Source organism: Petaurus breviceps, unplaced genomic scaffold (assembly GCF_028583685.1).
Source record: "Petaurus breviceps papuanus isolate PSGF00001 unplaced genomic scaffold, PetGlider_PUasm1.0 90617, whole genome shotgun sequence".
Taxonomy (NCBI): Eukaryota; Metazoa; Chordata; class Mammalia; order Diprotodontia; family Petauridae; genus Petaurus; species Petaurus breviceps.
In genome coordinates, this window is record NW_027187287.1 from 5,922,932 (window position 1) to 5,976,329 (window position 53,398).

General features: G+C 40.4%; 1 protein-coding gene and 1 pseudogene across 5 annotated transcripts; one reads left to right on the top strand and one right to left on the bottom strand.

The window, feature by feature from the left end:
- Window positions 1–10,417: 10,417 nt before the first annotated feature.
- On the bottom strand, window positions 10,418–34,099 carry MGAT1 (alpha-1,3-mannosyl-glycoprotein 2-beta-N-acetylglucosaminyltransferase). Of its 5 annotated transcripts, none has more exons than XM_069064120.1 (3): window positions 33,954–34,099; window positions 31,282–31,770; window positions 10,418–13,426 (listed from the first exon to the last, which is right to left on the bottom strand). In XM_069064120.1, exon 3 carries the CDS (start codon window positions 13,234–13,236, stop codon window positions 11,893–11,895), a length of 1,344 nt encoding a protein of 447 aa, XP_068920221.1. In that variant the 5' UTR covers window positions 13,237–13,426; window positions 31,282–31,770; window positions 33,954–34,099; the 3' UTR covers window positions 10,418–11,892. The 5 variants fall into 5 exon arrangements, with proteins under 5 accessions (XP_068920221.1, XP_068920220.1, XP_068920219.1 ...); XM_069064119.1 differs by having other exon boundaries at window positions 33,829–33,965; XM_069064118.1 differs by lacking the exon at window positions 33,954–34,099 and adding an exon at window positions 33,668–33,815.
- LOC138142969 (serine/arginine-rich splicing factor 7 pseudogene) lies at window positions 33,832–49,082 on the top strand (annotated as a pseudogene).
- The last annotated feature ends 4,316 nt before the right edge of the window (window positions 49,083–53,398 follow it).

A 53,398-nucleotide genomic window follows, 5' to 3' on the forward strand; every position in this document is an offset into this window, starting at 1 on the left:
TTTACATTTTTCTTTAAAGCTTTACAAGAAGCTGCTTTGTCTTCTGAGTTTGAACTTGTGATCTTCTCTATCACTAGAGAAGCTCTCTAAGGGCAGGTTCTTTTTGTTTTTTACTTATTTTTAATGGCCTCTTTCTTGACTGTTAACTTTATGTTAACATCAAGCTCTGCTCCCAATGTGTGGAGGATAATGTCTCAGACTTCAGATTTTTTGTGCTTTTATTTTCTGAGCTCTATCTGGGGGCATGGGGGTGGAGGAGAGGGTGTATGTGGCATGGGAGAGTCTTTGGCCTCTTTGTTCTTCCAATATTCTATAATCCAAGACCAGGTATGGTCATTGCTATGGTTCAAACCTTGATCTATAAGTGATTCCAAGTACTCTCTGTCCCTGAGCTGATACCAGGTCTCCTAGCACTACTGCCACTGCAAATGTTCTTGTTCCCTGTGGTCCTTAAGGTGGACAAAAGCATCAGTTCACCCCTCTTCCCTAGAACTGAAACAGGGATTACACTCTCCTGCAAGTGACCACAACCAGCTGGGCCCCCACCTCTCTGTGACCACCCCTACCAGTATGTACTCTCTCTTCCTCACTCATCCACAGCCTGGGGCCCTGTCTGGTCAGTATGCATGGGACACCACATCCAGCACCAGTGGGGGGTCCCCACAATCTCACCTGATCAGCAACCCAACCCCCATACTGTCTGCAGGCCAAAAGCTCTTGAAACCAACACAGCTGACCCCAGAGGTTTGAAAGGGTAGGTTGGTGCCATTTGTGAAGGATTTTAAAAGTAAAATGGAGGAGTTTATATTTGATTCTAGAAGAAATAGAGTCACTAGACATTACTAAACTGGGAGGTAATATGGTTAAACCTGCACTTTAGGGAAATCATTTTGTCATCTGTCTAGATGAACTGGAGAGGGAAAGGATTAATCATAGAAAAGTTCTTGCAAAAGTCCAATTGAGAGATGATAAGGGCCTGAACTAGGGTAGTAGCTGTGTGAATAGATGGAAGAGGATGGTTGTGAGAGATTTTATAACTATAAAAACAAGATTTAGCAATTTACATGAAGTTAAGGAGAGTAAGGAGTTAAAGATAATACCAAGGTTGCAAACCTAGACAAACATGGCGAGGAGGGTGATGCCTTTGACAGAAATAGAGAAGTTTGAAATTGTATATATTTGGGAGGAAAGATAATGAATTCAGTTTTTAATTTTGTTGAGTTTGAGATACCCAAGGGATATCTAATTAGAAATATGCATTAAATAATTTGAGATGCACAACAGGAATTTAGGACAGAGAGTGAGACTATTCATACAAATACACACATATATATGTATGTTTATGCATATACAGACATTTATATCTTATTTGAACAAAGAACATAATTAAACCCATAAAATGATGAGATTTTTTATGAGAGCACTGAATGAGAAAGTATAAAGAGAGAATAGAATGGGGCCTAGGACAAACATATGGGGGTCTTGATATGGAGAACTAGCAACAGATATTGTGGAGTGGTCATAGAGATAGAAGGAAAACTGAGACATCAGTGTCAACAAAAATTCAGAGGAGAAAGAGTATAGAAGAGAAGATCCCTAACATTAAACCAGGTCTGTAAACACAGAGCTGGTTATCAAAATGGTTATGATCAAAGTACTTCATTATCAGTTTTAATATTGGGGACATGGTCTGAAGAAGAGAATACTCCATCTCTGGATGTTTTCCAGTGGAGGTTAAATAACCACTTGTTGGAGAAGAAGTGAGGATAAGTGGGTAAGAATGTGACTGCAAGAATTTTGGAACAGAGTGAGTTTTCTCATATAATAATAATATATAATATAATGATAATCCTTAATAAAAGGATTTGTTCTGTGAAGTTTGGATTCAGTCAAAGGACTGCACTTGAAGAACTAGAGGGCCACATGTGACCTCAAGGCCACAGGTTCCCCATCCCTGTCTTAGATCCTTTATTCAGGGAGATAGATGTGGAGAATAGTAAAATACCAAGCAACAATGCAAAACAGTTAGTTTAGAGGGAGAGATGATCTATTAAGTGTGGTCTTCTCTAGAGCCAGATAGACTTAGTGGGCTAGGTAAGTGTGGCCTAAGCCATCAATCAAGTTGGCTTAGCCCTAGCATTGGAGTTCCAAAACTGAGTATATTAATTTCTTGAGAAACTTAGGGCATGGTATTGAGAGAAATGAACCAGCTGAAGAGAATCAGGCAGCAGAAGTAGAATGTATTATAAGATGGCCTGGGTGAACATCTGTATGGCATGTAAAATATGGTCTGGGTTGAGACTGACTAGCTACAGTGATCTAGGGAACTTCTCTAACTATTTCTTCCTCTGTTCCTCACCTTCCTATGTCCTAGCCACGTGCCTTTAACAACAATATTCCTGACTTCTATCATCATGGATTTAGTTGAAAACAATTCAGTAGGGAATTTGGTTCAAATCCTTCTGGATATAAGATGTTTGTTTGTATTTATGCTGTATATTTACAGGTTTCAAGCTTTCCCTAGCTGATCTTTGCAAGAGACCACAAAAAGTTTTGGCCCAGGGGAAAAATTTGCCTTTAGGGTATTTTGCGTACTCTTAATTAGGTTTGATTCTAGATTGTTGGCTTTGAGCTCAGGAAGACCTAGGTTTCAGTTTTGCTTTTGATGTACACTGGCTGCATGGCCCAATACAAGTTACCCTCTGAGTACTCCAGTCAAACCTCTAAGACTATAAATTGCAGATGAGCTGCCAACCTAGATTCATAGATGGAGTTTCTATACCCAGTTCTCTAGAGTAATTAAACCATAGGTCCAGTCCTTATCCTAACTACAGTGTAGTCTAGGAAACTTTTCACTCACTCAATCATTGAGTCATTTCTTCCATTATTCCTCACTTTCCCATGTTCTAGCCATGTGTCTTTTGTTAAAGGCATAATATTCTTGATTCCTATCCCTATCATTATCATTATACTGGTTATTTAATCTATTATTTTGATCCAGACCTCTTATTTTATTGGTATAAGGAACTCCTGAAGTGGAAATTACTGTCACTAATACAAGCTAGTGACTATTCTGCAACTTATAGTCTTAGGGAGTTACCTAGGGTACTCAGAAGTTAAGTAAATTGCTCATAATCACACAGGTAGTTTGTATGTTAGGGGTAGGATTAGACCCCAGGTCTTTGTGTCTCCAAACTGGACCTCTATACACTATGCTACACTGCTTCTCTAGCTGTTGCTGTTAAATTATCTCAGTCATGTCAATGCTTCATGAGTCCTTTTAGGGCTTTCCCAGCAAAAGTGGCTTGCCATTTCCTTCTCTAGTTCATTTTACAGATGAGGAAACTGAGGTAAAGAAAGTTAAGTGACTTTCTCTGGTTCACATAGCTAGTAAATGTCTGAGGCCAGATTCTGAACTCAGGAAGATGATTCCTCTTGACTCCAAGCCCAGCACTCTATCCACTGTGCTACCTAGCCTCCTTTGCCTCTCTAGAGAGATAGTTATATTTCGCTCATCCATCCATCCATCCATCCATCCATCCATCCATCCATCCATCCATCCATCCATCCATCCATTCATTTCCATATAGAACTAGTAATAATAGACATCTGGTACATGAATAGGGCACATCTGACAGTATTACCTTACACTTTTAGTTTCCCCATATAGAAGCTAGGGAGTCTGCTTCTAGGAGAGTAGTGATGGCATGTGTACCATGCATATATATTATGTAACTAGTTCTTATCCGCTTATCATCCACATGATAGATAGAAACCTCTTTGACTGAAGTTGTAGAACAGCCTCAATCATTTTCTTTCTGGCTGCTCTGCTATTGATCTGAATCCTTTTGCTAGTAGTCTTGTGAGAGAAAATACTGTAAGAGGAGAAATCTTGGGCCCTATAATGCCAAGGAAAGGCAACTTCCCAAGGTTCAAAATACCAGCATAGCTGCTCTCCATTTTATTCAGTGACAAATTAAGAACAGAGAAAATCAAAATATATCACAATTCAAAATACAGCATTCACCAAGTGTAATTCAATAATTTCCAAGTACTACTCCACCCCTGGCCAGTACATTCATTTAGTCAATCACAAAGCCCCTCTTCTCAAATGGAGATTAGTTTCCAATCATAAACAAAGTACATTCATTTGGTCAGTCACAGAGCACCAAAAAAAAAAAAGTCAAAAGTTCCCCACCCCTGGATCACAACTGAATAGGCCATCTACCCCAGAGTTACAACAAGCTTAAGATATTGTCACAGCATTTAATACCCAAAGATGTCTTTTCTTCATCTTGATCCAAGGCAAGTTCTCAGCAATCTCTGTTCCTGGGGAGACAAAGCTTAACAAGGCCACAAGATATGTTGCCAGTGTCCTCATTAATTCATTCTCTGTCTGCAGAACAGTCCTAGGACCCCTAAAAACATCAGCAAGACCCTCTTCCAGGATCTCTGTAAACATCCAAGAAAATCCTTCTTCAGGGCTTCTGAACCAACAGCAAGGTTGTCTGAAGAACATTCTCAGGAGCTCTGAACCAACAGCAAGGTTCTAGGACCTCTGCAACAACAGCACTATCCTTTACCAGTGGACACAATTCACTCTCTGTCTGCAGAACAGTATCAGGAGCTCTGAACCAACAGCAAGGTTCCAGAACTTCTGCAACAACATCATTGTCCTTCACCAATGGATGAATCTGGCAAAACAATATCAAAACAGACAGACAAAGTACTGGCATCACAGCCATATCTCCTCAGTCCTTGGCACCTATGGGTTGAGTCAGCTCTCAAAAGTCCTGGGCAGCTTGAACTGGCCCTCAGCAATCCTCTCGTCTCTCTGCCTCCACGATGCTGCTTCCAAAAAATTCTTCTGCCTCTCTCTCTGCTTGTGCTTCTCTAAATCCACATCACCAGCTCCTCCAAGTTCAGCCCTCTCTTTCCATGTCAACGAGTCCATCCTACAGGTGGGATTCACAAGCTCTGGGTTTTAACACTCAACCAAGCCAATACAGGGGATCTTTAAATTCCATTGCTATTACAGGCCCTCTCCACTGATGGGGGGACGGGATCCCAATAGGTTCAGCAGGAATTATGATCTTATCTAAGACCAGAAAACCTGCAATATCATCTGGAAAGAATTCAAGGTCTCAGGCTTAATTGGAGTGAGAGTTGTAGAAGTTTATTGTTAGGCTTCTATGAGAAGTGGGGAAAGAGTCCTTTAGGGGACCTGCAAGTGAGAGGGATACATGCTTTTACCTTTAAAGGGTAGGGCTGCCATTGTCAGGGCTGACCAGATGGGAGGGGCCTCAGTGCATAGACAAAGGTCAGAGCTGACCAAGAGGAGCATGCGAATAGATAGTTTAGATAAGATTTGGGCCAGGTTGAAGGAGACAAAAGGCAAGGACAAAGGAGGGTGTGGGCAAGGCCCAGAAGAAATGATGAGATTAAGTAAGAACAAAGGGGTCACAGGGTGTTGCCTAGGTGGAGTGTGGGATAGGGAGAAGGGGCAGAACTCAAGGATGGGAAAGGACAAATTGCAGTTACAACTGAACAGACTGGTTTTACAAGTTGGTTTCACAAATTGATCTAGACCCCAGGTACCCCATTATCCACCAAGGTCAAAAGTTCTTTGCCTTCCTTTTTTTAATAATTCTATTTTAAGTATGAGTTTGAAAAGGTCAAAAGAGTTGAATCATGGCACTCCAAAATCCAGATTCTTCAGTTGGCCTGGCATCAGTGGCCCCAAGGGACAAGGAGTTACCTTCCTAAATGACTTTTGGGACACAAAACATAGATAGATGCAACAAGAATTTATCTGGAAATTAGGTCACAGCTGAACAAGAACATAGAACCAAAGTTATGCAGGAACCAAGGCTATGTAGACACTAGATTAGCTAAGTCTGAGCCCACAGTCCCCAGGGACCAATGTGAGGTAGGATGTATATTGGAGGTAATGGGAGGAAATGTGCCTGTGTTTGTTCTTGCTATATTTTCAAAGTTGATATGTCTTTGTTAATGATACTAAACGAAACTGGGCCATCAGTCACAACTTGTAATCATGCTAAACTCCATCATACCCCCCAGGAAAACTCTTCATTTGGAAACATCATCATCAGCTTTGGTACTCATGCCCTATCAGCACCCTCAGTAACTTCTTCCTTCCTGTTTGGGGAGCTTGAGAGTGAAGCAAAGAACTCCTGTTGCTGAGGTATGGACTCTGGGAGCCCCCTCCAGCTCTCCTTTGAGTCCTTGAGGTACAGGCTCTGGGAACCCCTGTTGGACTCTGATTAAATCATCCCATTTTATGAGGCATTTGCATGAGGCCATAAGCCTTACATTGTGGCTAAGCCCAAACCCTCTGTTACTAGACTTCCCACCCTTGAGCCTATCAATATACCAATCTACCCTTGAACTATCCTAGCCCACCACTGTCTGCAGTCTCCAGGTAGCCTCCAGCAACTTCCCATCCTTATCACTCATTGACCTCATTAACTCCTCCTGAAAACCCTCCCCCAACTCCTACTCTAGATCACCCCTAAATTCCTCCCACAACCTTCTATATATAAGACCCCATCTTATCTTCATATTTGTGAGAGCACCATAGAATAGTGAGAGCGCCATAGAATGACCTAGTACAGACTTACTCTATGTCCAATACAAGTGAACTTTTAATAAACTTTACTTTTCTTTGGCTGAGAGAACACTGCAGGACCTGGCTTGTTCGTATTTTGGGGTCTCCAGAGCAACTCTAACCCTCTTTATGGGTAACCTCTTCACTGTTAAAGCCTCCATTTAAACAGGGCTCCTAGGTCAATCATCAGTTCATTTCCTACCAGTTTGCACTTCTTGTACACAAAGGGTCCCTCCTACCACCCCCCACCCTATTCATGCCAAGGACATTCTTTCCCAGCCCTTGCTCCAACTTTTCAGCTTCCGTTTTTGTGTTGTCTTTCTCCATTAGATTATAAGCCCCTCCAGGGCAAAAACTATCTTTTGTACCTCAACCCTTAGCACAGTGCCTTACATATAGTAGGCACTTAATAAATGTTTATTGCCTGACATTGATGGAGTACAAGCTCTGGGAAACCCCTTGAACTCTTATTGAATCTTCCCACTGGATGAGGCATTTGCCTGAGGTCATAAGCCTTTCATTATAGCTAGGTCCAAATCTTTCTTACTCTTAACCTAGCCTAATCCTCCATTGTCCAGCTACTTCCCACCTTGGATCCTATCAAAATATCTATGCCCAAATCTGTTACCCTTAAACTAGCCTACCGGTAGCCCTCCATCGTCTGTCCTCTCCAGGTAGTCTCCAGCTATTTCCCACCCTTAGTTTCATTATTGGAGTCTAACCTTAAGACCCTCCCCAAACTCCTCCTCTAGACCACCCCTAGAACCCTCCCACAATCTTTCTGTATATAAACTCCATCTTGCCTCCATGAGGTGACCCAAAATTATCTAGCATAGACTCAGTCTGTGTCAGAATGTTCTGGCCTACTTGACAATAAAAGTGTCACAAATGTTTAGGCTCCTTAAGTGTGTACCCATTATGGCAAATCTTTAATAAACTTTGTTTTACTTTGGCTGAGAGAAGGCTTAAGTCAAATTTATTCAGCAGGAATCAGAATGTCAGTATTTTGGGGTCTTGAGCACCTCTAAACCCCAAACTTCAACACTGAGTATCTAAAAAAAAAAAGTACAATTTAAAAGAAACAAAACAAGAGGAAACTTCAGGTTTCTCGTGGGAGTGTGGAATGATTTGTGAATATTATGAAATTTAAGAAACACAAAATCTTTTTTGGGTCCAGGAAAGGGTAATTTAGAGTGCAAGCTCAAGTGTAATTGGTGGGGGTTCTGCAGTATTGACCTGAAACTAAGGTCTCAAATCTTTCATATAGTTTATAGAAAGGGATTGGTTTTACAAACTCAGTTGACTAAGAACTAACTTAGTTCTTAGTCTGGTCTCCATTCCCTGGTCAATGAATTGCCTGGGGCTAAACAGATATTGTCACTTCCAGCCTCTGATTATTTTATAGGTCTCCCAGACTCTCCCCTCCAGAGATTGTCAAGCTTTCTTTATGGACTTTTGCTTGCTATGTAAAACAACATGCCTTGTGAAACTGTGATGCCTAACCTCTCCTACCTGCAACCTCATCATTCTCTCTGCTTTAGCACCTTATATAAATAAACTGATAAGGGTTCCTAAGGGTTAAATATAGTATTAAGGCCCCAATTACCCTCTAAAAAGCAAAAAAAAAAAATTAGTATCAAGGGTTGCTTTTCCAGTACTTTATGAAGCCCCTAGTTTACTCTCTACCTGAAGGTGCCCTAGTCTCTTCCCTTACCTTAAAATACCATAAAACTTCCCCCATATCCTAGACCATAAAATTCCTTGTCTCGCCCCATCCTAAGTCATAAAATTTCCTGTCTCCCTTATCTTGTGTCATCTATCTTCCTCATCTTGTCCCAAAATCTCCAACCTCCATTAGAAACATAAAAATTACATCATCATGTTACAGATTATATAGTTGTCTGCTCTTTTTCCTGTGTCATTGCCTTTGTTTAATTCCTTGCTAAATCTTCAGGCCTGTATGCTTTTGCATCAATAAAGCTCCCATTGGCTAGAGACAATCTAAGTGAATTCTTTCAAATCCAAACCGGTTCTCCCAACTCTGACCTCAACAAAATCCTGTTCCCAGCTCCTTCCTGGGGTACCCCAGCACTTTCTGTGTGGTCCTCCCGAGCTGCAACTCACTTGCCCCAATTAAAGACCTCCACTTTGTTGTTTTTATTAAAATTCATGTTGACAGCTTATGTCTACTCATTTAGTAGCTTGGTCCTCAAAAAAATTTTGAGCTTGTAATTGGTGAAATTCACTTTTTCATGGATACAGTGTTTTTATGTACATTCATCTCTTCTGTTTCATAAAGGAAGAAAGCTCAATCTAGGTTCCAAAGCATTCCTCATACATTAAAAATTCCAATAAGGCCAAGGGAAAAAAAGATAAATAGCTAGGCAGTATGATAGATAAGAACCCTAGACCTCAGCAAGACCTAAGTTCAAATTCAGCCTCAGACACTTACTAGTTGTGCGACCTTGGGCAAGTTACTTAACCCTTTTGCCTTGTAAAATGTTGATAATAGCACCTAACTCACAGGGTTGCTATGAGGATCAAATGATATTTGGAAAAAGGACTTAGCATAATGCCTCCTTGAACATAGTAGGCACAATATAAATGCTTATTTTTTGCCAACAGTACCCCTTCCCTTTCTCTTCCCCTTACTCAAAACATTGAAAGGCCCTGGGGAGGCAGGTTGGTTTGTAGATGAACCTCTACTGTTATTTTTCACAAGAAAAATGTTGAAGAAAATGTTAAGAGTTGGTTGTGGGTAGGTGATTTTGAGGTTGTCTCATTGGGGAAAGTTGGTAAACATTTATTTAAGCACTTATTATGTGCCAGGCTGCTGCTAATTACTCTGGTGCTAAGCACCAAATGAAAAATGATACACGATGAGAATTTGTGCCCAAGAACTATTTGTAAAGCATATTGACTTCTATTTAAATGTGTCTAAAATGCTCCACTAAGATCCTTTGCAAAAGATTTTAAGGCAGCATTACAAAGAACCACTTCTGCTGCTTAGTCTAGCTGTAACTATGAGGTGACTCCGAAGAGGCAAGTTTAAATGGTTGAGTGTTTTGATAATTGGAAAGTCAATATAAACTTGTATTTTTTTCACAATAAAATGAAGGTCTTTAGAATTTTTTTTAATGCTTTTTAATTCATTAATTTCCCTCTCCAAATACCCACAACCTCTTTCATTACCAGCATTCTAATGCTCCCTTTCCAAACTCTGATTCTGGAAATTTCTTCCGGCTTTTCTCAAGTGTCTTTCTATTCAAGTCCTCTCAGAATCCTTGAGGACACCTCCACCTGATCTGTGACAGGCTCTTCAGTGTTTTTAGAGTTTTTCTCTCCACCACCTCTGCTAACAAATTCCTTTGGAAGTCTGCCTGTCAGGTAAGTCACTCTTTACAGTGAAGTCACCACTCTCATTCTGATACCTTGAGTTTGGTAAGTTCAAGGCCTAAGGTTCCAATATCCTTTCCCAAACCTGTATGGGAAATCTGGATTCTGGGGAGCTTCAACCTTCCCAATCTCTCCCTTGGGGAGAATTAAGGATCTTATAGAACTGAAAGCCCTTTTCCCATTTCTGTGACCTTTTCCCCAGGTTTTTTTTCCTCATTTCTCCTCTCATTTTCCCAGCACTCCCTCTTTTCCCTTCATGTCATTTTCTCTCTTTCCTGCCCTTGTGTTCTATATTCCTCCATTCATTTTCTCCCTTCTCTCTTGCCACTTTTTCCCCATCACCCCTAAGTTATTCTTCAAACCCCCATCCTTCTCCAGAACAGAGACAAGAGCTTTTCAAATGACAATCTTTATTTTATTCTGGAAAATAATTAGGCAACTTCAATTTTCTTCCATGAAGTTGAGTCAGGCAAGAAAGAAAAATATAAATGACCAAATTCCTCATCCAACCACCATCACTATCCTCATCTTCCAAAAAATAAAGGAGTTGGAGGTAAGGGAGGGCACACCCTCCCTTATCTGTATTGGGAATACAATTACACAAGTGGAGAGAGAAGAGGGGCTAGCTGCTAATGGCAATAACCATACTTGCTCCTCAGTATTCCACCACTGGGGAAGAGAGAAAACAGAAAAGTCACACATTCAGAGAGAAAGCAACCCACAAAATCAACAAGGGAGCTGAACCTAGGTGAAAATGGAAGTAGCACAGAGGACAAGACTCTTCCACTCTTCCGTCATCCACTTGAAGCTACACCCTCCTACAGAATCGAGGAAAAATTGGGTTCAGAGAGGCTGCCACCTTGAATAGTTTCCTCAACATCAACTGAAGACTCTCTCAACCTGAAGTCCACCCCATAATCTCCCCATAGTCCTGAGAATGGAGAACTGAAGAGATTTTACTTTTCCTCATTCAACTTTTCTTTCTAATATTGGGGATTACTAAATTTCAGAGGGAATTGGAAAATGAGACAACAGATGTAAAAAAAGAATAAAGAAAAACAAATGTGTATATATATATATATATATACACATATGAAAAGTTATACAGATAAGCATGTATGACACACTGCACACAAAGGAGAAATAAAGAGAATGAGACAGGATAAAGGTCAAAGGGGATTAAGAAGTACAAACACCTAAAATTTAGTAATGTGTTCCCTGGCTCCCCTTTGGTATGTTCTTATTTTGGCCACAAGCACATAGATGTCCCCAATCCAAGACCTTAAAAAAAGAGATGGATTAAGTGGGAGCAACAGGGGTGAGGATCATAATGTCATAGACTTACAGCTAGGAGGGCTGTTAAAGGGCAACTAGTCCAACTTCTTCAATTAACAGATGAGGAAACTGAGACCCAGAAGAGGGGAAGTACACCCTAGCTAGAAGGGACAGTAGTAGAGGGGGAAAATCAAGCCAGCACATAATAAAGAAGTCCCAATGAGAGAAAAATCTCTGAAAATTATAACTTGCTTAAGATTTTCATGAGAAAACCAGAACTATATAATGGAAAGACTAGGTCTCCTAGCTTCTGTAGGGCAGGGGGCTAAATTTTTTTCTCTATCTTACAAAACTCCTCTCCTGCCCAGAGCCCCAGCATTCCCCAATAAAGCTTTCCTATTGCTGACAGGATCTCCCATTGTGACAGTATCTCACACTCTTGGCCCAGGTAGAGAATATGCACTCGAATGCCACTTGGAAAAAGAAAAAAAAAACTGATAAAAAAAAAGCCACACACAAAAAAAAAACCAATGCAGCTTATAGACAAGACTCTCCAATTCTTCCTGTAGAGGACCGGAGAGTGGGTGCCACTGCTAACTCCAGCTAGGGTCATAACCAGTCCAGTCTTGTGGAGGTGCCAAGTATACCCGGCGGCCCCGGAACAGAAAACTGACAATGCCCCGATAGCCAGCTCGGGGAACACCTGACTTGAGATCATCCATAACACCTAGAGCCTTAGCAAAAGCTCTAAAGCTGTCCCGTCCTCTGTACTGTACCCGAACCTCCCCTAATTCCTGTTTCTGGTTGCCTTTTAGCTCCTCCACTTGCACCTGGGGGGCAGCATAGACTCGGGCAGAAAAGTCCTGATCATAGGCTTCACGTTTCAGATAGGACAGGTCCAACTGAGTGAAGGGCACAAAACCTTGGTTCAACTTGATGAACTTGAGGTGCTGGTCAAAGAACTGTCCTTGGCTCACCCCCTTTCGACCAAAGGTCATCGTCCGAGAGATCTCTGGTCTTAAGCAAGCTCTATCCCGACGCTGTTCTGGCTGCCGCATCCAGTCATCCCAAAAGGCCTTTGGCCACTTAGGCTCTAGCTCATCCCATAGCTCAGCCAGCAGCAGCCACCCCAGGCCTGGGAAAAAGTCTGTTCGATAGAGAAGATCAGGCCTTGTGGCATCCACCATCTGCTCCTTGCCATTGTCATTCCAAGCTGAAACACACCATAGTGATGGATCAGTCCTCAGAAGTGGGTATGTTGCTTGAAAGTATTCAAAGAAGTCTGGAGCCACTTCCAGGTCATCCTCCACCACCACAGCTGCCTGATACTTGAAGGTATGGAAGATTTGGCTCAAGGCCCAACGGTAATGACGGGCAATTTTATAATAGCCCTGGAATTTTCGGTGCTCATTTGGGACAGATATACTGCTAAGGTCAGGTTGTTTAATGTGCATGATGGCATTGCCGTATGATGCAATGACCTGGGCTGTTGCCTTGTGTCCACAGTCCTGACTCACAATAATGGGAAAACGCCCAGCTGATGGCCTGTAGTGGAGAAGCTTATCTAGGCAACGACGGACTGTGCTGCGATCACAAGCAATGACTAAAATGGGGAGAACAGAAGTTGTAGGGGCTAGGGTTGGGTGGGAGATAGCAGGAGGGCCTGCAGTAGCTGCCTGTTGTCTCCGATTCCACAACACACTGTGCTTCTGAATCTGTTGTAGCAGCCCCTGCTGTCGCTCTAACTCTATCTCAGCCTCCTGGGCCAGACGGATCACTCGTCGGGTAAGGCCAGCAGGGTCATCAGCAAAGGGGTCCTCAGATGATGGGCCACTAGGCAAGGGTCGGGCCCAGAAGAAGAAGAGGAGCAGGGCGTTCCAGGCCACAAAAAGAATCGCACCCCAAAGCACCAGCCCTGCAGACTGCTTCTTCAGCATCCTGACCCCTCACAAGAGGGGTTAGAAGAAGTTGCTGCAGAAGGGACTGGAGGGCGGGGGGCAGATGATGTGGGAGAAGAGGGGTAAAGCAGGGTAGGAAGCACCTTTTATCCCTTTTGCTCAGCCCCCTGTTCTGGTGTCTTAAGAAGATGCTTTTGGTAGTTGGAAGGATCAGAAAGCAGCCATGGACCTGGAGAGAGAAAAAAGTATAGTAAACATCAAAAATAAATGTTAATTCAAGATCATACATACCTCAAGAGCGGTAGCTAGAGAGGCATACGAACAGACGCAAGGGAGTGAAGGATATTAAGATGTCTCCTTCTCTGAAGAATTCTCAGAAAAAGTCTCCCTCCTACTTCCCCCAAATTTAACCATCCTATATACAAGATAAAAGATTACAATGGGATACCCCTAGAAAGCAAGAGTTTTCAAAAAGCAGTCAACTGATAACAAGTAGTACAAGGGGAGAGAGGGACAGAATCAATCAATTAATCAACAAGCAAAAGAAGAAGAAAAAACAGTCTGTACCCTCAAGGAGCCTTTATTTTACTAGAGGAGACAGCATATACACACCTACACTTCAGGAAAAAAAATCATTTGGCAGCTGCCTGAAAGATGGATGGGTTTGGGAATAGACTTGAAGCATGAGGTCCCAAGCACAGTCATCACTTGATCTGTACTGACAAACCCACACACAATCTCCAGTCTCCTTCAGAGCATCCAAACAATTCCATTCCTCTCTCCTCATACACCCAGATAAGAGTGCTCAAATATTAGTGTAAAATTTTTTTTCAAAATTAAAGGGATATGGTCCACAACTTTGGATAGTTTAGTATATCAATGTGGTTAAGTTTTTCTTACAAATTGAATAATCTGCAACAAACTACCTTTTATAACCAAGCCAGTCTATGTAACAGAGCTCTTTTTTCATTATTAGCTTATTTCTTATGTGAGGTCCTTCCTCATCCCCAGCTTACTCCATTCCCTTCTTTTTACTCCATCTCTCCCCCTATATTCCACAAGATCTCCATTAGTATGCCCTTTTGCTCCAGCTCCCCTTCAAATAACTGAAATGTCAGGAAATAGTCAGAAGAACTGATTTCAAATCTTACCTCTGCCACTTATTACCTAATATCTTCTTGGCTGAATCATTAAACTTGTCCAAGTTTCAGTTTTCTCATCTATAAAGTAGATTTATAATACCAGCTCTGCCTACTTCAAAAGATCATCATAGAATATTGTACAGAATAGTCTGGTTTATAGGATAATATATAGATCAAATGGGATCTGGTAGGAAACCATAAAGCAGTTAATAGATGATGTAAAGTGATATTATTCCTACCCTCTGACTTGCTATTTATCCTATCCAGTCCATTCTTTAACTCCTTTGCCAAGTAGCTGGATTCTCACTCACCTAGATCTCTTCTGAACTTTAATACCTTCCTAAAAGGCCTTTAAAGTGACCACATCAAAGACTTCTCCAACATTCTCCCTGTAATTTGACTATCATTCACAACTCCAACTGTGCAGTTTAATTTTCCCAGAAACTTTAACATCAATTTCCTCTTATTACAACTCACAAAATAAAGTTTCCAGGACTTCTGCTTTCTACTTTGCTTTTTACTTCTTACTTTCTACATATAAACTAGATAAATATCCCCTTCTCCTCCTCCTTCCCACCCTCCCACCCTGGAATTCACCCACAGCTATTATCCATACTTATAGGTCCACTGTTTTAATAATACTCTTCTGCAGCTTCCCTCCAGTCTCAGCTCCAAGGATAAGGTATTATGCTTTCTTTGTCTGGGAGGTTATCCTCCCAGCTGCTGACAGAGCAGTGAGCAGATTCCAGGCCTTCAAGGTGCCTTCTTTCCCAATAATGAGGAGCTAAACTGGTGATATAGGCTACTTGGTAAATGCCAGAAAGAAGCTGACTCGTAGCTACTTCCCCATTTCAGAATTCTTTTACTGAATTAACCTAACCTCCTGGAGAGCAGAGAATGGCCAAAACACATTGGTTAGCTCTGAACCATCAGTGCTAACAGAGGCAAATTTCTTTAGCCTTCTAGTGTCAGCAACAGAGGACCTAAATCAAAACCCCATGTGCTCTACCTAACTCTTCCTTTTCCCCTACCTCTTCTTTTTCCAAACTGGCACTTCAGATACATATCTGTAGTGGTAGAGGATGAACTGACTTTTCATGCCACTGGTCTTCCAGGACCCAAGACTAATTCTTTTACCCTAATGAGTCCTAGCCTGTATCACATCTTCCCAGTCACTTAGGAGTCCTGGATCCTCAAATAAGATCCCTTAGTCTAACCCTGCCCTAAATTTAAACCCTACCTCCCCTCATCCCCAATACTGGAAGAACTTGAGGCAAGATGAACTCATTTTCTGGACCTTTGTTCAGTTGTTTCAGTCAAGGCCGGTTTTCTTGGCAGAGATACTGGAGTGGTTTGCCATTTCCTTCTCCAGCTCATTTTACAAATGAGGAAACTGAGGCAAATAGGGCTAAGTGGCTTTCCCAGGGTCACAGAGATAGTAAGTACCTGAGGCTGGATTTGAACCCAGGAAGATGAGCCTTCCTGACTTCAGGCCTGGCACTCTATCCACTGTGCCACCTAACTGCCCTTCTATCCAGTAGCAGAGTTATTAAATGCTTAATCTTACTGTGTTGAAATTCCTTTTGTGTGACATGAATGTAACAAAAACGCACTAGAAATTAGGGGACCTGGGTTATAATCCCTTTTCTCACAGTGACTAGATATGTGACCCCAGGGCAAACCACCTAACCTTCTCAGGACCTGAGTTTCTTTGTGGGATAAGGTGTTTGGAATAAATCCTTTTCATTTCTAATATTCTATGCTATTATGGCAATGTTTCTCTCTCCCTACCAAGAAGAAAAGGGTTCAAAGAATAATAGCCTGTAAATAGATATGATGCAAACAAAAGCCCTGTGATAAAATAACCCCAAATAGCAGATAATCCAGAAATCTCATTTGAGATTACTTTGAACACATTAGAAACAGGTTTAGCCCTTAACACAAAGTATTTAGATAAACAGAAAGCACTTCCCAACAATAAGGACTTCAAGACATTAATAAAAGTGAATTAAATAAAGTTGTAAGAAAGGTTGTAAGAAAGGTCTTTCAAAACAAGAAAAAATCTAATCTGGAGTATAAAACAGAAAGGGAGTGGGAAAGAGAGGTATATTCTGTCAGAAGGCAAACAGACAAGATAATGATGATCTCTTCAAAGTCTTTCTTAGCCAAAAGTTTATAGAACTTAAGTCCCACTCATATCCAAGCTTCCCTCCCACACTCTCTCCCTTCTCCCAACACACACAAATGATGAGACATTTCAGACAAAACTATAAGATCTATCAGTCAGTGAGTAGTTATTAAGCCTACAAGGCAGGAACTACATACTACAGTGGGGATACAAAGACAAACACCAAGTAGTCACTGACCTAAAGGGACTGGCATTCCATATCAGAGAAGGCATATGCAAAAATAAATGAGGTAAATTTTTAGAGAGGCATTAGCAACTTAGGATAGGATCCTGACATCTTGTCCAAACCCTTCATTTTACTGATGGAGAAACTGAAACTCAGGGAGGTTCTTTTTGACTACATAAACTAGTACCAGTTTCATAGATGCAGAAATTAAGGCTCTGAAAAGCTGACTTGCTCAAAGGAATAAAAGTGCTATCTAGAGAAAGGATACAAGCCTAGCCTTTCTGACTTCAGGTCCAAGCACTCCACAACACTCATCCTAAGTAATCAATAAACCTAAATTTTGAATTTTTGTCTTCTAACTCCAAATCCAGTGGAAGTCCCCCTCAACCCCCCATCACCACTACACCATAAACAAGTAAAAAGAGAAAAGAGGAAGTCTTTATGAAAATAGGGCCAATATGCAAAACCATCTCTTTGGACCCTAAAATGAAAGTGTCTTGCCCCTTAGATACCCTTCCCTCCTCAGTCTATTTTCTTCCAGAAAATATCTATCAGAGCCTCTCTTTCTACCTGCACTAGATTCCAGAAATGACACTACTAATGTGGAAATATATTAATATGATTGTACATGTATAGCCTGTATCAGATTGCTTGCTGGGTTGGGGAAGGGGGAAGTGAGGGAGAAAAAAATTTGGAACTCAAAATCTTAGAAATAAAGCCATCTTTACACGTAATAGGAAAAAATAAAATATTAAGTAGAAAAAAAAGGATGGGTGACATACTAACTGAAAGTTTTTACTAACTAGCAAAAGCTACAACAGCTTTTGGTGTTTTGGTGTTGAAGAAAATTTGATTTTGCTTCATGTTTATGATTTTAGGAGGTAATACAGTTTTCCAAAGACTGGGTTCAAGACTGACAAAGACCCTAATCAGCTGTGTGCCTCAGGGCAAGTAAGTAACTTTAACTTCGGAAAGCCTAGTTTTTTCTCATATGTAAATGAGGGACAATAACGCTTTGTACAATAATAAACCACACAAAACTGTCAGGAGAAAAAAGCAGTTCTGAGTTGTAACATGCTAAATAAATGTGAATAATGACTGGGAAAAAAATAAATTCCTGAAATGATTCCAAGCATGTTGCCTCTGTAGTGACAACAGTTTAGTTCCTCCTCTCTCTCCCCAACCCCAAATCCCTTCCAGGAACCTGGTGTCCCACAAAATAGTAATCTCCCTCCCCTTCCTTCTCTCCAAATTACCTGCTCCTCCTTCCTCCGGATAAAGACATCCTTCCCTTTCCAAACAAAATATTACATAGGATCATAGCTTGAGAGCTGAATTACCCTCTAACCTCTAAGTTCATTTATGTCAAGGCCCCATATTTCCCCCCTATTAGCTCTTTCAAAACTAGAACAAGGACACGGGTAAATATGGGGTTCTGGGAAGAAGTCAAACAAATGTTCACTCCCAGTTATTAATTCCTGGCCTTAAAAGCCAATTTTAAGTCAAGTTTAAAAGCGCACTCCCTTCTTCCAGATCCAACCCTTCATCTCTACAAAAACACATATGCCCTTCCCTCCCCACTTCCCTCCCCACCTCACCCCTCCCAAAGGCATACTCTTTCCCCCTGCACACACACAGGCTCTCTTCTCCAAAACAAAATTTCCCTTCAAGTTTCACAATAACTCCCTCCTTGCTCCAAAAAGGATTCTTTCCACATCCGGCCACCTGAATTCCAAATAGAGTGCTCAGTGTTCCTACTTTTCTGAACTCTCCCTCAGGGGAAAAAAATTAAATAAATAAAATCCATCCCTCAGGGAAAAAAAAAAAACTACAATCTACTCAAAAATTAACCACTCACTCCATAGATGGAGCTGCCTAACCACCAGCCCTGAACAATATTTTAGACACACACATACACACTCCCACACACCTCTCTACCCCCTCTACCCCAGAGATTAGGGAGGGAGGGGAGGTCAGACCCCAACGCTGGACAGTTTTGTTTTGGTTTTTCCCAGAGGGGTTTTGGGGGAAGGGGGTCTGGAATCAAACAGACACTGCCCCTTCCTCCCCTCGGTGACGCCCCCTCCACAGCCTCCTCGGACTCCGGATACCTGTTTCCACTATCTCGGGCACTTTCAAAGCCTCTTTGGTCCCAGAGATTTTTTACTAAATCCCTCGATTCCCTCCCTCGATCAGCCCAGGAGCCTAAGCCGCCTTCGCGGGTCCCCTGAACTTCCTGCTGTCACCGAAAACTTTCCCCAGTTACCAAAGAGTCGCGCCCGTCGCCGCCTGCCGTGGGCCGGGGCCGCTCGCCCTCACGACCCCGACTCCAGTAGCGACTGAGCCCAGACGGACGGCCGGCAGCCAGCGCCTTCCGCCCAGGATACCCCTTCCTGAGGCTTGAGCTGGGCCCGCCCCGGCAAAGCAACGTGGCCCTTCCCCCGTGGAAGGGAGGAGAGGGAGGGAGTCCCGCCTCGGAGGCGGGCTCGTTGGGGCCGGAGCCGCCTCCAGGCAGTGGACAAGAGCCCCAGAGCCGAGTCTGGGTGTGCAAACGGTGATCGCAGACCGAAAAACTGCTCCTTTTCTCCTTTGAAAACTAAGGAGTGATCTCCACTTTTTAGCTAAACCATGCAATCCTAACGCCCTCTCACCTAGAGCCGCACATGCAGGTCCCCAAACCCTCTTCCACCGCCCTCCCCCCATTTAGCTCCTGTAGGGGGGACTCAGGCTTCATGGATCTTACCCCTCCATCTCTCATTGCATTCTAAGCATTCATTATTACAGATTGAGAGTTGGGTCACGGGATCACGGGGCACTAGAGGTGATAAAAGTCAATCAATAAGCACTTATTAAGTGCCCAGTGTGTGCCACACACTGAAGATACAATAAGAAACAGCTAAGTGTCTGCACTCAAAACTTAAAATTATATGTGGGAAACAATACTTCTAAGCCAAACAGGATTTTCGTTTTTGAGAGGAAAGAGAAAAAGGAGACAGAAGCACTAAGTTTGAAGGAAGCCAGGCATCCTGAGAGGTAGAGAAGAGGCCACAGTGACTTCCAAGCAAAGGAAGCAGCCTATATTGGCAGCACAGGGTGAGGGACGCAACGTTGCATGCACAGAACAGCAAACAGGAAGGCTTGGGTGGAATGTAGAGTGCATGAAGGTGAATAAATCTCTTCCCAGCCAGGAAAAGATAGGTTGAGGCTTGACTGAAGAACTTGAACTGACATAAATTAGAGTTTGTATTTTATTATTAAAAGGAAAACAGGGAAGCAGTAGAGAGCCACTGAAGCTTTTTTTTTTAACAGGGAAGTAACATGGTCAGATCTCTAAGATTTTTCAATGTGGTAGCTATATGGAGGATCCAGCCCAACTAGGAATGTTCAGGAGCCACACAGTTAAAAAAAAAGTAATTCAGGACTGAACTAGGGTGGCTGTGTTAGAATAGAGAGAAAACAGGTGTAATGGAGGTAGAATTGACTGGCAACTCATTAGATATTTGAGGAGAATGAAAGCCAGAACTTCAAAGTTTCAAAACTGAGTGACTGGAGCAATGATGGTACCTTCAACAGAAGAACAGGAATGTTAGGAAGTTAAGTGGGTTGGGGGAGAACTTAATATTTTTTGAGACATGCTGAATTTATAATGCCTATGGACATAAATATCCTATAGGCAGTTGATGATATAGGACTGGTGTTCAAGAAACAGATTAGGGCTGGAAGCTATCTGCATAGAGAGATAATTAAACCACAAAGTGTAGAGAGGAAAGAGGACCCAGGAAAGCCTTAGGCTACACCCAGTTACGGCACAGGACATGGATAATGACCCAACAGAGATGATCCTAAAAAGGTATGATCAGATGGCTAGTATAGGGACCAAGAGAGCAATGTCATCTAAACCCAGAAAGGAAAAGAGTACTTGGGAGGAAAGAGTGGTCAACAGTGTCAAAAGCTACAGAGACAATCAAGAAGGAAAAGGACTAGGAAAAGGTCACTGGACTCAAAGAAGTTACTTGGAAACCTTGGAGAGAGCAGTTTCAGCTGAGAGATAAGATAAAAAGCCAGGCTTCTGGGGGTGAAAAGCAAGCAAGAACAGGAGAGGCAAAGAGTACAAACAAGGTTTTCTAGGAATTTTGTTTAAAAAAAGAGAAGAGTAACATAGGATGATAGTTTGAGGGGATGATAGGTTCACATGAACTTTTGTTGTTTTTTTTTAAGTACAGGTAAGATATGAACATGTTTATAGGCAGCAGGGTGGAAGTTAATATATGAGAAAAGTGAAGACTGGATAGACAAGAAATAACAATGAGGCAAGTAGCTGAAGGAGACCAAAAATAATAGAATTAAGGGTATAACTAGAGGAGCCTGTCCTTAGGAAGGAGAGAAACCAAAGAATGGGGTACAGGAGGAATGAATGGGAAATGATTAAGAGTTCTGAGATGCAGAGTTTCAGGAAAGAGGAAGCTCAGTCAAGTATGAGCCAAGGTCTTTTGTTGTGAGGGAGGACGGAGCTATGGTTTAAGAAGATTGAGAAGGGCCACTATGATGAACACAAGAATCAATTAGAGAAAAGCAAAAGGATTGGCAATGAATATCCAGTTTTGATTAAATAGCAATTAAATAAATAAACAATAGTAAATAGCATGTTTTGTGATTTGCTCTAGCAGTATATAAGTAGGATGGGAGGTGGTAGATGATGGGCTTCCTTAAAGGTTGGGGTTTGGCAAGGTCCAATCCCCTTATTTTACAGATGAGGAAAATGAAGCCCAAAGAGGTTAAATGATTTGCCCAAGGTCAGTGAGTATGTATCACTGTTAAATTTTGTACCTAGATCTAATGACTCAAAATCCAATTTTCCTTCCACTGCACCATGCTTACTAGGTACAAAGGAGTGTGATTCAGACCTAATCCCAGTTCTGCCACTTACTACTTGGGTAAGTATTCACCACTTACCTTGGGTATTCAATTAATTTCTCAGGGCCTCAGTTTTCTCATCTGTAAAATGAAGGAGTTAAACTAAATCTCTAGATCCAGCTCTAATTCCAGTCCTGAAGAGAGGCTAAAGAAAAAAGGTGAGAGAGTGAGAGGGGAAGGAAAAAAGATTAGGGGAGGGAAGTGAAAACAGGAACTTGAGAGTATAGAGAGAGAAGCAGAGAGGAAATATCTGCAGCCAAAATTTAGAGAGCTCCTAGTTTCTTATCTGTGTATCTGGGAGCTGGTATAAGCACAAGTTTGGTTCTTGTTTAGGAGCTAAGTCCTGAGAAAAGAGTAAACAGGATGCTTAGATCCTGGAAGGGAATGACCTCTGGCATAGTACAAAGGTCACCGAACTCGGGGTTGGAAAACCTGAATTCATAAAATCTTTCCAATATACCATATTGCCTAAGTGATTATCACTAGTCCAATTTTCCCAGACATTCTTCCTTAATCCATGCTTTTCTCGATCTAATTCAGAACAGTAGTATTGATTAGAGAATGGCAGTGTGTAGCTCTTAACCTGAGTGTCTCTTGCATGTGGTATCTGATCCGTCCCTGTTACAAAATTCATTGCACCTTGACCCCTCTCTCAGATCAAAGAATTATCCAACTCCTTGTCCTGCAGATGAAACCCAAGACATGACTAAGCAAGCCTCATGTATAATCAAAGTTAGTAGGCTTGTGGGTCCCTGTTGCCCCCACTGAAGCTGCCAGTGTGCCAAAACAGAGAAACTGACAAGTTTCCATAGACTGAAAAAGGGTAGAAATGCTCTCTTTCTGGCTGCCTTCAAGTGAGGAGGATGAACAGCTGGTGGCCTCCACATGGGGGAGGAGCCTCTGGTCTTGGAGATTTCAAAAGGTTAGAGGAGCAGATGTACAATGACAGTAGTCCTTGCTAGAGTCTGTCACTAAACTCCATGAGGATCAGCCCTGTGTATCCTCAGCAACTGAAAAAACATACTCTTCAGCAAGGGAGCAACTCTTCCTGTGACTACGTTCCTTTATTGAGTTCAGAAGTGTGACAAAACTGCTTTAAGTTTGAGCCTACTCTCCCCAAGGACTGAAAGGGGAAAAGAGGAAGGGTGTGCCCCAGCTTCAAAAGTATGTGTTTATACTCTATTCTTATTATATGTTCTCATTCTCTATTGTTAAAAGTTAAAAAAAAATTTTACTTTTAAGCTAGAAAAGTACTTTGTCCCAAGACCCAAAGCAGAAGAACCTGGAATCAACTTGTAGAAGAAAAGGAAGAGTAGGGAAAAAAGCTCAAGGTGGAGGAGATCAAATTCCTACTGATGATGAAGCAAATTAACCTGAAAAACATCCTTTTCCAGAAACCAGTTTTACTTAGAGGAGAAAAGAAAAAGGTAGAAATTGAAGGGGAGAGACCAGGAAGAAGGAGATGAGTATTTGTCCTGATTTAGTCAATTTTATTTACTCCCAATAAAAATTTTACATGTTGATATCCCTTGCTTCCCAGTTGATCAACTCCTATGAACTGCACATTCACATCACTTCAACTGTATACCCAAATTATATATTCTTGATCTCAACATCACCCACAAGTATTCAACCCCCAAAGTCTGAAATTCCTCTGACCATAATCTTTACATGATTACATTACATAATCTTTACATATTCCTTACATCTCTTCCTATACTTCACCCTCACCCCTCCTAAATCTACTTTTTGTCTTCAACACAGCATTCAGTCACTCTATTTTTCCCTGCTTTCTATGCTATCATGTCTGTTTTGTCCTCACTCTTCTCCCTTCAAAACTTTGACTCTAAGGTTAATCAATTTAACTTTAACATCCTCTACCTGGACCTTCATCCCACTGACATTCATTACTTTCTAAACTTCACTTCTAAATTATAATAAAAATAACTAATATCTATAGCACTTTATATTACTTCATCTGATCCACATAACAATCATGGGAGGAAAGCGCCATTTTACATTCCCATTTTACAGATAAGGAAACTGATACTAAAAGAGAAAAGTCACTGAAAGTGACTTGAACTATCAGTATCTAAAAACAGAGTTTGAAATCATGTATTCATTCCTAACTCCAACTCTTGCACTACATGCACTAAATACCAACATTTGAATTCTCCATTCCCACTCATGCTGCTGACCAGTGCTGGAGGAAACATGTATTAATGCCAATAGGATCCACTACAAATTTAAATTATCCAATCTGACTGGGCCCTCATTAATGTGCTATCAATCGCTTTCCTTCCTAGATTCTCTCATTCTTCAAAGAGTCTGCTTCAACCCTTTTGTCTCCCCCTTCTTAAGCAGAAAGCCCCAAATTATACTTGACTAAAAAAAGACCTCATGATGAGCTCCCTCTCTTCAATCCAACTTCAAATCAGACCCTATTCTCACTGCCTTTGCTCTATATCAGATGCAAAGGTGGATCTTCTTTTTCCTAACAATCATGCTACTTGTGCCCTTAATCTTGTCTCTCCCTATCTCCTTCAGAGGTTTGTTCCTCTGAAAATCCACCTTCTCTCCCTAGTTTTCTTACTAAATTTCTCTCCTACTACCCTTTAATTAGCTCTTTCCCTGTTGCTTACAATTATGCCCAGATTTTATTTCTTATTTTCAAAGCCAAAATTCCAGAAAAAGCTACCCACTCATTTCTCAATCCTTGTAATGACTTTTGTTCCCACCTCTTGAATGAAACTTCCCTCTTCAATGCCACTAATGATCTCTTTATTGTTGAAACTAATAGTTTCTCCTTTGCTTTTGTTCTTCTAGAATTCTCCGCAGCATGTGACACTCTTGTTCACACTCCTTCTGAATGCTTTCTTCTATCTGTCACACTGTTTATTTCCTTTAGGTTTTGCTTCAACCTCTTTGACAGCTCCTTTTCAGAATCATCATCTACAATCCTTTTGCTAAGGAATAGGTGCATCTTCAGGCTTTGCATTGGTTCCTCTCACCCAGCAATCTTATCACACTTTCTATGGGTTCACACTATGCAGATGACAACTGCTTCAGTTCTGTGCCTCCATCTATAGGCATCTCAAACATAGCCCATCCAAAGAAGAATTTATTACCTTTCCCCCAAATTCTTCCCAGTGTCTTCCCTATTTGTCAAGAATATCCATTCTTCCTGACATTCAGATATGAAAGAGTAGCCATGTTTGAATTTGTACTCACATTCACATTCCCCGCATCCAATCAGTTGCCAAGTGTTGTCAATTCTTCCTCCATTTACTCTCTCAAATCTAACCCTACTTCTCTGAACTCACACACAACCACCCTAGTTCTTGCAAGGGTTCATTATCACTCTCTTAAATTACCAAAATTGCCTCTGTCTCCCTAATTGTCCTCTCCTGTCTTCATTCTGTCCTTCACACAGCTGCCAAATTTAGTATTCCTAAAACACAAGTCTGAGCAAGTCGTTCCCCTATTTTGAGGTCATTCAATGGCTACCCAGAGCCTCTAAAATAAAATGCAAACACATCTTAAAAGTATGTCAGAAATCTCAGTATTCTCAGTCTGCTGATAGTGTTTCTAGGCTGATTACATATTACCCACATTCATACACTATTCTCCAGCTCAACTGACATATTTGATGTACATCTCCTGATTTTGTTCCTTTGTGCAAGCACCATGTCCCTCAAACCCGGAACGCTGTCCCTTCTCACTACCACATCTTGGAATACACATTCCCTTCACTGAGGAAGAAAGTATCCAGTTGAACAAAGTAGTCAACGCTTTCAAAGGCTGCTACACTTCTCAGGATCCTTACTTTTCTTGAAGGTTCAATTCAGGTGCCACTTTCTTCAAGAATCCCTCCCTGATTTTTCCCCCTCACCTCCCAGGTATTGTACTCTCTTCCAATCTCATCAGCCTTTATTGGTATACTTGTTATACCATTCCAGTAGAATGTAAATTCACAAAGCTGGAGTCCTTAACCCTGGCCTAAACAACATATCCGCCAAAGGATTTGCTGGGGGGGGGGGGTAGCATTGTTACCACACATTCTCTTGTTTGTCATGTGACCTGCAGCAACCAACCATGATCAGTCTGTCTGTAGTCTAACCTATCTGTGGCCAAAAAACATCCACCTTAACCATTTTGTGTGGCATGCATCCCTTCTTACAGAAAAGTTTTTATCACAAAGGAACCCAACTATATTGAAATAAAATCTATGTTAAAAAGACAAGTAAGTTAACAGATCCCAGCTTTAAGAACCTGTTTTATAAAGTAGACTGGGCAATGAGGCAACAGTGGATAGAGTGCTGGGCCTGCAGTCAGGAACTCATTTTTCTGAGTCCAAATCTAGCCTCAGTCATTTACTAGTTGTGTGACACCAGGCAAGTCACTTATCCCAGTTTACCTCAGTTTGCTCATCTGTAAAATAAGCTGGATAAAGAAATGACAAACCACTCTAGTATCTTTGCCAAGAAAACACTAAATGGGGCCTCAAAGAGTCAGACACAACTGAACATAGAGTGGATATTGCTTTTTTTCTTTAAATCTCTAATGCCTGGCAAAATTCCTTCACATCTTTGAAATGAACTGAACTGTAGTGAGTTTCTTCACCTCTACCTTCTCATAACCTCCAAATTCTGCTCCAATCCCATGACCTATGTAAGATTGCTAACATTTCTATTTCTAAACATCTGAACCCCTGGGCTGCTACCAGAAGGCATGTAGCCTGTCTGGTATTTACAATTCACTTCCCCTCCACCATTCAGTAACCTAACTAATGCTCCCTCTTCTCCTTCATCCCCCTCATATTTCCAGATTTAGGCTGCATACCCCTCATGTTCTGCTTCTCAATCCAGACCCTTTCTCTCCTGTAACCGAAGAATTTTGCCTTTTCATTACTCTATCTCTAGTTTCTCTCTTCTCAAACCTGTATGCTATTCTCCCACTGTAACTCAAGAGGTTTTGTTTCCCATTCTCTGTGTCTGGAATTTAAAACCAATGACCCAAAGGATAGGATTAAATTAAACTGAAATCAACAAATATTTACTTCATACTTACCATGTGCTAGGCATTAGGGGGTACAAACATAAAAACAAAAGTCTCTACCTTTAAGGAATTTACATTCTACTAGCGAGATAAAGTATATGCACAAATAAGTAGAAAGCAAGAAAAACTGAAGCATGGGAGACCACTAGCACACTGTGAAATCAGGGAATGCTTTCAAGAGATGGTATCTGAGTGAATTCTTAAAGGAATACAGAAATTCTTAAAAGTGGAGATGTGGAGGAAGTGCATCCAGGCACAGAAACCAGTGTTAAGAGATGGAGTATTGAGTTTTAAAAAACTGCTAGTAATTTAGTTTAGCCAGAATGTAGAGTTGGTGATGAGGAGAATGAAATAGAGCTGGAAAAGTAGGCAGGAAGAAGATTGAGAAGGATTTTAAATGATACTATATCCTTAAAACTTAGCTGCTTCATCCATTGTCTCCTTCCCTCTGGAGTCACAGAATTATTTCTGTTCTTCATTAAGCTAATCCTTGTACCTCTACCCTTCATTCTATTTGTGCCTGCCTATTCCAGAAACTTCTTCAGTAGTCATTCCCTCTCTCATATACACCTTCTACCTCTTTCTCTTTGCTGGCTCCTTCCCCTCTATTTACAAATATGCCCAGGTCTCCCCAATTCTATGAAAACTTTTCCTTTTGGGGAGGCTAGGTGGTGCAGTGAATAGAACACTGGCCCTGGAGTCAGGAGGACCTGAATTCAAATCCGTCCTCAGATGCTTAACAAAAAAAACTAGCCGTGTGACCTTGGGCAAGTCACTTAACGCCAATTGCCTTCCAAAAAGCAAAAACAAACTTTTCCTTTGATCCTACTACCCCCATCTAGCTACCAGCCCATCCCTTTTCTGCCATTCATTGCTAAACTTCTGGGGAAAAGTTGTCTTTGCCTCATTTTTCTACTTATGACTATGGAAGCATACTGAGCCCTAGTCACCCCCCTTCTCTCTTTAGGGTATATAATACAAAATAATATTAGGATAATCTTTTAGTCTAACGTCCTTGCTCCAATCATAATGAAAAATCTTATCAGTCTTTTTCAAGTTCCAAAAATGTTCTGCACTGAAGACTTTTTACATCATTCTTATTGAGGGCTTAACCAGTTTTTACCAGGAAAGGCCAGATAATCCTGGAAGTAATTAGGTCAATGGTCAACTAAGAGAAAAGAGAAGTCTTTGATTAATTCGGTTAACAGAAGTAGCTCTAGTTCACCTTTTATCAGGCAGAAGGAAGAACTCTTGGAGGAATGATTAAAGGCAGATTGAATGGTTTTAGGAAATAATTTTCCAGGGTGTACAGATTGTTTTATTTGATAAAGCAAAATGTTAGCTGCACTTTCACCTGAGCTCTGAAAATATGTTTTATCTCACTGAGCAACTGTATCTCTGGGAATTCTATAAACAGTAACTTCAAAATGGCTTAAGAGCTTTTCAAAGGCAAGATGGATTTAATTGTCTTTCTAGATTTTCTCCCTCTCTAAGCAGAAATTCTTAAAATTAGAATATTTTAATTAATAAATTAATCTCTAGAAAACTTGTGGCCAAAACACAGTATATGGTATTTTTTTTTTCCCACCACCTCCTCTTTGTCCCCAGTGGAGACAGCCCAGGACCCTGACCTGAAGAACCATGGGAATACCAATGTTCCCTATACCTCCAATGCCACTTCCAGCCTGGACACCACAACCAATCATCACTGAAAGAGTACAATCACTATCAAGAAGGGGCCTACCAACCACTGACCAGCTGCCACCAAAAGTCCAGCACCTCCAGACTACTGATTCTATTTCCAGCCCAGCCCTCAAAGCCATCATCACAGGAAGCAATCTTTGTGGAGATGTGACCAGGAAACTGCTTTTGTTAGCACTGTACTACAACTCCTACCTCCTTCAGCAGCCGCAGCTACTGAAAACCCAGAAAATAAAATTTGTGCCACCTAAGTTCTTAGCACTGTCAAGGGTTCAACAACAGAAAGGGATATGATTTTCTCCATTTAAGTGACATTGAAAAAGTTACACTAATAACTTCTTTACTTCTGTATTATCAGGTCTATGGAGCTTTTTCATGTGACTTGCAACTGGAAATACCTATATGTATTGTTTTCCCTATTAGAATGTGAACTCTTTGGCACACTTTTATATTTGTAACCCCAGATCTTAACATAGTGCTTTGCATAGAGTAAGTGCTTACTAAGTGCTTTTTCATTCACTTACTCAGTCACTTCAAACATGCAATCTGGCTTTCACTTCCACCAGACTGATGAAATCACTCTGTAAAGTCACCAATGACTTCATAATCTCCAAATCCAGAAATGTTTTGTTATTTTCCATTCACACCCTCCTTATTCTCTCTGCAGCTTTTGAGAGAACTGACCACCAGGAATAAAAGATAGTTATTCCTTCCTCAAATTCAGAGATATTCTCCTCGTTTTTCTCTTAACTCTCTAATAGCTCTTTCTCTATCACTTTCCCAGCCCTTCAATACCTTCCCCAAAGATCAGTCCAAAGTCCTCCTCTCTTTGTATACCCTTCCCCAGTCAATCTCATTAACTCCCACAGACAGCTTCAATGTCCATGCAGCTTATTCCTGAATGTACAGATTCCTGACCTCTTTTGAACTCTAAACCTACTTCTCCAACTGCATACAAGACAGCTCCATAAGAATATCCCACTGACACCTCAAATTTAATATTACCACAAATTGAGTTTTCTTTCCTCCCAAACCTGCTTTTTATAATTTATTTCTCGGCCTCAGACACTTAACACACAAAAACTGGCCATGTGACCTTGGGCAAGTCACTTAATCCCAATTGCCCCTCCAAAAGGCAAAAAAAACCACCTTATTTTTTCCTGCTGTACCACCATTCACCCTATAGCCCCTGTTCAAAACCTTATGTTAATCTTGACTTTTCTCTCTCTTAATTCTAGTTACTAAGTTATCAAGTCCTACTGGTTTCACCTCTACATCATCTCTCATATCTGAACTCTCCTCTCTATTCCCACTGCCTAGTACAGACAGGCTTTACTGCAATAGCCTTTTAAGAGGTATTACTGATGCTATCCTCTCTTCTTTGGTACCCATTATTCATAGCATTGCCTGAATAATCTCTTTTAAATATCTTCAGCAGGCCCCTAACAAATAAAAATTAAACTCTTGCCCTAGAGTTCTCACACATCAGATATCATAGTTTAATAAAGTATTTAATAAGTGTCCACTGAATGAAACAACTAGTTGAGTTAAAGTGTACAAAGCTGTAAAGCTTTTGTATTATATATCATCAGTTTTCCAATATCCTGATACCCACTAAATCATGCTGAATATATTGCCTCCCAATCTGATCTGACTTTATCTCCCCCTCCCCCATAAGGTATCATCTAATAAACGAACAGAAGAAAGCTATCATCAATTAATATTATATAGTTACTAAATTCAAATTTTGAGGACCTATTCATACAATAGAGAAGACAACTGTTTCTAAATCCAACAGATTCCAGGGTTTATTCAGAAATAGGAAGAGTCAAATCCAATACAGGCTTTTAATTATAGGATAACCTCCAAAATGTTAAAGTAACCACACACAAACAAGTCTTTGAAAATTCAGATTTCTTCTCTAAGAATTCAACACAGTGTCATATTTACTAGAGGGATAATGAAAGGACATATCATTTCATTTTATAGGGAACTCCAAGGTGAGATAACTTTCTTTACCAATGCAGGTCAGTACTTTGTCTGCAACTCAGTCTTAGTTGCCTAAAGCACAATGGAGTTAAGTGACTTGTCCAGTGTCACATTATGTGTCAGAGGAAGGCCTTGAACCCAGATCTTTCTACATTCCTTGCCACCAATTCCACATTGCCTCTCCTCACATTTATTAATAACAATACATTTGTATATGAATTTTTAGTTATTAAAGTGCTCCATGAGGCCAGGGGGACAGGTATGGTTGGTCTCACTGCATAGATAATATAAACTAGTTTTAGAAGTTAAGCAACTTGCCTACAGTCATAAAACTGGTTATGATGAGAATGGTAGAAGATGTATATCCTGACTCCTAGTGGAGGGTCCTGATCTTTCCACCATACCAGGACACTACTTCTCAAGTTTAGAATCCACAGAGGGAAGGACCTGTAGTTGACCTTCTAAACTCAGTGCCACACAATCATACTTTTTCAAAAATATGTTTCTCCTTCTATTAAACATATCTAGAAACAGCTCCTGAATTTTCAAGTCTCATTCTAAAGTAGTGGTAGTAGAATTCCTAAGACTTCTTGCCTAAATCTTTCCCACTACCCATTCTCACCTTGTCCTGAATGTAGTATAAAATGGGACTCAATTTTTCTTCACTTTTACATAGTTGCTCTTCTGCCTGAGTGGAAGGGGAAATTAAAGAAATGGGATATACTAGAGAACTGGAAACCACTTTCTAATTATATCCATTCTGTACAAAGCTAAAGGTTAACCAGTAACATAGGAGGTATGACCCCTTCAGGCAGTCTTATACCAGTACAAAGTCCTCACTCAGACTTCTACACCCAATGTACGCAGACACTTCTTTAGAACCAGGGACATCAAGACCCCACGAGGAAAAGGAGACAGCATCTTACCACTCTTTTCTTCTCTCAGTGGCACACCTTTCCAATGGGCATCACCAATCCCATTTCAAAGCTTTAGATGAAAGCCCCAAATCCAGACTCACAAAAATAAAGTGCAGTTCCCTCTCCTTTGGTCTTCGGTCAAAGTCCAGAGAGCAGAGGAATGCAAAGTGTGTAGTGGAGAGAGGGCAAATAGGATTGTCCCAGTAGGGAGGGGAAAAGGGAAGGGAGGGGCTTAGGGATGAAGGGGTGTATCCAAGCCCCTTCCCCCAACCTCTGGTTTCAGTGTCTTTCCCAGAGGTCAGTATTATGAGTTCAACAGGCATCTTAAATTTTTTGTCCAGTGAGTTGATGGTATTGAGGCATTATCCCATCTCCTATTCCAGAGCAAGGGTATCTTCTGTTGGATGAAGAATGATCTCTGTCTTCTTCCCAGGGGCATCAGAAGAGGTAGGCTTCGGAGCTAGCACACATTAAAGAGCTGATATAGCTTGCTGACACCTGTGGGGCATTTAAACAAGATCAGGCTCCTCTTCTTGTTCCAAAGCTTAACTAGGACAAATTATCAAGGCACATATTTCCTACATCCCTACCTCCACCTCTCCCCATTCCCTAGAATATTACTGTACAATTACACAAAATTCCTGTTTGTTTTTTTTCCCAACAGTCAGTTGGGAAAAACTGTTGTTAGCTCAGCTGGTAGCTAGATGGTGAAGTGGATAGAGCTCAGGACCTGAAGGTAAGAAGACCTCAGTTCAAATCCCATCCCTGAAACTTTCTAACCAGATGACCATGGGCAAATCATTCAACCCATTTGACTCAGTTTCCTCATCTGTGAAATAGGGATAACAGCACTGACGTTCCAGGGTTGCTGTGAGGTTCAAATAAAAGAATAATTGCAAAGTGTGCCTTTAGCACAGTGCCTGACAGATAGTTCTATATGTTAACTATGATTATTATTTTTATTCAAACACTTTAAGGAAACTAAGGTCTCACCTCTATGTTAGCTAGGTTACTTCTGGGAGACACTGTTACCTAGTCACAGACTACAAACTAAAATAACAAATATTTATTAAGTATACAATGAATATCATTTTATGACTATCTGGTTCAGATTAAAAAAGGGACTGACCAGTATAATCTATCACTAGAAAAAGAGGTAGTAGATTAGAAATCAAATGGCTCAAATCCTAGCTTTGCCATTTATTTGCTTATGGGACCTTAAACAGTCACTTAAATCTGGTTCTCAGTTTCCTCATTTTTAAAATAAGAGGGTCAGTTTAGCTGTCCTCAATAGTCCAATGGCACTATGTGACACTCTAAAATCCAGTTCTAAAAATCTATAATCCTATAATACTATCCAATATAGGTTTCTCTTCTCATTTTTTCCTGCCTGCTTTCCTCAGGATCATCCATTTAAAGATAGACACCTCAGCTGTCATGTATGAAATCTGATACTTCAAAAGTCACAAATGAGGAAAACTGAGATTCAAAGAAGTTCTGACATGCCCAAAGTCCAACAGGTAGTTAAGTGGCTTCAGTTTTTGGGGATACAAGGAAGCTCCTGTAATCTCCAAAAGGAGAACTGGGATCAAATCCTGGCTCTGTCAATGGCTACTTTTGTGACCTAAGCCATCAGTTCATCTTTCCCAGCTTGTTTCCTCTTAAGCTCTTTAGTCAGTGTAGTACAATGTTACAAGTCTTATATTTGGAATCAGAGGGCCCAGGTTCAACACCTGTGGGACTATGGGTAAATCACTTTTACTGGGATTGTTTCCTAATAAATAAAATTAGGTCGGGCTAAGTAAGTTGTGCCATCCCTTGATTCATTCACTGAACAAAGCAACTAAATCTAAAATCTAAGATAATATGGCCTTCAACATCCCTCCCAGTTCTAACATTCTAGGACTGGGGAAGAATATGGTTACCTCTATTCGAATAATTCAATCCCTTCCAGTGGGATAATACCTTCTGATATCTCCTTTGGATGTTTATGTCAACACTTTTTTCCTGTGACACAGTGCTCGTTTCCCTTCATATATAACTTCAGTCTGAGTTTATTTCTCCTTCACTCTCCCTTTAAGATTATAAGGAAACCCTTACTCTCTCGCCAACCTAGGCCCAAAAAAGTCTTTCTGTGACACTATCCCAGGCACCTTTTCTCTTATTATATACACTAATTTCACCTCCCCTCCCCAGCTGTCATTTCCTTTTAATATCTAACTTTTTACATGTCACTCTTATGATATAACTCCTTCACCTATTATATGTTATAAATGATTCTTTCCATGTATATATGCATATAGTTACATATTTGCTCCCATTTGCCCCTCCAGTGATCAAAACCCCAGCCCTCAGATACACAATGCCCAATTATCTCCCCACATCGGATCATTACCTGGTCCCTGCCCCTCCCCTAGCTCCAAGCCAGGCTCTCAGGCCCCTCGGGATCTTCTTAAGCTCCGGGTCCTGGCCCCTCCAATCCCGGCCCGTGGCCCCCGGCCACCCCTCCCCGCCCCCCCAAGAGGCCCTGCCCTCGCCTTCCTCTCCCCCTCCCACCATGCTCCACCGCCACTTCCGCCTGGGTCCGCCGGAAGTGAATCCAGGGCGACTGCAGCGGCCCGGAGCCCCGCCTCTTCGTGTTCCCCTCGGTCCGGACTCCGACAGGCTAGTAGCTGACTGACCTTCCCCATCTCCTCTCAGGGCCTGGGAGTGGGGTGTGGGGAGCGGGAAGTGAGGAAGTGGGGAGTGGGAGGCAGAGAGTGGGAAGTGGGGAAGAGAAAGCGGGGTCTAAGAAGTTGGCGGGAGGCAGCAAGAAAGCAAAGGGCCGAGAGCGTAAACTACTGCGCAAGTCCGACCGGGTTTGAAAAGGAGCGCATGCGCTCCCCCCTCCCCCCCGAAAAACCGAGGGAGGTTGGGGTGACGAATGGGACTGTTAGGCCAAATGAGGGGTTTATGGAAGAGCGCATGCGTGAGTCTTTGCAGCTGTGGTGTGAACGGGGTGTTGTGGCTCTGTGGTGGTCGGCTTTTTTTTTTTTTTCATACTTTTAAAGAGTTTTCCTTTTCTTGTGAACTTAAGTAGCGGCCCGCAAATTTCCCAGGAATCCTTTCTGACTTCATTTCGTTTCCTTCCCCGGGTTTCACTGTAGGAATCTTTTTATTTTTTTTTAGTTGAACAATTTACACCAGTAAATGAATTTGCCTGTTACAGGAAATCTGAATGGCTTTTTTGGGGGGGGGGGGGGGGGGGGGGGGGTGAAGGGAAGGTCTTAGATGTGATCTTAGATGAATGGCTCAAACTTTTTGTTGTTTTTTGCTTTTTCTCGTAAGGGTGACTTTAATTTAAAAAAAAAATAATACCTGCTAAGGGAGAGAGAACTTGTGGTTATTTAACTTACTCTTTGAATGGGCGCCTGCCTACTTGCCCTTTGAGTATAGATGAGTGTAGGAATCTGGATCATATGATAAAACCACCACATCCTTCTACCCCAGGAAGGAGGAAACAGGCCCTACAGAGGCACATAATTTTAGGCAGAACAAGCGCTAAAAGGCAATTTCAGGAGCCCAGAACGGCGTTTTTTTCCTAAAGTATGTATGTATTTTCTTGTTCTGCCAACTTCCGTTTGCATCAGTTCTTATAAGCCTGGGGTGGGGAACCTTCAGCCTCTAGGCCATATGTGACCTTCCTGGTCATTGGGTGCAGCCTTTTGACTCAGTCCAAGTTTTACGCAACAAATCCTTTTTATTAAGGGGATTTGTCCTGTGAAGTTTGGATTCAGTCAAAGGGCTGTACTTGAGCACCTAGAGGGCCACAAGTGACCTTGAGGCCGAAGGTTCCCCTTCCCATAATAGGGCTTTCCCTAAGCTTGTCTTTACTCAGTCATCATCTCTTACAGCACAATAGTATTCCATTACATTCATATACCACTTAGCCAGTCTTCAGTCAATAGGTATCTACTTTCTTTCCAGTTCTTTACTACTACAAAAAGTGCTGCTAGAAATATTTTGGTGTATATAGGGACTTCCTTTCATTAGTGACCCCTAAGGTGGGGTATACACTTTATAGTGAAATCTCTTGAGTCAGTTAATCAATAAGAAAGCATTTATTAAACACGTACTTGCAATGTTAAGTGCTGGGTATACAAAGAAGGGTGAAAACATCGCCTCTGCATACAAGATGGAGGACTACATGTAAAGACCAAGGTGCATGCAAGCTATAGAGTAGATAGGAGGTTAAGGCATTAATAACTGGGGAAGTAGAGGGGGACGGGAAATCTATTCCTCCCAAAGGTGGTTTGAGCTGAATCTTGTAGTAAGACAGAGAAACTTCAGTCAAAAGTGAGGAGAGAACATTTCAGGCTTTTAGGACAGCCACAGAGAGACAGGAGATGAAGGGTTGTGTGAAAGGAACGGCATGAATGTCAGCACAGCTGTATTGTAGAGGGTGTGAAGAGAAGTAAGGTGGAAAAGTAGAAAAGAGCCAAGTTAGAGGAGGTTTTTTTTGGTTTGTTTTTATTTTTGATTCCAGCAGTAATAGGGAGCCACTGGAGTTTATTGAGTGTAGAGGACAGGTAGCATGATCAGACCTAGTTTCTAGGTTACCTGGAAATTTGGCTGCTGAGTGGAGAATGATTTTGGAGACTTGAGACAGGAAGACCAATGGGAAGGCTATTGAAGTACAGGTGAAAGGTGCTGAGAGCTTGAATCAGTGGTGGCCACGAGAATGAAAAGAAGAGACGTGTTGTGAGGATAGAAACAGCAAGGTTTGGTGGTTAATTGAATATATGGATATGAGTGAGAGCAAGTCAAAGGTTGTGTACATTTTACAGACTGTGATGGTAGAAAGCCCATATCTATGTCATTCCTCTGTTCAGGAAACTAGTGCTTCCCTCTTGGCTAGTAAGTAAAATAAAGATTCCTGGCTTTTGAAGCCCTTCAGAACGAATAGCTTTTCAAGTTTATATTGCACATATATTAGGAGTATTATCTCCTAGGGTACCTGCTGCATAGGTTTGGCTAGTGTCTTCTAAGGCCCTGCCATTTAGGCTAGCTTTTCCTAAGCTCTTACCCAATAGGCAGCTAGGCCTGGTGGATAGAGCTCTGAACTTGGAGCCAAGAAGACTTGACACTAGCTATATGACCCTAGACAAGTCACTTAACTGTCTCAGTTTCCTCATCTGTAAAATGAGTTAGAGAAGGAAATGGCAAACAGCAAACTGCTCTAGTAGCAAAATGGAGTCACAAAGAGTCAGATGTGACTGAAACGATTGAACAGCAACCATCCAATAAATGTTACGCTAGTTTTTCCTTAAAAGATAATTAAAACTTAGATTTTTAGATTTCTTTTAGAAATTTAAATAGATTTTTCATTTAATTTAAATAATTAATTTTAAATAAATTTTAAAAATCTTAAATTTTTTTTCATTGGCCCAGGAGATGAAGAGTTGAACCATTGAGAGTCAAGGAGCTCCTTCCCTAGACTTGAAACCAATGGATCACAAAGGCCCAGATAGAGGCAGGAATCAGTGCTGTGTGTTTGTTGAATATCTTTTTCCACACTATGTTTAAGTAAACTTTTTTTTTTAATTATTAGGTGATCTGCTAGATGACTCATATCTTTTTAGTCCTCAACCTGAACCACTGGACCTGAGGCCTGGCTTACAATAGCCCCTAAGGCTACTTTCCTTAAGGCAGTATAGACTTTCAAAGAGAAGATAAATCATTAGATTGATTTCAGAAGATGTAGATTTTGTGCTAATCCAGTGATTAAAACCTGGAGAGAGATTTTTGAGGGGAGGGTAGAAGGAGGAGGAATATACCAGACTTGGAGAGTATCACATGTCAAGGCTTTTTAATGTATTTTTAGGCAAGGGACCCAGGCTATCTAGAGCAAAACATTGGTGGGGGGTGGGGGGGAACTGATGACAAGGTGGGGAGATGGGTTTGACAGGGCTAATATTTTATTTAGCAGCATTTCCCTGAAATCTCCCTTCCTTCTCTTCCCCCCCACAACATAGGGTAAGCCCAAACCCCTTCTCTTCCTTCCTTTGTCATTTTTTAATTAAGTCATTTGTTAATTCTGGCACTTCACGACCATATTGTCCATGGGTTTTCTTAGCAAAGATACTGGAGTGACTTTCCATTTCCTTTTCCAGTGGATTAAGGCAAGCAGAGGTTAAGTGATTTGCCCAAAACCACACAAATAGTAAGTCTGAAGTCAGATTTGTACTTAGGTCTTCCTGACTCCAGCCTAGATGACTGTCCTTGTCAAGGATTAGCTTTCCCTAAAAGGAGTCAAAGTTGTCCCTAGAACCTGATTGGCCCTGACTTCTTGGTGTTCACCTAAAGGCATAAAATGCTCTAGCCATTAGCCCCTTCTGATTTGGTGTATTTCTAAAGACCTCATGAATTACATATGAATCACCACATCCTGCCTTGATGAACAGTTGTGTTTCTATATGGAGTTGCGGGAGGTGGGGATGACCATGTTCCCCTAAGCTAGTGCCACTGTATCCTTGCTGTGTTGGGCAAAGTAAACCTTTTAAGTAGAGTCGTGAAATAATGAAAGTCTTGTTTAAGATTACTATGTCAACAGTATTCAAGATAAATTGAAGTCAGAAGAAACTGGAGTCAGGGAGATCAACTGTTATTGCTGTTATAATAGTCATATTATGAGATGGTAAGTTTCAGATCTGTTATAGAATTTCAGAGTTGGAAGAGACCTAAACAGCCATTTTAGTCCAAACCATGCCCCTAAAAAGAATGTCCACTCCAACACATCCAATACATGATCATCTAGCTTTTACTTGACCCCCAGAAAGGAAAAATCCCCTACTTTTCAGGGAGTCCATTCTACTTTTGAACTGATCTGAATTTCCCTTTTTGCAGTTTCTACCCATTGTTCCAAAATCTGCTCCTTGGGACCACAAGTCTGATCCCTCTTGCACATGACTTATTAAGTATTTTTAAACAACTATATTCTCCCTCATCTTCAGGCTAAGCATCCTCATTTCCTGCAGCAGACTCTTATATGGCATGAATTTAAAGCCTTTTACTATTCTGATTGCATTCTCCTGGACATCCTCAATTTACCAATTCTCCAAACATGGTGCTAACAACTAAACACAATGATCTAGATGTGGAGCAGAGTCCGAGTGGAGTTCTCTCACAGTTTATCACATCCTTATTCTTAGAAGCTACATCTCTCTTCCTGCATTAGTTTTCTTGGTTGCCATGTCATATTATTGAGTCACTGAATTCATGCCCAGAGTTTTTAAAAGTAAAACTTATCTAACCACACCTTCCCATCTATACTTGTGACAATGATTTTTTTAAATAAGTCTAAATTTTTGCATTTATCCATATTAACCTTCATCTTATTAGATTCAGCCCCATGTTCTAACCTGTCAAGAACCATTATAGTGTCTGAATCTGACATCTCTCCCAACTTTATGTCATCTGCAGATTTCTTCTGTTTCTGCTGTGAGCTAGGTCTCCTAAGGCCTCATAAGATACAACATCATCTCCTTGTCACCAAGTCCAGGGAGGACTTGAACAATCTAATTATGTATGTCCCAGAATGAACTTCTTTCTGACCACTGATATTTCACATAGACTTACTCACTCTGTGCTTAACACACTTTTACTTCCTTATACCCTTTCCATTCTAGTGATTTTAAAACCCAGCTGCAGATAATAAACTTGTTCTCCATTCCCAGCTGTCTGTTCTCAACTCCCATCTACCAGAACCCTAATCCCATAGTGTTTAACTCCAGATCTTCCCACCCCTTCTATACCTACTAGAATACCTGCTCTATAATTAGCAACCTTCCTTTAGCAGCTAGGTGGTCCATTGGATAAAGCACGGGTCTGCAAGTCAGGAAAGCCTGAGTTCAAATCCAGTTTCAGACACCTACTAGTTGTGTGATGCTAGGCAAATCAGCTTCTCCTTTGTTTGCCTAAGTTTCCTCATCTGTAAAGTAGGGATAATAATAGCACCTACTTCCCAGAGTTCTTGTGAGGATAAAATGAGATGATACATGTAAAGTACTTTGCAAACCTTAAACTATTATATAAACACTAGCTATTGCCATTATTAGTGGTAGGAAAAATATCTGCCCTGAAGGGGAGGCTAGTTTTCTGTGTTTTTTTTTTTTTTGCTTTTTGGAGGGCAATTGGGGTTGTGACTTGCCCAAGGTCACAAGGCTAGTTTTTGTGTTAAGTGTCTGAGGCTGGATTTAAACTCAGGTCCTCCTGACTCCAGGGCTGGTGCTCTATTCACTGTGCCACCTAGCCGCCCCAAGGTGTCATTTTTAAACTTAAGGATTTAGCAGTAATTTGACAATAGTTTTTTGTTTTGTTTTAGGAAAAACTCCAGCAAATACATTCAAATAACCATTGTACTGCTATTTTTAAAGTATTATCAAATATCTAACTAAAGAGTTATTGCCTACTTGGAAGTCTTATTGTAAATCTTGTAAAAAAAAAGTGTCATTGTCAAACTTTCACTGTACTATGCAAATTTGAACACGGGTGACTATCTACTCAGTTATTTGAAAACTAGCTATTAGTGGTAAGATTAGAGCTTCCTCAAAGACTTGATTTGAGGAATATTCACTGAATATGAAGATTGAAGATATTTTAAAGATATAATACCATTCTGATCTTCAGGAGAATATAAGTTCTGGGTAAATATAAAGTATAGGAAAGAAGACAAGTCTGTTACAGCATTAACTGAGCTGCCTAAAACGTATATTCTCAAAAATTAATTAGTGGCCTCCTTCTTAGTTATTATCACACATACATCTACTACATAATAATTGTTGAATAGGTTTAAGGCCCTCCTGGTAAGAACAGAATGAACCAATAAAAATGTACAGGGCTCACTGGGGGGAAAGATCCTCTCTTCAGTAGCCATACAAACAGTATCAGGGGTAGTGTGGGGAGCAGATTGTTGTATCATTATGATAAACTCATCATTGAAAACATTATTTTTTCAGGAGGATATCCCAACATCAGGAGTGTGATACACTGAGTCCTGACCAGGATATACCTCGAAGGTAATGCAGGACTTGGAGGGGAGGGATTCAAAGAAACATGAGAAATTAATGGAAAGTCTCAGGGGACTTACCTTTTATTTTGTATGCCTTATTGTGCTGTAACAGTGTTAGAAATAATTAGCTCATTTTAAATCTATGGGGCAGAATAGTGGTCCCTAAGTCCATTTGCTTCCTTCCTATTCACATTTAGGGAGTTTAAATGAAAAGTTCTGATTTCAGTTATAGTCACTCAGAGTAACCACTTGGGAAAATTTCTCTCACCTAAGCTGATCCTCACAGTCACCTCTTAGAATCCCTTTTTAAAGCCTGCCTCAAGTGCCACTGTCTTACAAAAGCTTTTCCTGATTCCCCATAGTTGTGAGGGACTTCCATCCCAAAATTATCTTATGAATTTTGTATATTCCTAAATATGAATGCATCTCCCTTCCCTAGATTGTAGGGCCTCAAGATCAAGGACCTTTCACTTTCTTTGTGTCCTCAGTGTCCTACACTGACACAGAGCAAGTACTCAGTAAGTATTTGTTGATTAATTGCCATGCTCCTTGAACATACAATCTCTTGCATCTCAAATATTTGCAGAGGTTGGACAGGCAGTATGGCAACTCTGAAGTGTCTTAATACCATCCCACCAAAGAGGAGGAGAAAAGTCCTGATTCAGGGAGCAGTAATGAAAAAGCAGTACTTTTGGAAGGGATCATAGCAGACAGAGCCAAGAGATCTAGTGAATGAGTGGAGTGAGTAAAATTAGCAATATGTATATGCAAAAGGTGCCCTTCAGGTATGCAGAGTGGATATGGTTAATCAAAAACTGCAGTTTTGAAAAACAGACAAAAGCTAAAAAAATTGACCATGTACCTTACAAGGTTTTTCCTCAGAGAAACTTAACTTAGATCTGTCAGATCATAGTGAGAAAAAAATTGTGTTAAGCCTGCTGGATAATGGACAGAGGGGTGGAACCCTTCTCCCAAAACACAAAAGAGACTTGGAACAAGAGGTCAGGGCACATTACTTTGGGAACATCAGTAACAGAGTGTAGCCAAAAAGGCTAGGCTGATTTTTACTATAACCATGGACAAAATGCACATTTTATTGCTGGGGGAATTAATAGAGAACCCAGCCCAGCATAGGTTTTCCAGAAGCTAAAATTCACCATGCTAGCATCCAGAAAGGTAGATGGAGTTGGAGACTACTCTAAGGCTATGAAAAACTTAGTGCCTACCTCACCAATCTTTCCTGAGTCCATTCTAACTTTCCTCTGAATAGCAGTGACAATGAGTGCTTTGCTCTAATGAATGGTATTTAAATTCATATACTTACTTCCTATTAAAAAAAAAATCATGTGACAGAAGTTCCAAAGTTTCTTATGCAGTGTAATTTTAAATATTTGTCTTATAATAAAGTTCACAATAAAAAAAGGAAATTAAAATTTTTTACTTTATAATTTTCAAAAAGAAATATAAGTGATCTTTTAAGGACTTATATAAACCATTGTTCTCTTTTATAGATCCAGGAAAACACTTTACAATACATAATGATACTAAGGTTAGGTGGCTTGGGAGCCTCAATTATATACCTTGAGAGCACTGGGTATCAAAACCTTATTGCTACTTAATGGTTGAGGACTCCCTGACAATTAAATTCAATATCCTGTCTCAATTATAATTCTTTCTTTGAAGCAGGCTACCACTGATAAGTTCTGAGACTGATTTGTAAAATAAGGATAAAAATGGCACCTAGCTCATAGGATTATTGTAAGAATCCAATGAGATAACATGTGTGAGCATGCTCATGCAGGCTATGGGTTTGTTCACATGGGTCTGTCTAAATGTAGGTCACTGGGAGACTTGAATTAGTATCTCTGGCATCTTACCCAATGCTAGGTGGCACCTGAGTTCAAATCCAGCTTCACACACATAATATCTCTGAGACCCTGGGCAAATCACTTAACCTATGTCTGCCTCAATTTCCTCATCTATAAAATGAGGGTAATTATGGGACCTACTTTTAAAGGTATTTGTGAGGATAAGATGAGATACTTTGTAAAGTGCTTAGCAAACCTTAAAGAGCTATAGGATTGCTAACTATTGTCCTTCTTACCTTCTGGAGAACAGGAGATTGAGGCCACTAAGCTGACTGCTTAGTTCTCTGAGAGGAAGTCTTAGACTACAATTATAAGCATTAGATAGATGTTATCTGTCTATCTGTTGCAGCTTCTCCCCACCCCTGTAATTTGGGGGAAATAACTTCCTGTGTACAAGTTGTTTCTTTAGTTGTTATTTCTTAAAGAGGAAAGGGTATAGCCAAGGATGTGTTGGTAAATGTTTAACAACTGACTCTCTGAGAAATTTTTTTTTAAAGTTTAACCTGTGTTATTAACATTTTCTTGATCCTTTTCTTGAATGTATTCAGTCAACAAAATTGTAAACAGAGCCCTGGTTTTTAGCATTTGCTGATTTCTGAGGTGTAAATACTCACTTGACAATTTAAGATAGGTTAATAATATAATTTATATATAATAATATAATAATTTAAGATAGGTTCTCTCTAGCCTATCTGAACTTGCTTCAGCATGCCCTGGGGCTAACTTAAGTCCCAAGGCTTGGTTCCTTCCTACCAAATGGAAGTTGCTACAAAAGGCCATCAGAAATTGTGAATAGTGAATAAATTAATTTATCTTAGCAGGTAATAAACAGAAATCAAATAAATTATACAGATTAGAATATACCAGCTTATGTGCATAGTGAGTGAGTCCTCTTACTGGGAGACAAATAGCCCAGTGGTAGGGTAGGAAAAAGAAGGAGTCTGATCTCAACCAAGAGGAAATTCCCCCAAATCTCTAGAAAAACAAGCTAGAAATCGTGTTGGTAAAGCATGTTAAAGAACTAGCTCTTCTATAAAACCTACTTTTCCTTAAGTCTTTTCCCTCTTTCACCCCAAAGAGAACAAATGGAAGCATGTGTGTCTTCTCTCAAAGAAAAGAAAGAAAAAGATTCCTCTCCCCCAACCTCTCATTCCACTTCTGCCCCTCACATGCAACATCAATTCATCATCCTCCCCACGAAAAGAGTAGTGTCTTATGAAAATAATACAGGCTTGAATCCAAGTTTACATATGTTAAGCACTTTTATTTTTGCTATTTTTATATGCGCAGAACTCAGTTCTAGTCATGGACAAATAATAATTAACAATCATTGTGGCCAAGTTCTAACAACCAGCCAAAGTTAGCACTTGACAACTATCCTTGCTTGGAAAGACCAAAGTGTGTATACACACACCTAGTCCCGTAGGCCTGAACATTAAAAATAATAAAAGTGTGATCGTGACCTATGTGACACACAGGAACCTGGAAAGTATATTAAATAAGTGAAATTGAGAGTCTCAGACTTCCACTGGGTAATATGCCATCAACAGAAGTAAATCTTATAAAATTAGACCAATCCTACCTGCTTCAATTACCATCAGAATATTAGTGGTGAAAAATAGCTATAGAATGAAGGCAGTCTAAGAAATTGTATAGGCCGGGAAGGGAGTGGGAAGGAGGGAGTCCCAGGGGGACTTAAGCTTAGCTCTTTAGAGGGCACCCTGTTATTGAGAGTGTGGCAGGAATTGGAATTCTGAAATGAAGTCCTGTGCTGATCTATAAACTGTAACAATGAAGGGTGCAAGAAGGCATTTGCCACTTTTAATGGTCTACGGCTTTGTGGTACAAAAGCAAGCACTCCAAGAAGATTGTGGACACTTAAATTATAAGAGAACTTAGCTGTAATGGAATATATTCTACTGGCTGAAGACAGTGATGATAATTTCTTCATATAAGGAGTATGTTTAAAGGTGCTCCTGACTCTTACACGTTACCTAGAAATTATGAGTACCAGTAATCTTTGTAGTTAGTTAAACTTCTTATCTCTGGAAGGGTTTAGAAATAACATCCTTATAGTAATAAAACATTTCATTTAGTATACACAGGCCAATGTGTTAAGGAGCCACAAAACTTCTAAAGTAACCAAAGTGATATGGGAAAAAGTTTTTCAATGTATGTCTTCCCTGACAGAATTTTTTCTGACCAAAATTAAGATTTTAAGAGCAGGCTGCTCAAAGAAGCTTTAACTTGGGCAGTAATAAAAAGACAGCCTGGTTCTAGAACTAGAATGAAACCAACCCCTAAGACTACTATAGTTTTCTAAGTCGGCACTGCACTGATACCCAACATTGTTATATTTTAAGTTTTTATTGCTCATGTTTTCTCATTGCTCTCTTTACTACTCCCTTGTAATAGAAAAAATCATTTTTTAAAAAGAGCCAATAGACAAATTGACTGCCACTGTATACTACATTCCACATCTTTGTTCTCCACTTCTTTTCTGAGAGGAGGATGTATTTCATCTTCGGTTCACTAGAAGTGAAATAAGTAATTACAATTAGTCAGCATTCAGTGACCTTTTAGGGTTATTTTTCTTTATGTAGCACCTGAGGGTACTGTTTGTCACAAAGACACTTTTGTGTCGTTGTCTCCCCTTCCCCCCTCCCCCCATTGTTTAAGGGATTCTTTGGGCCCAGATTTTCTCTTCACTCCCAAATGATGGACTAGATTTTAGTAGTGAGAAGACATAACTAGTTCATTGCTAGGTGTTCTCTTCCTATATGCTTACTTACACGTTGTTTTCTGCTACAGTTGTCCAAATTTAAACACAGGTCTTCAGAATTCAAATCCAGTGCTCTTAACTTTAAATCTATTTGTGCATTGTGTGCTGAGAAGGACTTTATTTTATGATTATTTTGAGCTTGTCATTTACTAGTCTGTCTTGTATAAATACTAGTTATTTGATTTGTGGCTTCATTATCTGTTAATAAAGAGTGTGAAGTCAGAGGGTTGGGGGTTGAAATGTGATTTACTTAATTAGAATTATGAAAAGATTTCCACCGAACCCAAGGTAGCTAGGGTAGGAGAGAGGTTACACACATTTCCTTTTTATATCTTTAAATTTTTGCTTTTTATTTAACATCATGTATTATGCTTTTCTTTCTAACCAGAGAAAATTTCTAAAGGATCAAACACATATCCTTTTAAAATTACAGAATCATAAAACTTAAGAGATAGAAAGGAGCCTGGACTATAATTCCATTCAATTCAGTAAACATTGATTAAATACTTGCTATGTGTAAGTTCTTAGGATATAAAGATGAAAAATTACAGTTATGTGTCTTATGCAGTTTACAATCTAATGGAGCAGGGGAAGAATGCCAATAACTATGATAAAAAGAGAATGAGATAAATGCAGAGGAGACTTTCTAGATAGAAAAGTGCTACGAGAAACTGAAAGAGGGCAAGGTTATTTTCATCTCAGAGGGAAGTGAAAGAGAGAGCACCTAAATTAAGCTGTAAGGAAGAGAGATTTCAATAAATGGTAATGGAAAGAGACCGTTCCAGCATGGAGAATGGTATAAAAACAGAGATGAAGGGATAGAAGATAGTTCAAGAGTGGTCTCATTTGGCTAAAACATAAATAAATGAGAAAGACTAGTGGAAGGAGCACCGTGTTAATTGCAGGAGCCTCATCAATGGTGGGCCCCTCAGTCAGCTTGATGAAATTAAAGGGTGTAAACTTCTGTCTGAATATTCTATCCCAAGGAGGTAGGCATGAACCCTGTCCCTGTATTGAGAAGACTGAAGGAACCCCTCTGGTGGGCTCAGACTCTTGCAGACATGTCTCCCCTCACCATATAAAAACAACTCGTGGAAGGGGTTAGGTTTTCTTACTTCTAGCTTTCCCTCCCTTGGATTTCCAGGTCAGAGTTCTTCAAGGTGGGAGGGAATAATTTCTACCAGGAGCAAAAATGGTGGGAGAAACCCATGGAAAGCTCAAATGGGAATCTTTTAGACCTCCAGTTCCTAAATGTTTTCTTATGGTTTTCTGTTTTCTTTTCTTAGAATAAGTCAGAGATTGGAATTCCCCAGAATGGGATTTCTCAGCCTTGGAAATTATCTCCTGGATAATACTGAGCTTGAAAGTTCCCAAGTTTAAGAGCTCTTTAGGCACCAATCTCATAGAAATAATATTTCGTCTACATTGTGCCCCCTGAAGAAAGAAGAGAACTCCCAGTAGTTACTGTAACCCCCCAGTGGAGGCAAGCAGCACCTCAGTCAGACTAGGTTATTAGAAAGTGTAGTGAGCACAAAAGCCAAGCACCATGTCATGCTATGGGAGATATGGAGGAGAGACTAAAGTATATGTTGGCAACCTGGAAACTGGTGCTGGCAAAGGAGAATTAGAAAGAGCCTTTAGTTATTATGGTCCCTTAAGAACCGTATGGATTGCCAGAAATCCTCCAGGATTTGCCTTTGTGGAGTTTGAAGATCCAAGAGATGCAGAAGATGCAGTCCAAGGACTAGATGGAAAGGTGATTTGTGGTTCCCGTGTAAGAGTTGAATTGTCAACAGGCCTGCCTAGAAGATCTCGGTATGATAGACCACCTGCACGCTGCCCATTTGATCCTAATGACAGGTGTTATGAGTGTGGTGAGAAAGGTCATTATGCTTATGATTGTCATCGCTACAGCCGCCGAAGAAGAAGCAGGTCACGATCAAGATCTCACTCAAGATCCCGGGGGAGGAGATATTCTCGCTCCCGAAGCAGGAGCCGTGGAAGGAGGTCAAGATCTGCATCTCCTCGAAGACCAAGATCTGCCTCTCTGCATAGATCTAGATCTGCTTCAGTCAAGTCTCGATCAGGTTCTTTAAAAAGATCAAGATCATCCCGTTCAAGATCGAGATCCAGATCTCCATCAAGACCTAGAAGCAGCCAATCAAAGTCCAGATCACCATCTCCAAAGAGAAGCCACTCACCTTCTGGAAGTCCTCGAAGGAGTGCAAGTCCTGAAAGAATGGACTAAAATGGAAAAAAAATGCCTTTTAGGGAAAAAGTTATTTTGTTTATTATAAGAGATTTTGTGATGGCTGTTCATTGTAACCTAGAAGGATATTTGAATCCTCTAATAATCAGAATGGATCTGGATATTTTAAGAGTTCTGTAAACCTACATCAACAAAGTAGTATAAATTTTACATACACACATGTGCGTGCACACACACACATACACATATCCTTTGATCTGAAAACATGGGGATTTTCTTGTTAGCACATTAATAAAAATGTATTTCTGACTAGAGTGCTGATTTGTGATCACTACTGTTAACATATAATTTGGGCAAGTCTCAAGCCTAGAGAGCTTGTTAGGCCTTTTCAGGTTGAATAGCTAGATGTGACTAGAAGATGGTAAAAATGGTCACCTTTAGTGCATTAATGAAATCTTTTATACATTGAAAATCTGTCTTTTCCTACTATATAAATTTGGAAGTAGTTTTAGAGAGTTAAAAGAACCTTAATTTTTCACAATTGCCTGTCATAGTCTATATCAGAATCTTAAATCCTGAGTTACTACAATGTTAAATGCCCCTTGAAATTATCACCAGGGGACTATGATTTGTTAAACTAAGTTGGCATGACAATTTTAGAACATAAAGTGCTTTTGGAGTAATGTTGAAGAATCCATGAAAAGTAATATACAACAGCACAAATCTGAATTCTGGACAATTGTATTATGTAGTAGCAAATGTTTATGCAGCAGAACATTATTAGATAAGTGTTCATCAGGTGAAGTAGTACTTAAGAAGTGTTGGAAAAGTCACCATTTACCCAGGACTGCAATTATTTTTTTAAGTAATATATACATTTTAGTATTAAGTTGAATTTTTTAAAGTAGACCAAAAATAAGTGTATTTTTAGACTTGATTGGATTGAGGACAAAGATAAATGTAAACCATCTTTGCAAAGTGGTTCTTTTTCCAGATTAGGCACTGTTCATCTCCCACATCTATTCTTGTGCTAATTTTATGCCTTTCCACCAAAAGGGGGGATTTTGGAAGACCAGTGCAAAGTATTTAAAGATATTATCGATAAAAACAGTTCATACACCAACGGTACATTTAACTTGCTTCTTGCATCACTTCACAAATTTAAACTTTTAATAGAATCAGTAATGTTCCCCACAGTTTAAATACGTGTTATCAGAATATTCTCTCACTTAAAAGTGATCTTTTTATTTGAAAATAATTGTTTGCCAGTTCTAATTTTGGTACGTAAAGCTTAACTTTTGAGGGTCATGATTTTCCAGTCTGTGATACTGACATCTGCCATAAGTTTAAAATAGGTAGCAGGTCAATAATTTAAGTTTTTTAGTTTATTTTTGAATTTTTTGACATACCCAAGAATTTTTTTAATATGCTAAAGTTATTTAAAGAAACATTTTTGTTTGAGGGTTTGTTGGATGAGCAATGTGATTTGGTATAGAAGCCACTTAAAATTTTACCGGTTTATTTGTTGCATTTTATCAGCTTAACTGTTCTGTAGTATATTAAAGCAAAAGGCTCTAAAATAAATATTCAGAGATTAAAAAGCCACAAAAGAAAAAAGGAATTAACCCCAATCCCTGCAGCTGGAGGATTGGAACCATGTCAGTGGGTGTGTGCACAAGAGATTGCCAACCCTGTGTCCCAGTCCTGAGTTAACTCAGTGCAGGTCTTAAGTGCATGGGTGATACTTTGTTCAGTTGTCCCCAAAATGTATATACCTTTGAGAGAATCTAATGGGCTATTCGAATACTTTTGTTTCTTCCGTTGTTTGTGGGTTCCTGTGAGTTCTTTGCATCTTAAACGTTTTTTATGGTGAGTGAAATAAAGGTTTCTTTATACCCAGTACCAATATTGTACATTGAGTGCCTGTGTGAGATTGGGCAACCCAGTTTCCCATCTTTGAGTTATTTTAGCTCAAGCTATACCTAAACTTTAGAGATTTTCTTGGATAATTCCAGCTAGTGGGTTGGGAAATAATATGCTAAAAAGACCCTTTGAGGTCAGACTTTAATTCATGTGAACCTAGAGCACAATATGAGATGAGGCCAAATGAGTATTTCAGACTCCTATTACAATATGATGAGTTTATAATCTATTTAGTAGGAAGCCAATCATAACCTGATTAGATTTGCATTATGCCTAAAATTTAAGGCCTATAAGAAGTGAAGGAACTCAACAAATACCATACAAGATCTTCGGGATGATGTTTCCTTTTAAAAACAAAGCTATTGGGAGGGGAGAGGGAGGAGGGGGAAGAGAGGAGCCTGAAGGGTAAGGGAATACCTGACCAGTTTTTTGACATTGGATTGTAGGACTCCCCAAGAGGGGAAAGAGAAGAAAGACCACAGAACTCATGGTGCTAAAAAAAAAAAATTTCAGGTTCTTTCTGAAGAGGGGTAGAATGTTCAAGGAAGAAGCATCTGTCTTCTAAGGAAGACAGAGTAGTAACCTAATAAAGGGAATGAATGAAACGTTTATTAAGCACTGTATACAACGAACTGAGGGGCAGCTAGGTCGCAATAGACGTAGTGCTGGGCTTGGAGTTAGGAAGACTCCACTTTCTGAGTTCAAATCTGACCCCAGACACTAACTGTGTGACCCCTGGGCAATCATTTGACCCTGTTTGCCTCAGTTCCTCTTCTGTAAGATGAGCTGGAGAAGGGAAATGGCAAACTACTGCAGTATCTGCCAAGAAAACCCCTAACGGTCAAAAAGGTGAACAAGACAACTGAATGACAATGTAATACTAAGCACTGGGGATGAGGTAGAAAAATTTAGACAATCCTTGCTCTCAAGGAGCTCACATTCTAAAGGGGAAAGACAACAAATGGAATATTTCAGCTGAAATTTGCATAGAAAGGGCCCGTGGTACTTAGGATTTAACAGTAAAATAGATGGTAGTAGCTCTTTAATGTCATTTCCACAGGAAAAAATCAGATCTGATACTAAACTATTTGTGCCAAAGACTTTGGTGACAAGACCTTTCCTTCTGGGTCTGTAGTAGCTATGGCTGTAGCACCTGCAGGATTAGTTAACAGGTTGCATCTCCACAGGGGTTGCTCCCCAGGATGTTGGCTAAGGGTACTTGCCGTGGGCTGCTCAGTGTCCAGCACTTAGCATGATTCGGAGATGTGAATAATAAATGACCAGGCTGTGTGGGTAGTTCAAGGAAGAACGGTGAACTCCATTTATTGATTCTTAGGACAAGGTTTTTTAGAGCAAAAGAGATAAAGGAAGGGGACTCAAGTTTTGTTATCATTACCTTCCTCTTGTATCCTGCAAGTAGCACAGAATAGATAATTTGATAAGGATTTGTTATCTAGAAGACTAAAGTCTTAGTGTAAGACCTTTGATCTAGGCCTCAGGTATCTGCTAAAGCAGCCACAGTCATAAACAGATACAAATGAGAGCAAATTTCAAAGCCAAAGCTGCAATCCTCAAAAGACATGTTTAGAGCTGACTGCCCAAAGATCCTTGAGTGCTGAATCAAATATTTTAGTTCTTAATAACTCAAATCTCTTGGTGTATAGCCTATTGATCTCAGAACTCAAGTAACATCCTTATAAGTGTAACCCATAACAAAGAACTCAGGAGCTAACAACAAAAAGTCGCATCTCAAAGAGATTCTTGTTTTGAAGTCCACTATTAGGATTTAATATCTGAGTTCTAAACCAGGCCTCTTTGGCTCCCCACAGGTACTAGGCTAGGAACATGGCTAATCCCAATTCCCTTGAATCTGGCATCCTGAGTTCCATCAGGGTGTAAAAAGAAATAGTGATCAAGGTAGTGGTAGTGGTTTGACTTGCCTAATATATGCTACTTCAACTAGGCTGGCTTACCTGTTTTTATGAATGGTAGTGAGTGGTTGGCAATTGGTAGGGATGGCTGGCCCCTTTTCTACAGGAGTTGGCTCCCTGGGTGACATCTGTGAAGGATGAACTAGAAGCAAGACCAATGGATTGGGTTTTTATGCTTATTTTCCTGTTGGTGACAATTGGTCAACAGTTATTGCTATTGCTAATGAGGAAGGTGAGTTCCTTCTCCACAGTGATTATTCCCCCTCTATTGAATAAGAGCAGTGGGCCTGGAGTCAAGGAGACCTGAATCCAAAGCCAGCCGAAGACACTCACTCTGCAACCTCAGGCAAGTTACTCAACCTCTGTTTGCCTCGGTTTCATCAACTATAAAATGAAGATAGCAAGAGCGCCTACCTCACAAAGTGGTTGTTAGATGAGATATTTCTAAAGTGCTTGGCATAGTGCTGGCACATAGTAGCGGCTATATTAGTGTTAGTCATTACTGTTCTATAATAATAATTATCCACAGTCCTTTATGGCTTTAAGTCTATTAACCTATGACCATAGGTGCACAGACAGTATTTTCTCCAATGAATATCTACTGAAGGCAAGAGATAAGAGAGAAAAGATGATTTGAGAGATAAACAACTGGTTAAGAAGATAGTGTCTGAGAATGGGATTTCAGTTTCTGGAGTATTGCTTAAAACATAAGAAAACAGGCTCTTAACCAAGAATGGAATTTACCTTTTAAAAAGTCTATTAGGAAGATATTTGCAAGGGGGCTGCTAGGTGGCTTAGTGAATAGAGCACTGGCCCTGGAGTCAGGAGACCCTGAGTTCACATCTGGCCTCAGACACAACACAAAAACTAGCTATGTGAACTTGGGCAAGTCACTTAACCCCAATTGCCCTCCAAAAAGCAAAAAGCAAAAAGAATATATTTGCCTCATAAATTAAATTTCTAATCAAGAATTTTAAATTAAAAGGGATGGAGAAAGGAAAAAATTGCCTAAATATTTCCACCAAGGTAAGATAACTTTTTTTTTTTGAGCAAATGAAGATTTTTATTGAACACTGAACAGGTCTTTATAAGCTAGCACTACACCTACAATGCCCCACCCCACAAAAGAAACTGAGGAACCTGCCCAGTACTGCCATACTCAAATCAGTGTGTAAGGAGCAAAGGGTTAAAAAATAATTGACCTGCCCTTAAGGAAGGGCCCATCCTTCCCCCTCATAAACAGAGTAAAAGCAAGATAGAGATTGGCACTGATGTCTACTGCTTTGGCTGAAAAACCATTTTATCAATGAATTTTACATCTCTTTAAGGCACTTATCAAGATTATAGTTATCTGTGTGTGGTCAGTGACATCCCACATCGTAAGCAGAACTGAATCTGAGATCAGGAAGGTCCAGCCAACTTCTGAGTCTCTCATCACTGAAGGGATTGATCATACCAAGAGTGGAGTGCACTTGGAGTATTCTGCTCAGTTCTGCAGGGGAGTGGGGAAAGTGTTACATTTTAGTAAAATCTGGAGAGCATCCAAAAGGGGGAAACCAAGATGCTGAAGGGAGTCAAGTTCAGACCATTTGAAGAAACTGGAGATGTTGAGGTGGCGCAGTGAATAGAGCACCGGCCCTGGAGTCAGGAGGATTTGAAAAGCTATCACATGGAAGAGGGAACAATGGGTAAAAAGCCGGAGAGGGGCAAATTTAGCCTGAAAAACTTCCCAATGATGAGGCCTGTCCCAAAGTGGAAGGAGCTATGTCTGTCAGTAGGTAGTAGGATTCCCTTCATTTGTGCATATCTGTCCTTCAAGGGGAAGCTCAAGGACCACCCCTCCGGAATGCTGAGGATTCCTTTTCAAGAATGGGCTGGGCCAGATGGCCATTGAAGTGCCTTCTGACTCTAAAATTCAGTGAAGGTTAAGAGGCCTATAAGAGTTCAGCTCTGCATTGGAAGAGGAAAGACCCCATTATGTGTGCTAAGGCTGGGGCTATAATTCCCACTTTATTATTCCCCTTTCCAACTTGAGAATATTCCTGCTTTTGTCTTGTACCTGTCCCCTTCCTCTTTTTGTTTGCCCATTTCTTCTTCTGAGCCCAGTGATAGTTTTCATTCTCCATCTTGAGGCTCCCTGATTTTTCTCCTTTCTGATTGGAAATTTAAGAGTTTTTTTTAGTAGGGTTTTGCCATAATATGGCACTTTGCCATTAAATGCCCCTTCTTGTCATATGGGAAGGAAGCCTGAGAATGTCTTAAGTGGGAGGCTTTCAGTTCTTTAAAGGGAATCAGTGCCCCACTTCGTCAATGCTGAATTTCTTCATATTAAGTAGACTGAAAATGAGGGAAACGAATATGTAT

Bases quoted from the DNA above. Each gene is read 5' to 3' on its own strand.
- MGAT1 (XM_069064120.1), bottom strand. From the start codon at position 13,236: ATGCTGAAGAAGCAGTCTGCAGGGCTGGTGCTTTGGGGTGCGATTCTT.